The following is a 53,989-nucleotide window of genomic DNA, read 5'->3' as shown; positions in this document are numbered from 1 at the left end:
CACTCAAATTACCTGTAATGGATTTTGATCAGAGAGAAAAACATGAATGGATATATACCAAATTGTTAACATGCTTTACTTTGTTAACAATATTACCCTAGAAGCAGGAAACCCAAAGGGGCTGTGATTAAAGGAAATAAGTGAAGAAGAGCTTATCTTACAACCTGAGTTCCCATCTGAAAAACTTCATGGCAGTTGATGAGTTTACAAATAACCATAAGTCATCAGGAAGACGGCAGCAAGTACCAGAGCCTTCCAGAGAAGGAGCCTTATGGAATAAGAAAGATTAGTTTTATGGCTAGTTGGAAGGAGATTCCTGGTCTTGGTTGCTTTGATAATTTGCGGGGAGTAGGGATGAGGGGACAAGATAGCCTTTTGGGCCCCACTTCATTTCCCAGATCCTATCAGCTGTAACTGGATTGGTGTACAAGGGCCAAAAAAGATTTCCCAGTCCAGTTCTGGACCCAAGGGGAACAGGGACAGTAGTTTGAAGTTTATGCCAGAGAAGGTGGCCATTTCATTCATATAGTCCACTGCACCTGAGAGTGATGGGTCAGCCAGGAACACACATGAAGGCCAAAGAGGAAGCAAAACAGGAACCCTATTAGCTGATGTTAGCTTGATGCTCATGTCTGCATTTTAAAACAATAATTTTCAAAATTTACTTTCCACTTAGAATCATATAATTTTAGAACTTGAAAGAACTTTAAAGGTTAAATTTGTGAATGGCCTCACTATGACATTTTGAACACAGCAATTTTTCATCAGGTGGGACTATCCTTGGGATTGCAGGATATTTATTAGTAGCTTGCCTGCTACCTAGACAATAAATGCCAGTGAAAACTCCCTAGCATTAGGAAAATAAAAAAACTGCCCCTATACATCTCCAGATGCTCCTATGAGCAAGTATTGCTGCTACCGAGAACCACTTAAAAGATCAACTGACCTATTTTATTTTTAGACAAAATAAAAATGTGAAGGAGGTTAATTTATTTACTGAAATTGTTGCTGACTAGTTCGACAAATACTTCATATGTCAGGCACTGAGTTAGATGTTGATAACATATGGATTTATAAGACACAGAGGACAAAGTCTGCAAAGGAGTTAGACGCATAAACACTTTATTTTACTATTACACATGTGCTTACACACATGTGTGCATGCACACACATATACACGCAATGTCCAGCATGCTGACTTGGATGGCATATTAAACAGGCAAAATAGGATGTATACTTCATGGAGGCCTGCTGGTTTGAACTTACAGCAAGGGAGAATGCACATGATGCTTTAATTTGTATGCTAGGCTGCATTCATATGCACTTTTCATTCATTAATCTGTTGATAGTAAATGAGTGTCTATTATGTGCCAAATAATGTTCAAAGCATTAGTTACACCTACTCTCTGAACTTATTCAAGTGATCTCCTTTGTTGCTATTTTTTCAGTTCTACTTGTAAATTTCTGGTAAAAGTGGTATTTATTTAAAATTTAAGACTCCCTCAGTAAGTTTTGAGAGTAGTTATGTTTTTCCCTTTCCCTTAGATGATATATATTAAATGAATATTTTCTATTACAATTAAGATTCTGAAATCTCAAATAGAGATATTCCCCACCCAATTCCATAATACCATCAAGAGGAGGAGACCCATAATTTATTGGCCCATAAATAATACTGAAGCCACTTAATTTTGTTTTGTTTTGTTCTGTTTTTGAGACAGTGTCTCACTCTGTTGCCCAGGCTAGAGTGTGGTGGTGTCAGCCTAGCTCACAGCAGCCTCAAACTTCTGGGCTCAATCAATCCTTCTGCCTCAGCCTCCAGTAGCTGGGGCTACAGGCATGCACCACCAAGCCTGGCTAAATTTTTCTGTATAATTCAGTTGTCCAGCTAATTTCTTTCTTTTTTTTTTTTTTTTTTTAGTAGAGATGGGGTCTTGCTCTTGCTCAGGCTGGTCTTGAACTCCTGAGCGCAAACAATCCACCTGGCTCAGCCTCCCAGAGTGCTAGGATTACAGGCATGAGCCACCATGCCCCCCCAGTTTTTTTTTTTACTTCTTTTTATGAGGTGAATTACACATTTGTAGATTTGCGTATGTTGAACCATGTCTGCATCTCTGAGATGAAGCCCACTTGGTTGTGATGGATTATTTTTTTTCATGAGCAGCTGAATTCAGTTTGCTAAGATTTTATTAAGAATTTTTGCATCTATATTCATAAGGGATATTGGTCTGTAGTTTTCTTTTTTTGTTGAATTCTTTCCTGGTTTGGTATCAAGGTGATATTGACTTCATAAGATGGGTTGGGGAGGATTCCTTCCTTCTGGATGTTATGGAATAATTTCTGCAGGATAAGTAACAGTTCTTCTTTGTAGGTCAGGTAAAATTCAGGTGTGAAACCATCTGGTTCGGGACTTTTTTTGTTGGAAGATTTTTTTATTGCTGCTTCAATTTTGTTACTTATTACCAGTCTGTTCAGAAATTCTATTTCTTCCTGATTGAGCATAGGGAGGCTGTGTATTTATAAGAATTTGTCTAATTCCTCCACATTTTCAAGTTTATATGCATAGAAATTTTTATAGTATTCAGAGATGATATTTTGTTTTTCCATGGTATCAGTTGTAATTTTTCCTTTTTCATTCCTGATTGAGCTTATGTGAGTCCTTTATTTTATGCTTCTGGTTAATCTATTGAAAGCCCTGTCAATTTTGTTTATCTTTTCAAAGAACCAACTTTTTGTTTCATTAATCTGCTACATAGTTCTTTTGTTGTCAATTTCATTTATGTCTACTCTGATCTTGGTTGTTTCTTTCTTCTTCTGATTTATTTGCTCATCCTTTTCCAGTTCCTTGATACAATTCATTATATAGTTGATTTGTGATCTTTCTGTCTATTGGATGTAGGCACTTATGCCTCTGAATTTTCCTCTCAGGACTGCTTTAGCTGTATCCCACAGATTGTAATAACTTATGCCCCCTATATAATTTATTTTTTTTCTTATTTTTTTTATTTTTATTTTTTGTTTGTGTTTCAGCTAATTATGGGGGTACAAAAGATCAGGCTACATACATTGCCCATGCCTCCCCATTTCCCCGAGTCTGAGCTTCAGTTGTGTCCATTCCCTAGACAGTACACATCACACTCATCATGTAGGTGTGCACCCCTCCCCTCCCCCCACCCCATCCCCCCCAGTCAAAACTTCAAGCGTGTCCATTCCCCAGGCAGTGTGCATCGCAGTCAACAAGTAGGTATACACCCATCCCTTCCACCCGGCCCCTACCTCTGTCTGATACCCAATTGGTGTTATTCCCAAATGTGCACTCAGGGAAACCAGTTTGCTGGTGAGTACATGTGGTGCTTATTTTTCCATTCTTGGGATACTTCACTTAATAGAATGGGTTCTAGCTCTCTCCAGGAGAACCAAAGAGATGCCATATCGCCATTATTTCTAATAGCTGAGTAATATTCCATGATATACATATACCACATTTTGCTAATCCATTCATGAATCGATGGGCATTTGGGTTGTTTCCACATCTTTGCGATTGTGAATTGTGCTGCTATAAACATTCGGGTGCAGGTGTCTTTTTTATAGAATGACTTTTGTTCTTCTGGGTAGATGCCCAATAATGGGATTGCTGGATCGAATGGTAGGTCTACTTGAATCTGTTTAAGATATCTCCACATTGCTTTCCACAAGGGCTGCCCTAGTTTACAGTCCCACCAGCAGTGTATGAATGTACCTATCTCTCCACACCCACGCCAACATGTATAGTTTTGAGACTTTTTGATAAAGGCCATTCTCACTGGAGTTAAGTGATATCTCATTGTGGTTTTGATTTGCATTTCCCTGATGATTAGAGATGTTGAACACTTTTTCATATGTTTGTTAGCCATTTTTATATCTTCTTTTGAAAAATTTCTATTCATGTCCTTTGCCCACTTTTTGATAGGGTTGTTCAATTTTTTCTTACTGATTTTCCTGAGTTCTAAATAGATTCTTGTTATCAGTCCTTTATCTGATGTGTAGTATGTGAAAATTTTTTCCCATTCTGTAGATTGTCTGTTTATTCTCGTGACTGTTTCTTTGGCTGTGCAGAAGCTTTTTAATTTGATCAGGTCCCATTTATTTATTTTTGTTGCTGCTGTGATTGCCTTAGAAGTCTTCTTTATAAATTCTTTGCCTAGGCCAATGTCTGTAAGAGTCTTTCCTACGTTTTCTTCTAGAATTCTAATAGTTTCTGACCTAAGGTTTAAGTCTGTTAACCACCGTGATTTGATTTTTGTGAGGGGAGAGAGCTGTGTGTCCTGTTTTAGTCTTCTACATGTGGATATCCAGTTTCCCCAGCACCATTTATTAAATAAGGAATCTTTTCCCCAGAGTATGTTCTTGTCTGCTTTGTCAAAGATTAGATGGCTATATGATGACGGTTTTATATTTGGATTTTCTGTTCTGTTCCACTGGTCTGTGTCCCTGCACTTGTGCCAGTACCAGGCTGTTTTAAGAACCACAGCCTTGTAGTAGAGTTTGAAATCTGGCAAATTAATACCTCCCATTTTGTTTTTGTTGTTTAAGATTGCTTTTGCTAAATGGGGTCTTCTCTGGTTCCATACAAAGCATAAAATTATTTTTTCTATGTCTGTGAAAAAAGATGTTGGTAGTTTAATAGGGATTGCATTGAATCTGTAGATAACTTTGGGCAGTATAGACATTTTAACAATGTTGATTCTACCGATCCATGAGCATGGTATGGTTTTCCACCTATTTACATGTTCTGCGATTTCCTTCCTCAGGGTTTCATAGTTCTCCCTATAGAGGTCCTTTACCTCCTTTGTTAAATATATTCCTAGGTATTTTATTTTCTTTGTTGCTATTTTGAAGGGTATTAAATCCTTAATTTGGTTCTCCGTTTGACTGTTATTGGCATATATGAATGCCTCTGATTTGTGTGTATTGATTTTGTATCCTGAGACTTTGCTGAATTCACTGATCAATTCCAGGAGTCTCTTGGTTCAAACCTTGGGGTTTTCTAGATATAACATCATATCATCAGCAAAGAGTGAGAGTTTGATCTCTTCTGTCCCTATTTGGACTCCCTTAATTCTGCTCTCTTGCCTGATAGCTCTTGCAAGAACTTCCAATACTATGTTGAAAAATAATGGGGACAGTGGGCAGTCTTGTCTGGTTCCAGTTCGAAGTGGGAATGCTTTTAGTTTTTCCCCATTCAGTATGATGTTGGCTGTGGGTTTGTCATATATGGCTTGTATCATTTTTAGATAGGCCCTGTCTATGCCTATTTTGTTAAGTGTTCTTATCATAAAAGGATGTTGGATTTTGTCGAATGCTTTTTCTGCATCTATTGAGAGGATCATATGATCTTTATTTTTGCTTCTATTTATGTGATGAATTATATTTATAGATTTGTGTATGTTAAACCATCCCTGCATCTCTGGGATGAAGCCCACTTGGTCATGATGGATTATTTTTTTGATAAGCACTTGGATTCGATTTGCTAGAATTTTATTGAGAATTTTAGCATCTATATTCATAAGAGAAATTGGTCTATAGTTCTATGCTTTGGTTGCATCTTTTCCTGGTTTTGGTATCAGGATTATCATGGCTTGGTAAAAAGTGTTGGGGAGAATCCCATCCTTCTCTATATTGGAGAATAGTTTGTGTAGGATGGGCACCAGTTCTTCTTTGTAGGTATGGTAAAATTCAGGTGTGAACCCATCTGGTTCAGGGCTTTTCTTTTTGGGAAGGTTTTTTATTGATGTTTCAATTTCGGATCTAGATATCGGTCTATTCAGGAATTCTATTTCTTCCTGGTTGAGCGTGGGAAGGCTGTGTGTTTCTAAGATTTTGTCCATTTCCTCCAGGTTTTCTAATTTGTGTGCATAAAGATTTTTGTAGAATTCATAGATGATATCATGTATCTCTGTGGTATCAGTCGTGATTACTCCTTTCGTGTTCCTGATGGAGGTTATAAGAGATTTTTGTTTTCTGCTCTTGGTTAGTCTGGCCAGAGGTGTGTCAATTTTGTTTATTTTTTCAAAGAACCAACTTTTGGTTTTATTAATCTCCCTTATGTTTTGATTGTTGTCCTTTTCATTTAGTTCTGATTTAATCTTAATAATTTCTCTCCTTCTGCTGGGTTTGGGAACGGTCTGTTCTTCCTTCTCCAGCTCTTTGAGTCTATTCATTAGATTGTCTATTTGTAAGTTTTCTGTCTTTTTGGTATAGGCATTCATGGAAATAAATTTTCCTCTCAGGACTGCTTTAGCTGTGTCCCACAGATTTTGATACGTTGTATCTCCTTTGTCGTTTAATTCAAAGAATCTTTTGATTTCTGACTTGATTTCTTTGTTTATAAAATGATTGTTCAGGAGAAGGTTATTTAGCTTCCATGACTTTGAGTAGAAGTGAGGATTTCTGTTAGGGTTCATTGTTACTTTTATTCCCCTGTGATTTGAGAAGATGCATGGTATAATTCTATATTTTTAAATTTTTTAAGACATGCTTTATGTCCTAAGATATGGTCAATCTTGGAGAATGTCCCATGAGCTGATGAGAAGAATGTATCTTCAGTGGTTTTTGGGTAGAATGTCCTGTAGATGTCAGTCAGGCTCATTTGTTCTAGCATTCTATTTAAGTCCATTATGTCTTTGTTTATTTTCTGTTTAGAGGATCTGTCCTGTACTGTCAGTGGGGTGTTAAAGTCTCCAGCTATTACAGTATTGTTATCTATCATTTGGTTCAGATCAAGTAGGGTTTGCTTTATGAATCTGGGTGCACCTAGGTTGGGTGCATATATATTAAGTATAGTTATGTCTTCTTGTTGAATTGTACCCTTCACCAGTATATAGTGACCATCTTTGTCTTCCTTTACTTTTGTTGATTTAAAAACTACGTTACTGGAGATTAGAACAGCCACGCCAGCTTTCTTTTGGGTTCCATTTGCTTGGAATATTGATTTCCACCCTTTTATTTTCAGTGTAAATGCATCCTTACGGTTTATGAGTTTCCTGAAGACAGCAGATACTTGGCTTATATTTTTTTATCCATTAGGCCAGCCTATGTCTCTTGAGCAGGGAATTCAATCCATTCACATTTAATGAGAGAACTGATAAGTGAGACAGATTGCTGTTCCACATGTTGGGTTGAATTTCATTGATCTGTTTTCTCTCTTGAGCCATTATGATAACTGGGTATTTATATTTATCTCTTGATTAGTGTTACGTTCGAGGGTCCTTCTTGTGCTGGACCATGTGTAACTCTGTTTTGAGTACTTCTTGGAGAGCTGGTCTTGTCTTGGTGAATTCCCTGAGTTTTTATTTATCTGAGAATGTCTTAATTTCACCTTCATATATAAAACTGAGCTTAGCTGGGTACAGGATTCTAGGCTGGGCATTATTCTGTTTCAGAAGAGTGAGAATGGGGCCCCAATCTCTTCTTGCTTGTAAGGTTTCAGTTGAGAAATCTGGCATGATTCGGATGGACTTTCCTTTGTATGTTACTTGTTTCTTTCTCCTTACAGCTTGAAGAAGGGCCTCTTTAGTGGATATTTTGGTCAGTCTGATGACTACATGATGTGGTGTCTTCCTATTTGGTATGAATTTCCCGGGGGTTCTTTGAGCTTCTTGAACCTGTATATCTAGATATTTGGCAAGGCCTGGGCAATTTTCCTCAATTATATCTTCAAATAGTTTATTCAACCCTTGCTTATTGTCTCCTTCACCCTCAGGAATGCTGATAACTCTCACGTTAGGCTTCTTCACATAATCCCACATTTCTTGTAGACTCTGGTCTTTTCTCTTGTTTCTTTGCTCTAACTCTGTGACTGTCTTATTTAATTGGAAAGCGTTATCTTCGATCTCTGAGATTCTTTCTTCTGTTTGATCTACCCTGCTCTTGAGACTTTCCACTGTGTTTTTTAGCTCCTTGAATAAATTCTTCATTTCCAGGAGTTCAGTTTGATTTTTCTTCAGTATTTCAATTTCTTTGGTGAATTTTTCTTCCAAGTCCTGGATCTTTTTTGTGGTTTCTTTGTGTTGATTATCCATTTTTTCTTGCATAATGTTCAGCGTATTTATGATCCATGTTTGAAATTCTTCCTGTGACATGTTGCTATTTGGAATCTGGTTCATGTTAATTGGTGGAGAACTAGTAATCCTCTTTGAGGGCAAGTTTTCATCTTGATTATTTATACTCCCAGAGTTCTTTCTCTGAGCCCTTCCCATGTGGATGAATCCTTAAGATCCCTTCTTTCAGCTTTAGTCTGGATAGGGGCACGCCTTGAGCGCCAGGTAAGCTGCCTCCTCTGTCGCTAGGGGGAACCCTTCACGTGTTGCTCAGGATTTTGCTACCTCCGCTGGGGGGGCTGCTCCTCTTCCTCTCCCGAGGTGGTTTCTGTCTCTCTCTGCGAGAAAGACAGTGGATAGGGGGAGGGGAGCGGCGCCCTCGTTCACCCAGTATCCCAGCTGCTGCAGTTCCCGTGGGCGATGGTCCGCCCTGCCCCAATGTCCACAAGGTCCACGCTCCACTCTCTCACGACTGGGGAACCACTCAGTGTTCACACAAAGGTGGAGCTCGTAGTCGGGGTCCGTGGACTAGGGAAGGGAGCCGCCCAGGGAGCTGCCTGGTACCCAATCACTCCGCAGCATTTAGGGTGTGAAACCCCAGAATGGCGGCCACCCATCTGCAGATCACTGTCTCTGGGGTTGAACTCTCAGGGACCGGCAGAGGCCATAGGAGCCGGGGACTGGGAGAATCCAGCCGCCTGCCTAAACGAGACAGATCGGCGTCTGCTAGAGCCAGGACCGAGGCAGCCCCGTCGCCCGCGTATAGGAGACAGTTGCTAGGCACCTCGGCCGTGCACAGCGCTCCAGGGTCCAAAATGGCTCCCGTTAATGTCACCTCTCTGCAGAGCCCTACGTCTCCCGCGGCGATTCTGCACCGACTTCAGGCAGATCCCCAATTGAGTGGGTGTGGAGGTCAGAGGGGAAACAAGATGCTTTCCTGTAGGGCTAAACACACCCCACTCTCTGGTGAGGTGGGTACAGCCGTCCCATGCTCCCTTCTCTATTGACCATCCCGCACTCTCCAGATTTTCACGATTTATTTCTCGATCACCTCAGTCCTTTCTCGCTCTCTCTCTGTCCCACGCTGATTCTCCGTGGATTCACACCGCCGTTCTTGTGGGGGAGTGAACCTCTAGCGTTGTGGCAGTCCGAGACCCATACCTTCCACTCCGGGAGCACGAATCCAGGAGGTCACCACCATTCCGCCATCTTGGAGTTCTCTCTATATCATTTATTAATAGTTCAAAGAATCTTTTGATTTCCATATCAATTTACTCCTTGGTTCACTATCATTCTGCATTGGGTGTTTAGTTTCCATGACTTTGTGTAGAGATGAGTGTTTCTGTTAGAGTTTATTTCTAATTTTATTCCACTGTGGTCTGAGAATATGCCTGGTATAATTTCTATTTTTCTGAATTTGTTGAGACATGTTTTGTGGCCAAGTATGTACGCAGTCTTAAAGAATGTTTCATGAGATGATGAGAAGAAAGTACATTCAGTGGTTTTGGATTAGAATGTTCTGTAAATGTTTGTTAGCCCTGTTTGTTCTAGAGTTCTGTTTAAACACATTGTTTCTTTGTTTATTTTCTGTTCAGAGGATCTGTGCTGTTCTCAGTGGGATGTTAGAATCCCTGGCTATTATGGTGCTGCTGTTTATCATTTTGTTTAGATCAAGTAGGATTTGCTTTATGAATCTGGACACACCTGTGTTAGGTGTATAAAGATTTAGAATTGTTATGTCTTCTTGTGGAATTGTACCCTTTACTATTATACAGTGATCATCTTTGTCTTTCTTTACTTTTGTTGATTTGAAGTTTATGTTCTCTGATATAAGAACTGCTACACCAGCTTTCTTTTGGTTTCTATTTGCATGAAATATTGTTTTCCATCCCTTGACCTTGAGTCTGAATGAGTCCTTGTGGTTTAGATGTGTTTTCTTAGGACAATAGATACTTGGTTTGTATTTTTTTAATCCATTCAGCCAGCCTATGTTTCTTCAGTGGGGAGTTCAGGCAATTCACATTTATTTTTTTATTTTTTTCAGGCTTCCTTAAGGACTTTTATTATTGTAAAATAATATACATTACTTTAAAAATTAGTATAAAGAAGCTTTTAAATTGAAAAGCATCTTCCCTCCCCATGCCACACTTCAGACCTCCACCAATATACCTCAGTCCCACAGAAATGTTTGATACATATACATGCATATGTGTAATAATTATATGTTACACAGATAAATAATACCATACATACTGATTTACAACTTACAGTTTCAACTTAATATATTTTGGATATCTTTCCCAATAGGAACATATACAATATCTCATTCTTTTTAACAGCTGCATTGTATTCCATAATCTAAATTGCCATAATTGATTTAACTGGTCCCCTATTTATGGATATTGAAAGAACTGATAAGTGTGGTGGATTTTGGTTAATCCTGTTGAGTAGAACTTGGTTGCTTTGCTTTATTTCTTGAGCCATTGTGGTTATCTGGGCTTTGAACTTACCTTTTGGGTGATTTGACACTGATGGTTGTCTATTGTGCTGATCCATGTATAATGCAGTTCTGGGTGCCTCCTGTGGGGCAGGTCTAGTCTTGACAAATTCCCTCAGTGTGTGCTTGTCTGAGAAAGTCTTTATTTTCCCCTCATATATGAAACTTTACAGGATACAAAATTTTAGGCTGGCCATTATTCTGTTCAAGAAGACTGAGAATGGGACCTCAATCCCTTCTGGTTTGTAAGGTCTCAGTTGAGATGTTTGCAGTTAATCTGATGGGTTTTCCTTTGTAAATTAGCTTATGCTTTCACCTTACGGCTTGCAAGAACATCCCTTTTTTGTCTACTTTGGCCAGTCTGGTGACTATGTGTCATGGTGTTTGACTCTTTGTGATTAATTTCCCAGGAGTCCTTTAAACTTCTTGTACCTGGATACCTAGATTTCTAGCAAGGCCAGGGAAATTTTCCTCAATTATTCCCTCAAATTGGTTTTCCAGCCCTCTTCATCCTCAAGGATGCCTATGATTCTTATGTTAGGCCTCTGTAAAAAAATCCCATATTTCTTGTAGGCTTTGTTTGTTCCTCTTATTTTCTCTACTCTATCTCTTTGATTGACTTGTTTAATTCAAAGGTGTTGTCTTCCAGGTCTCAGATTCTCTCTATTGCCTGATCTGACCTATTCTAAAGGCTTCCCATTGTGTTTTGTATTTTCTTGAATTAATTTTTCATTTCCTGAAGTTCTGTTTGACTTTTCTTTAATAATTCAATTTCTTTAGTGAATTTTTCTTTCATTTCCTGCATTGTTTTTGTGGTTTTTTTGTATTGGGTTTTTATTTTCTCCATATTTCACTGAGCTTTCTTATAATCCATGTTCAAAATTCTTCATATGTCATTTTAGTATTCTGATTTTTGTTGTCCCTTGCTAGAGAGCTGGTGTTCCCTTATGAGGGTGTCCACTCGCTCTGATTCTTCATACCTCCTGAGTTCTTTTGCTTATTCCTTCTCATCAGGAGCAGCTGTTGCTTCTTACTTTTGGATTTGCTTTTATTTAGATAATATCATGCCCAGTTTAATCTCTGAGCCAGTAGGTGGTACTTGTGGGTGAGAATCAACCACATCCTGTATGATGAGTCAGTAAATGCAGTAAAAGGGCATGAAAATTGTCCTCCCTGTCAGTAGGTGGTGCTTGCTGGAAGGAACAAGCTGAAATATTGTTTTTGGGTCCTGTAACCAACTCTAGTTCCTCAGGAGAAGCACTCTAATGCCCCAGGTTGTGGGTGGGGCCCTCAGACTTCCAGGTGTGTCCTTATTCTCCACAACAGCAGGGGTGGGTGGGGGAGTGAGGCTGGGCATGGCTGGGTTGGGTGAGCCTGCCCTCAAGCTCCACAAATGCTGGCAAAGGATCTGCTTCATCAGGGGTCAATGGTCTACTCCCTGCCTGTGGGCAAAACTGCTCAGGAGGGGCTGAATTGGCCCCACTTAACTAGGAAATCTGCATGTGGATGCAGGACTGTCTGAGACTCACAGTCTGGCAGTCTTGAGCAGGCCTTACTCTTTTCCTCCCTCTCCTATTCCATGGTTTCTTCCGGGCCTCTGCCAGCAGATAGGACCTCAAGCTAGCCGAGCTCCCCTACAACTGTGATATGGGCCAGGAATTTCCCTGCTCAGAATCCCAGCCTGTGCTGGAAGCATGGTCTTACTGTGGGAGGAGGGGTGCCCCATGAGCATGCTGCAGCTGGAACTCATGCTGCACTCTCCCTGCTGATCTGCCCCTGAGTGTACCCACACCTCCTGAGATTAATTTACAAGTATCCCCTCTATGCCCCTGGGCAATGTGGTCAAGACCTGGGGGTATGGGATATGGCCTATGGGCCCATACTCAGGGCTCCGGAGATCAAGCCCTGACCTTGCCAGGGAGAGGTATGCTGGTCCCAAGTCACCCATGGGGTATCCAAGCTGGTTTGATGTCCTTTCACTGTAGGGTGTGTCCCACTCTGATGGGGCTGCCAGGCAAGCAGTACCTGCTGGGAGGGCCAGCAGGCAGGGAGTTCATAATCTGAGAAACTCACAGTCTACTGCAAGACCTCAAAATGAAATGTCTGAGCCCCACTCTCTGCGGAAGCCTTTGTGTAGCAGCTCAATTGTCTCTCTTGGCAGCCACCGATAGGGGAATGGAAGGGGAGAAAAAGAGTCTAGGTGGAGGAAAGCCAGTACTCTGGTTATCTCGGACCCTCTCTCTGGGAGCCAGTCCCCCCAGAATGACTGGGCTCTGGAGTCATGCAGGTCACCTGGGACCCACTGAACCCCTGTGGCTCCTGCGGTCTTGGTTAGGGTTGGGAAGTGTCTTTGTGAGGTTGAGCAAGATGAAACCTGAGGAACTGAGGTGCCCTGGTGAGGACAAATACACTATAGGTAGAGAAGCAATATGGTGCCTGCTGTCCAGACTTGGGTCTGTGGGGCAGAAGGCACTCTGGGGTAGGGGGGTGGTGGGGGGACTGGGAGCCTGGTGCCCTGCCTGCAAGAAGTACCCAGCTTGCTGGTGGCATAAGTCTCTGGGGTCAAGTGGGCAGAAGATCTCTCTAGCAGCTTGAGAGTCCACTGACTGTGTACGAGATGTGAGGGAGAGACAAACTAACTGCTCTACCTACCCTTCTCACTGGTCTCCGAGCCTCCTAGGGTTTGATCTCCACCAATACCTTTCTTCTTCCAGTCTGGGTGGTTCTAGCACCCTTCCTTCAGACCCACATGTGATCTATGTTTGTCTGTCTGTTTTTTCTCTTTCATCTAAAATTCTTCTTCTTACTGAGATGTTCTGGCTGGTGGTGTCTCTGGTCTGCCATCTTGGATCTTCAACTCCCTCCTTTAATAATTTGAAAAAAAAAAAAGAAAAAAATAAATTGTGTATATGACATGTAGTTAATACATAGGCAGATTTATTTATTAATTTAATAAATATTTATTGAGTGCCTTCTACATGCAAGACACATTGAAGGCACTGAGTGGAGAATGAATAGACAGGATTTATGTTGGTATTCTCACTGGGAGTGAGAAAGGGGGAGATAGACAGTAAACAAGTAAACAAATGATTTCCAAAAAAAAGTTCCAAGAAGAAAATGAAAAAGATGGTTTGAAAGAGGGTTATTATGCTGATGTAAAGTGGGTGGCCAGGAAGAGTACCTCCTTTCTGAGATTGTCCTATGTAAACTGAGATCTGAATATAAGGACATACCAACTACGCAGAGATATCTTGGGACAAAGCATTTTAGAGTACAAATGTAACTTTTCTTAATTGGGAATGAATTTAGTATGAAATTAGACCAGTCTTGTGGGAATATAGAAAAGAATAGAAACGTGTAACTTAGAGTTTAGGTAGAGAGAGATCTTGCAGGTCATGGCAGGACTGTGCATTTTATTCTGATTATAACAATTGTTTTAGGCATTGACATGATCCTATTTGTGTTTGAGAAAGATTCTCTTTCATGCTGTTGCATAGAAAATGAAATGTTAGGATGCAAGAATGGAATTTGGGAGACTACTTAGGAGGCTCATGGGATAATGGGTAAGAGTTAGCAGTGGCTTGGATGAGGGTAGAGACTGTGGAAATAGAGGGAAGTGAAAACACTCATTGATGCTGTAGGTAGGGGGTGGTGAGGTGTCATGGGCTGACTGTGTCACCTTCAAATTTACATATTGAAGTCCTAACTCTCAGTACCTCAGAATGTGACTGTATTTGGAAATAGCATCCTTAAAAAGGCACTTAAGTGAAAATGAGGTCTTAGGGTGGTCCCTAATCCAATATGACTGGGTTCTTTTTTTTTATGAGAAGAGATGATTAGGACATAGGCACACAAAGAGGAAGACCATGTGAGGACACAGGGAGGAGAGACAATCCACAAGCCAATGAGAGAGGCTTCAGAAAAAATCAATTTTGCCAACTCTTTGGACTTCTAGACTCCAGAATTGTGAGAAAAAGAATTTTTCTTGTTTAAGTCACCCAGTCTATGGCACTTTGTTATGACAGCTTTGACTACCTAATAAGTGAAACAAATCAAATAATTGGGGATTATGCTTTGGTTTTTGGCTTGAGAAACTGGGTATTGAGAAGTCTTATTATCAGGAGGAGTAATGTTGGGGAAGGAATAAGTTTGGGGTCACCATGGGGGTGCTTGTGGTGGGGGAAATTAAGAGGTAAATTTAGTAGTTTTATATTTGAGATGTCTATGCACATGCAAGAAATGATATCAAATAAGTGGTGGTGTATATGAAGTTGGAAATTTTAAAAATCATTACATGAATGATTCAAATAAGCAAATTTGAACCCTCTCAGTCATTCTCAATCACTTCTGGATGTCAACATAAAGGACTGGTATGTGGGGATAGTATCATCGATGAATGTCAGTAAGTTGGATTCTATATTATTTTTTATTGAAGGGAACCACATGCTGTATGATTTCTGTGTCTCTAAAAGTCAACAGAACTTGAACACACATAAAGCATTAAATGTCATCCTGGAAAGCCACTCCAAATTAGGAGGCAGTTGTGACATTTTGAAAAAATTTACTGGATTAGACATTATGACATGCAGCTTTGAGTTCAAATTTTGCCCATTTTAGGTGAGTGTTCTTGCATCCTAATCTCAGAGACTCAGATTTTTCATCCATGTTATGGTGATTTTCATTAGGGGTGTTTCACTTCATTGAGGGTATTTTTGGAGTTTTCAGGAGCAATTTTTTTGTTGCAGGTTTGTGGAGTGTTATTAGAGGCCCTACCCAGTCCTGCATAGTAAATTGTTCCCTATTTCAAATAACTTTTGAAACCCAATGGATGTGTATTTGCAGTTTCAAAACTTGAAAAGATTCTGCATGTTACAGTTGGAGCTACAGTGATACATATATATATATATATATATATTCATACATACATGTACATATACATTTAAAAATTATATAGATAGGTCATATTATTTATTAGTTTTATTTCAGGACTGTAGATAAAATGTTACAGAATACTTTCTAATAAAAGAAGGCATTGCATTGAATTGCATTGAGAACCACTGATTTATAATGTTTTTTGCTTTTATTGTTATTTTTAATTGACATAATCACACATATTTATGAAGTACAGTGTGATATTTTGATATATGTATATCATGGGTAATGATCAAATCAGAGGAATTAGCATATCCATCACCCCTAAAACATTGGCCATTTCTTTGTATTGGAAACATTCTATATCTACTCTTTTAGCTATTGAGAATATGTGGTAAATTATTAATTATAGTCACCCTCTACTGCTATAGAACACAAGAACTTATTCCTCCTATCTAGCTGTACTTTTGTATTTATTAACCTTAGATATTCTCCCTCCTCCCTCCTCTCCCCACCCTCTAGTAACCACTATTCTACTCTCTACTTTTTTAGCTCCCACATATGACTGAGAACATGTAATAGTTATATTTCTGTGCCTGGCTTACTACACTCAACATAATGTACTCCAAGACCATCCATGTGGCCACAAATGATAGAATTTTGGTCTTTTATGTGGCTGAATAGTATTCTATTGTGTATATATGGACATTTTCTTTATCCATTCATCTGTTGCTGGACTCCTAGGTTGATTTCATATTTTGGCTATTGTGAATAGTATTGCAATAAACATGGAAGTGCAGATATCTCTTCATCATACTGACTTCCTCTCCTTTGGCAATATATCTAATAGTGGGATTTCTGGATCTTATGATCGTTCTATTTCTAGTTTTTTGAGAAAACTTCATACTATTTTCCATAATGGCTGTACTAATTTACATTCCCACCAACAGTGTGTAAGAGTTTCCCTTTCTTCACATCCTCACCAGCATGTGTTTTTTTTTTTTCTTTTGAATGATAGCCATTCTAACTGAGGTGAGATGATATCTCATTGTGGCTTTGATTTGCATTTCTCTGATGATTAGTGATGTTGAGGATTTTTTCATATACCATTTAGTCATTTGTATGTCTTTTTTTGATAGATGAGTATTCAACTCGCTTGCCATTTTTAATTGGATTATTTGGGGGTTTTGCTAATGAGTTTTTTTCCTTGTAAATTCTGGATGTTAATCTCTTTTTGGATGAATAGTTTGTTTATTTATTTCTTAGCCTAGGCTATCTCTGTAGGAATATGCTCGCATTTGGAAGATAACTTGGGGTTAGCATCTGAGCCACCTTAGAGTTCTTCAGAGTGAATACTCTCCCTTCCCATTATTTCTACTGAAGTAGGAAAAAGAAGGAAGACAGAAAAATAAGGGGAAAACATAAGTCGGGTATAATAAGAGGAAGAAAAAAAGAAAGAAGATAAAGAGGAAGAAGTGGAGGAAGAAAAAAGGAAGGAAAGGAAGAAGGAAAAGAGGAAGGAGAAGACTGGTAAGTGTATACAGGGAATTTTGGCTTCAGCTTCAGTATTTGGCTATAAACTACTATTTGGCTTCAGAAAATTGAAACCTCTGGAAGGCCAAATAGCTGGCCAAATGCCAGCTTCAAGCTCATTCTTCCCATCTTGGAAACTGGTTTGGTCAATAATTCTGTGACTGTGCATGTTAGCTTCATATATAATCAGCATAGCTATGTTAGGTATCCAAGAAAATTTTCATTTGGTTTTATTTTTAATCTCTGACTATACACTTCTAAGCAGTGATACAAGTTGTTACATGAAACTGGGAGTGAAAAAACCTTTTATGTTTCATATGTTTAAACTGTATAAGTCAGTCTAGGTATAGGTATATATATTTTTAGCAGAGTAAAATATGCAAAAATGAATTCTTAAAATCATTAATGTTATATACAAAAGTAATTATTGAGACATTGAAAATAGTACAGTAAGTCAAAAACATTGATGTTAATAAGACTATTAAGAGAGTATGTTGACAAGATTAGTTTGGGAAAAATACTATATCCTTCACGAGCCAATTAATGTTTAGACGCATGACTAACTTAAGTAGTCACATGTCTTGTCTGTTTTCTGTTGCTTATAAGAGAATACCTGAAAATAGGTAATTTATAAAGAAAGAGAATTTATTTCATACAGTTATGAAGGCTGAGAAGTCAAAGGCGAAGGGGCCATATCTGGTGAGAGCCCTCTCGCTGGTGGGGACACTCAGCAGAGTCCTGCAGGCCAACGAGTGGTCAGAGGGCTGAGTGTGCTAGCTCAGGTCTCTCTTCCTCTTCTTAGAAATCCACAAGTCCTACTCCTGTGTTAACCCATTAATCCATTAACTCATTAATCCATGAGTTATCTGCCCTCATAGCCCAATCACACTTAAAGGCCCCACCCCTCCATACTATCACACTGGGGATAGAGTTTCACATGAATTTTGGAAGGGACAAATATTCAACCCATAGCATCATACAAAAAAGAGTAACAGAAATTGGATTATAGCAATTTACTCTTCAATTTTATTTACTAGTATTATAGCATTACTTGAAATAAACCTTTTGGGATATATTTATTATAATTTTTAGTTACTAGATTCCATTTATTTCACAGGTTTCCAAGAAAAGTTTTATTTCACTTGGCAATATTTGGAAATATTTCACAGCTGCTAAGAGGACCTTGAAAGAAGAATGTTACTTTGCTACCATACGTAATTAGGAAAAGAAAAAATTTAAATTGTGTACAAGATCCATGATAAATTTCAGCTTCCAAGATAAAAATATGATTAGAATAACAATAGAAAAGAAGAAAACATTAGATAAAAATGTGATCTCCTTCTCTCAAAATATATATTTGCTCCACAGACCTAAGTTGGAAGTGAAGGTGTAGTAAGACATGTAGCATAACAACTGGTGGAGCCCTCTGATGACTGATGATGCTGACAGATTGTTTTATCTGCTCTCTAATGTCAAAATTTAAAAAATTGTAATTATCAAAATTTTAATGATAAAAGGTAATAATGTTCATTTTTTATATATGATTTTTTTCTTTTCTTTTTTATTGTTTGTTTCTTTGTTTGTTTTTCAGCTCATTAAGGGGGTACAAAAGATCAGGCTATATACATTGCCCATGCCTCCCCATCCCCCTGAGTCTGAGCTTCAATTGTGTCCATTCCCTAGACAGTGCACATCACACTCATCATGTAGGTGTGCACCCATCCCCTCCACCCAGCCCCGACCTCTGTCCGATACCCAATTGGTGTTATTCCCAAATGTGCACTCAGAGAAACCAGTTTGCTAGTGAGTACATGTGGTGCTTATTTTTCCATTTTTGGGATACCTCACTTAATAGAATGGGTTCCAGCTCTCTCCAGAAGAACCAAAGAGATGCGATATTGCCATTATTTCTGATAGCTGAGTAATATTCCATGATATACATATACCACATTTTGCTAATCCATTCATGAATCGATGGGCATTTGGGTTGTTTCCACATCTTTGCGATTGTGAATTGTGCTGCTATAAACATTCGGGTGCAGGTGTCTTTTTTATAGAATGACTTTTGTTCTTCTGGGTAGATGCCCAATAATGGGATTGCTGGATCAAATGCTAGGTCTACTTGAATCTGTTTAAGGTATCTCCACATTGCTTTCCACAAGGGCTGCACTAGTTTGCAGTCCCACCAGCAGTGTATGAATGTACCTATCTCTCCACACCCACGCCAACATGTATAGTTTTGAGACTTTTTGATAAAGGCCATTCTCACTGGAGTTAAGTGATATCTCATTGTGGTTTTGATTTGCATTTCCCTGATGATTAGAGATGTTGAACACTTTTTCATATGTTTGTTAGCCATTTTTATATCTTCTTTTGAAAAATTTCTATTCATGTCCTTTGCCCACTTTTTGATAGGGTTGTTCGATTTTTTCTTACTGATTTTCCTGAGTTCTAAATAGATTCTTGTTATCAGTCCTTTATCTGATGTGTAGTATGCGAAAATTTTTTCCCATTCTGTAGGTTGTCTGTTTATTCTCATGACTGTTTCTTTGGCTGTGCAGAAGCTTTTTAATTTGATCAGGTCCCATTTATTTATTTTTGTTGCTGCTGTGATTGCCTTAGAAGTCTTCTTTATAAATTCTTTGCCTAGGCCAATGTCTGTAAGAGTCTTTCCTACGTTTTCTTCTTGAATTCTAATAGTTTCTGATCTAAGGTTTAAGTCTGTTAACCACCGTGATTTGATTTTTGTGAGGGGAGAGAGCTGTGTGTCCTGTTTTAGTCTTCTACATGTGGATATCCAGTTTCCCCAGCACCATTTATTAAATAAGGAATCTTTTCCCCAGAGTATGTTCTTGTCTGCTTTGTCAAAGATTAGATGGCAATATGATGATGGTTTTATATTTGGATTTTCTGTTCTGTTCCACTGGTCTGTGTCCCTGCACTTGTGCCAGTACCAGGCTGTTTTAAGAACCACAGCCTTGTAGTAAAGTTTGAAATCTGGCAAATTAATACCTCCCATTTTGTTTTTGTTGTTTAAGATTGCTTTTGCTAAACGGGGTCTTCTCTGGTTCCATACAAAGCGTAAAATTATTTTTTCTATGTCTGTGAAAAAAGATGTTGGTAATTTAATAGGGATTGCATTGAATCTGTAGATAACTTTGGGCAGTATAGACATTTTAACAATGTTGATTCTACCGATCCATGAGCATGGTATGGTTTTCCACCTATTTACATGTTCTGTGATTTCCTTCCTCAGTGTTTCATAGTTCTTCCTATAGAGGTCCTTTACCTCCTTTGTTAAATATATTCCTAGGTATTTTATTTTCTTTGTTGCTATTTTGAAGGATATTGAGTCCTTAATTTGGTTCTCCGTTTGACTGTTATTGGCGTATATGAATGCCTGTGATTTGTGTGTATTGATTTTGTGTCCTGAGACTTTGCTGAATTCATTAATCAATTCCAGGAGTCTCTTGGTTGAAACCTTGGGGTTTTCTAGTCCTTGCAAGAGCTATCAGGCAAGAAAGCAGAATCAAGGGAGTCCAAATAGGGACAGAAGAGATCAAACTCTCACTCTTTGCTGATGATATAATAATGTTCATTTTTAAAATAAAATCTTAGATTGATTCTGGTACCCAGAAGTTCAACCTGTAAGTGTAGTGTTAGACTTTGGTCACAGTCTTGGCTAGATATTCAATTTTTAAAAAGACTTCCCTTCAGCTAAAAGGTATATTTGGTATAATACTTGTTATTGTTGTTGTTATTTCCTTTGCAGTTAAATGTTGGAAAATTTGTTTCCTGATTGAGAGTATAAATTAAATGAGTTACTGTGTGTTACTTTCAATATAGACCAGGTCTGGGTGCTATGTTTCTTGGCCAGTGAAGAGGAGGTCTTGCCTGGAGCATGCTGCACAAAACAAAAATGAAATATAGTAGCCAAACTCTCCCCTTTGCCCTGCATTTGGTTTATAGAGATAACATGGGAATAGCATATTATAATTATTTTGCTTAATGTGCTCTTTGTTTAAACTTAGTACATATTTCAAACATTTTCTAAAGGAGAAAAGTAATCATGTCAAAATGTTTCAGAAGATGATTCAAGTTACACATAAAGAACATAGCTCTGATTATGAAGTGTTAGTGGAACTTAAAGAGATACAATTAATGTACTTTTTTAGATCATGACAGGATTCTTAAGAGGGCTTATTTAAAAGGAGTAGAAGGTGTAAAAATCTTAATTTTTAAACAGCGAAGTTTCCATCTGGTATTGTCAGTAATTTTCAGAAATCCTAGAGGGAGCGATGATTACAACAACACAAGGAAAACGGCAATTAACAGTAGAGGAATAGCAAGGAGCTTGAGCCAACGGTAAAACAAGCAAGGCTTCTGAAGACTCCCAACAACTCGTGTCTTCATGGGCTTCAGAGCCCGGTCCCACTGGGTCAGGATGGCATTTCTGGCTCCGGGCCACTTGCCTGGGCCCACCAGCCTAAACTGGTAGGGGCTGCAAGGGCCAAAGAAAACTTCCACAGCCAACTTGGGGTCTGTGAGAAACAGCCACGGGATGTTCAGCTTTGCTCCAATGAAAGAGGCAAGTTCATCCATGTAAGCAATATAATCCGTCCATATGGTCTCCCTTTTACCAAACCTAGAGGTGGGACAGAAAACACCACTGGAAATCCAAAGTCTATGTAGAAACAAGAATGGGGAAAAAAGCCTCACATCTTTTACCAGTGGGACCCAATGCCAATGTCTTCTGAAAGTAAGGAGAATAGTGCTCCCTTATCCAGTATTTTGTAGTTTTTTTCAAAGAATTTTCATATTGGTCTCATTTGAAAATTCCTCAACACTGCAAGGCAGCTGAGAAAGATATTTTAATCCCCATTTCCAAATGGATAAACAGTCTCTTGCCCAAGTGAAGTTACTAGTTCACAGCCACTAAGCTAATTAGTGACAGAACTGGGCATGGAGAGCCTGGTTCTCAGACTCATTCTCATTTTGTTGAGTCATCTTCATTACAGGCATCTGTTTGATGTGTCCCCGACATCATGGAGGATTTATGGGCTAGAGAATAGAAGTCCACACCCACGTGCTCCCAAACTCCTTTGATTTCTAACTTTTTCTGGGCCTCTTTTCTGTGATGATATATTTGCGGGAGCCCTTGAGGTCTAAAACTGTATAATGTAGATTCTCAGTCCTACTATTCACTGTGTCTTGCATTTAAGAGGATTTAATACAGTGTCAGGTACAAAGTGGGTCTTTAATTATTATTTGTTGAATGGAAAATGTAGCTCACAGCTGTCATCCTAATGGCTTCATTCAGGATCATGTAAGACTAAAACAGTTCCAAGCATTCCCAAATTCTGACTTTTCCATGGAAATCCTAGACCCCCATTATAATAGGTGCTCTTACCATTTGAGCTTTCTCCCCATTTTCTCATCAATATCATCCATCATATCTTTCTCAGAAGGCAAAGTACAAGTTCCTGAACAAGAGGGAAAGACATAATAATAGTTAAGTGAGTCTAGCATAAAACCAGCCTGCAATGTTCCCTTTTTCATTATGAATTATGAATCACATTAACACTTCCATTTTTTGTGACTGTCCAGCAAAATAAAATCATGAGCAAATGAACAGGTAATCATTTTGAGAGACATAGAATTCATTCTTAGTCTTCTCAGAACTGACACTTGTCACAATAATTAAAAACCATTGCCTGAATATCATTGTATCTTTGCTCTCAAACTGGTTACCTGATGTTTAAAATCAGTTTCATGGATTATATTCTAATCTTTCAGTCATATTTTAAGAATGTTATCCAATAAATTATATCAAAACACAGGTAAATCAATGTCACTTTATCAAGATTTAAGGGAAAAGTAACCTCATAGGATATAATCCTGCTCTGGCCAAAAAAGGGTATCTCCAGCAATTAAGACATAGAATTTACTGAAGCCCCTAGTCTTTCTCTGGAGAGCCAACAGATCTTGAATGTAACTGAGGGTATGGACTGTTCACATGTCACCAAGGACACAAGAGAGCCCCAGAGACAAGATCTGAGTTGAAGCTGCCCCAGGATTTCAGGCTTAAATAGGTTTACAGAGTTCTCTGAAACTCAGACCAAAATTTGCTTTTGTGCCCAGAGATACTTTAAATTTAGGATGATTTCTTTGGCAATCTTGGAATCACCTTGAATGAGATTAGAACTTCCATCCCAGATGTGATTGTTTGTGACCTACAAAGCCTTGCCTGATTTCCCATTCCTGCAATCTTTATAGGGAGGGTCACTTGAACAGCTTTTGTAGATACAGCCTGGTTCTGGACCTTGAAATCTGTCTTGGTCTTGGCATGAGAAGAGATTGAGAAAAAGGAAACTGAGTTCAATAGCCCACCAGCTACTGCCACTGTGTTGCTTGTAACTAGCTCCTCTGTCCCAGTCTCTGGTTCTCCCCAGTTAGGTTTTTTGCCTTGTCTTCCACTTCCCCTAAGACTAAGCCTCTGCTTTGTACATCAATTCCCTAACAATTGCTTTGTTTCCTTTCTTCAGAGCCCAAGTTACAATTCTTGTCCTCACAGAGAGTAAGTGTCCTACCTGTCCTTTAATGCCAGACTTTCTGGGCATGAACCCCAAGTGGAAGCCTGGATGGAATTTCATGGCATCACCTTCGTGGATACCGTGGATACTTGGTCTTATGATCAGCATCTGCCTATAATTGTATTCACACCTTAGTGTGAATCTGATCCTAGCACCTCCTGCTAGAGGATGCTGCTGCCTCCCTTGCCAGAAGTCAACCAAGTTTGTTGTTTCCTTTTCTCTTTAAAATATAGGAACTCACTATTCTTATATCTTAGACACTAATGATCTAGCATACCCAAAGACTTTCTGTCTCTAGTGATCCATTACTTGTCCTTATCTAACAAATAGCAGAAAAGAAAACAGTAGCAGAAAAACCAATGCCTTTCCAGCACTCACATTTTCCATGACTGTGGATATGTAAAAGCTGGGTATTGGCTTGGAAACATCTTTTCTTATTACTCTTTCAAGCAATGAAATGTGACTAAGTCTTGAAGAGATAATTTTATAAAGTTATCATGTACTTAAGACAAATAGTTCTGGTGTTCTCAAGTCTAATAATGATCTTGGGTAATTATCAAGTCTAAGGAATTATAAGTCACAAAATCCTCCTCTAGTAATATCTTGTACTATTGCATATGATAATACAATATATTTTCAACTGCTTATAAATTATAACAAGAAAGATTACAGAATTATGGATTCTCAAAATTGTATGATACCCTTGTAATTAGCATAATTATTTTCACAAAGACTCAAAGTTATTCTCACTGGCATTCCTCTTCCCCATCAATGAGCTTTTTCTTCTACTTACCCTTTATTACTTGTGCTGCCCAGCGGGCTTGGAGGTCAGCTGTGGGGATGGCAGCCCCAAGGGACTGGACAAGGCCAATTACTGCCATGGTTGACTTCTCTAGCAGAGGAGGGAAGATGCCTTTAAACAAGGTGACCTCATTGTTTCTGCCTTTGATGATGGAGTCATCAAGGAAGGGGTAGGCATAATCATAGCCTGTTGCAAAAATGACATAGTCAATGGCTTCAAACACGGTCTCATCCTCAAAAATGGCCGAGGTCTCTGTGAACTCCTTCACGTTAGGCTTAATGGACACGGTGCCACACAGGATGCGAGCTGGGAGGTCATCATTAAACACAGGCTCTTTCCTCAGGGTTCTGTGTGGAAAATAGAGACCATCACTAGAACTCTAATATTTCCCTTTTGTTTATTGGTCCACATGCAAATGGATAAGGAAAGAGAAAACTACCCAAGATATTTTTCTGAGCCATGGAGTAGTGCCAGTAAGGTTGAAGAACAAAACTGATGTGAAGCATCCCTGTAAAGTAAGAGAAGTTGCCATTTGCTGGCCCTGTCTCTATTCTCTGTGCTGTCTCTCTCCTCTTCCATGGAGCTCTTTCCAAATCCAGAATAAACACCCATGCTCAGTCCCCTGTTAAAGCCTATTTCAGGAAAAATCCTAAAGTCCGAGTACCTGGGTATTTGAATTTTTTCGTCGCTATTTATTAACTGTGAATCTTGATAAGATTAAGGTTTCTTAAATTTTTGGTGCCTCATGTTTCTCATCTGAAATGTCAGTAACATTTGTACCTACCTCACAAGGTGACTGGGATTCCTAAAGAATAATACGAAGAATTTTGCATAGTCTGTCGCACATGCATACTGCTCAAAGTGTTAGTGTCTGTTCTTAATACAGTATACTCCAAGCTGGTCATTGCAGTGTAAAAAATGATCAAATTGGAGGAAGACGGTGAAAGGTGGGAAAGCTGCATCTGTGCATCTGGCCTCTACAGTGGGATGAAGTATGAGCCCTGTGCAGACAAAGGCCCAAGGCAGGTGTGGGACGGAGCACCTGGGAATTTAAATAAGTCCAGGAGAAGGACAGAGCAGCTTGAAGCACTGGCCCCTGCAACTCTGAAAAGAGAAAGCTGTTGAGTGTATTTTATTCCATAATATCTGCAGGGGATGCAGATAAATCTGAACTCAGGAGTGAACTTTGTAAAATTGAAGGGAAGGGCATTGTTTTTGTGAGGATGTGGAAGCTGTGAGAGAATGCCACAGGCGGATTCCATAGGGGAGGAAACCCAGCCACCCAATGAGCTTGGTTGGAATCTTGGGTAGAAAAAGCCTGGTATCAACAGTGCGTATTACCTGCTCTTTATCTTATACCCACTGCCATCAGGTTTTCAACCCCACCGCCACATTGAAACTGTTCTCTCTTTGTTTTTCTTTTTTTTCTTTTTTAAGACAAGGTCTGGCTCTGTCACCCTGGCCATAGTGCAGTGACATCATCGTAGCTTACTGCAACCTAAACTCCTGCAGTCAAGAGATCCTCTTGCTTGAGCTTCCCTACTAGCTGGGACTTCAGGTGTGTACCAGCATGCCTGGATAATTATTCTATTTTCTGTAGAAACAGGATCTTGCTCTTGCTGAGGCTGGTCTGGAACTCCTGACCTCAAGGAATCCTCTTGCCTCAGCCTCCAAGAGTGCCAGGATTACAAGTTGGTCTTTGAAACTGTTCTTGTCAAGACCATCAGAACCAGGCTGCCAGATCAACGGTGGACTCTCATTTCTCATTTTACTCACATTATTAGTAGCATTTAACACAGTTGATGGGCTCCTCCTTCTTAAAGACCATTTTGTTTACAGGTCATTACTCTGCCTTGGGTCTTTTCCTACGTACCTGGCTATCCTTTCTCTAACGCCTGCTGATTTCCTCTCCTCTTTCTGAACAATGGCATACCCCAGGACTCAGCCCTCAGACCTTTTGTCTCCTCCACCTACACTCATTCGTCCCGAGATGTCACCTAGTTTTTTTTTCTTTAGGAACTACATATATTCTGACGACTCTAACATTTTAACTTATGCTGTGAACCTCCCCCGTCTTGTGTTTCCCACTGCTGCTCAACATTCGTCTACCTGAATGTCTAACAGGCATTTGAACTTTAATATGTCTAAAACTAAACTTCTTCTCCTGCAGTCTTCCACATCTCAGTGAATGTCAACTCCATCCTTGCTGAACTTAAATTCTTGAAGACATCCTTGACCCCTTTCTTGTTCTCACATTGTTTATCAGTCTAGCAAAGTTCTGTTTGGGTCTACCTTCAAGCTCTCTCCAGAATGTGCCCACTCTGACCACTCACTCTAACAATCCTAGTTCAGGCCATCATCCCCTCCCACCTGGGTTTTGGACATAGCTTCTTAACTGGTCCTTTTACTCCCTTGGCCTACTCCTCTACATCGCATGATGAGCACAGCAGCAGAGTGACCTCTTCAGTGTTAACTTAGTCTTGTCACTACTTCGCTCACATGCCTGCTATGGCCTCTCATTGCTGTCAGAGTAAAAGCCAGAGTCCTTACAATAGTCTATAAGGCCCAGCACCATCTGGCTATTTTTATTTCTTTGGTTTCCATCTCCTGGTACTCTCCGCTCATCCTCTTTTCTCCAGGAAGAGAAGTTCATTGCTGTTTGTGGAACATGCCAGCCATACCCCCAAAAGGCAGTGACCTGGCTGTGTCCTCTGTCTGGAATCCCATTCCTGAGAGATCCACATGGCTCTCCTCCTTCCTGAGACCTACTCTGAGGACTCTACTGGGAATTGTCCTGATGGCACTTGCCATCACCCTTGCCTGCTTTGTCTTCTTCACAGCACAGATCACCATGTGACCTTCTGCCAATTGTTTCTTATCTGTTTCCCACTACTTAGAACATGGGCTCCATGAGGACAGGGATTTTTGCCTGTTTTGTTCAGTGCTGTATCCACAGGGCTTAACACAGGAATTGGCGCATGATAAATGCTTTTAAATATTTGTGGAATTAATGCATTCAAGTTGATGTTAGGAGTTTATAACTTGGGTTTTTTCCTCCATGTCAAAGCCATTTCTTATATTACTGGCTTGGAGGATGTTATAGGAGATGGTGAGAAGGAGAGTGAAGGTGGAAGCACCATGGCGTGCCTGTGCCCAGTGGGAGGGCTGCGTTCAGGGGTGGGTGATGAGAGTGTAGGACAGAAAGTTCTCTTGCCTTGTTTAACTTAACTTTGCCATTAAGTGAGAGGCAATAGGGCCAGTGGCTAAGAGGGAGGGACTCTGGAATCAGCAGATCCGGGTTTGTTTTGGATGCTGCTTCTGTTACCTGGCTGTGGGACTGTGGTAATGTTATTAACTACCCTGAACCTCAGTTTTCTCATCTCTAAAAATGGGATACTAGAAGAGCCCTCCTCACAGTTATTGTGAAATAACATATATTAGAGCCTTTGAAAACCTTGCTAGGGCTCTGACATGTATTAAGTGCTTCAAACATGTTAACTATGATTATCATTATTCTAGGGACTAATTCCTGAGGTATTACACAATATTCCAGCTGGGTAAATCCAGTAAGGAGGATTGCAAAATAGGAAATCACTCTTAATTTTTAATCCTTTCATATATGAAACGTAATGACTCCACTAATGTTTTGATTTGTTCTGGGGTTACAGCACACATTCAAGGTTGTTGACACAGAAGCAAAAGCCAGCAGTCAGATGACATTCAACTCTGCATTACCCATTTAAAGGCATCAGGCCGTAGTTCTCGTGCTTGAATCTTGAGTTCATCTGCTTCATGTACCACCAGTCCGAGATGGCTGTCGGCAAGTTGTTCTTGAGGAAGGTTTCAAATCGAGTGACAACCATCATGTCCCAAGGAAAACCATCGTCCCAGACCCGGCTCATCACCCAGGAGCCACTTCTGGAGCTGATCATGACCTTACAAAACACCAGTTCAACCATGAACATAGTGACCGTTTGTAGCGGATATTGTGATATACTACTGAGATCCCCTTTTAGGAATGGATTTATTACCCCAGCTGCTGAGAGTGGTGCCAGAAGCCACCCCCCAGCTGTCGGTTTTCTTTGCGAGTTGCTGTGGCTGAAGAGAGGGTCTTCACCCACGGTCTTATGCTGTCTGAGTTTCCTGCCCTAGTGACTTGCTGACGCAGACGTACAAAGGCCCACCCCTCATCTCAATTTAGGACAATGCCAAAGGATCACCCAGTTTCAGAGTAAGGTAAAGGGAAGCGTCCTTCCCTTCATGCACAGGTATCCATGCTGAAAGCACTCCCAAATAAACTTCCTGAACAGGGTCAGCTACCTTTTTTTTTTTTTTTTTTTTTTTTTGAGACAGAGTCTCACTCTGTTGCCCAGGCTAGAGTGAGTGCCGTGGCATCAGCCTAGCTCACAGCAACCTCAAACTCCTGGGCTCAAGCGATCCTCCTGCCTCAGCCTCCCGAGTAGCTGGGACTACAGGCATGCACCACCATGCCCGGCTAATTTTTTTGTATATATATTTTAGTTGTCCATATAATTTCTTTCTATTTTTAGTAGAGACGGGGTCTCACTCTTGCTCAGGCTGGTCTCGAACTCCTGACCTCGAGCGATCCACCCGCCTCGGCCTCCCAGAGTGCTAGGATTACAGGCGTGAGCCACCGCGCCCGGCCAGGGTCAGCTACCTTGTCATACTGTTGTAGGAAAATTTTTATATTTTCATCAAATCTTTTCTGGTATAGGTGACAAATAGCTGAATTCTAGTCACATTTATCCTAGTGCTTATCTGAGTATTGCTGTGTACATACAAGCAATTATTATCTCAAATAGGCATTGCAAACAAAAATTGCCTGCCAGGAAGAAGGCAAGAAATTTGGAATCAGAATACCATAGGCTCAAATCCTGGTATTCCTATTTACTAATGATATGACTTGGGTAAAAATTTAACTTCTCTAATCTCTTTTTCTCATTCCCAAAATGGAGACAATTGGAAACCACCTCATCAAATTTGTGAAAATTAAATCAATGTGATAACCTTTGCAACATGGCTAAGGTTACCAGCATATAGCATGTGTGCAGTAAATGTCAGTTTCCCTTCCTTCCCCGTTCTGGTTTGTCAATCTCTAACAGTGCAGGTTTTCAGACTTTCTCTTTTTTTTTTTTTTTTTTTTTTAAGATTTTTTTCCCCAAATTTCATAATTTAATGGCTATCATCAAAATAACATGCAGTAAGGTGTACTCTCAGGAGCAGAATGAGAAACTTGCTATTAACCAACATTGACAAGGATACGGATATATTCCATTAAAGATAATTTTTACACACCTTGCACTTCAAGGCATTTCTATAATAGAAGCTAGACAAACAAGAAGAGACTGAAACGTCAGTTAACCTGAGAGTCTCCAAAATTGGTCTTTCTACTCTCTAAATTATCACATATACAAATAATCACATACACAAACACAAGTTTCTTAAAACTATGATTTCTTCATGACTTTCCTGGATTGATAAGCTGAAAAGATCTACATTTATTTACGGAGAAATCCAAGTTTTTCAGTCTGTCATTCAAGTCCTTAAAATATATGACATATCCTGACTCCAATCTTTCCTTCCCATCTTAATTCCTGTAGCTTCTCTCTTCCCTGGAATCAGAAGGCTTAGCTTTTAGTCCTCTAACACTCTGGTGGCTCAAATATTAATTTACTCTATGACTTTCAAGAAGACAATTGACATTCCTGGTCCTCAGGTATCTTCTCTGTAAAATGGTCATAATAAAACTCTACAACCTTCTTCCCATAATCAGAGGAGCTCATGTATATGAAGGTATTTGAGTACCATACTGCATCATATGAATTGTTAATGCTAAGAACCTCCATGGCTCATTCCTGTCCTCATACCTTTGCTCATACCATTTTCCCTTCCAAGAACAGTCTCTGTCTCCTCTTCAATCATCTGATCTCTATTTATCCTTCAAGGACTGGTTCAGTTCTACTTCCTTTGTGAGGTCTCCAGGTCTGGAATCATAGCATTTAGTGCCTGCATCACTTGTTTATGCATCATCCCAGTGGCAGTTCTTGTTCCAGAGCAGGAATCATGTCTGTTCCATTCACCACTCTGTCTCTCCTGCACCCAAGCCGGTGCCTGGTACACAGTAGGCTCTCAATAGATAGCCATGGAATGATTGTATGCATGAATGAATAAATGCATTTATATTGCTAAAATTGTGTTCTGATCCTTACCTCTCTAACAAGCCTAAAAAGTAGGTTCAATTTTAATCTGTTTTACCATTAAGAAACCTGAAGTTCAAGGGAATGAAGGACTTGCCGAAGAGTCTCAGAGTCATAACCTTAACCTCGTGGCCTTAAACCTGACTCTGCACTGGTTTTAGAGGTACTGATCAACACATTAGGCACCAAATGTCTTGAGATTGTTGTGTGACAACATCACTCTTTGTCAATGTTCTGCCTTTGTCTATTAGGTAATGTAAAAGCTTACTTGTTGCCTAGGGAAGCTCAGCTACAGAAAATAGCACTGAGTTTTCCCATCAGATAGCCTCCGGCCACCCCATTTCATATCACACCTTTCGAATGGTAATAACTGTTTCTGTCTCTTTAATGCTAGTGCCCCGAGTAACAGGGACGTGGTACCTGTTGAGCTGTGTGGCTGAGTTCCGTGGCAATATCACAGCCCGAATTCCCCAGGCCGATCACCAGGACTCGCTTTCCCTTGAATACACCTGGTTCCTTATAGTCCCTGCTGTGGAGGTATTTGCCTTTAAAATGTTTTAGTCCTGAGTGAGAAATGGGAAACATACGAATCAGTTTGATTTCCATTAAAAAAACCAAACTACTTTCTCAGAAGTGACCTTGTGAGTGGATATACTCACAATAATATGGAATTTTAACACTCCAAGTACATTAGATATAAAAGAAGTATATTTTAATTTAACCTCTTTGCATTTTGAGGATAAAGTGACATTTTCAAGATATTCATTCTTGCCAGATGGCAGTTTGAACTTCAGCCTTACCTGGAAACGACTCTTTTGGTATGTTGGGGTACACATGATGTCCAGAACAAACCATCACAGCATCAAAGATAGCTGATTCTTTTTTGCCATCTTTTTCAGTGATAACCTCCCACTGTCCGGTAATTGAGAAATCGGAACACTTATTTACACTGGACACAAATGTCTAAAAGAAATATAGAAAGAAAACTTCTTTTCTATGCCAGAAAATAGAATTGGGGAAAACAGTTTCAAAAATAGTGCCTTGGCCGGGCGCGGTGGCTCGCGCCTGTAATCCTAGCACTCTGGGAGGCCGAGGTGGGCGGATCGTTTGAGCTCAGGAGTTCGAGACCAGCCTGAGCAAGAGCGAGACCCCATCTCTACTAAAAATAGAAAGAAATTATATGGACAGCTAAAAATATATATAGAAAAAATTAGCCGGGCATGGTGGTGCATGCCTGTAGTCCCAGCTACTCGGGAGGCTGAGACAGGAGGATCCCTTGAGCTCAGGAGTTTGAGGTTGCTGTGAGCTAGGCTGACGCCACGGCACTCACTCTAGCCTGGGCAACAGAGTGAAACTCTGTCTCAAAAAAAAAAAAAATAGTGCCTTAGGAAAAATACTGAATTCATCATGAAGGTACATTTTACAAAGTTCAAATCCATCAGAATAAATCAAAACACTAAATTTTATATTTTTGTGTATATACATACACACACACACAGACACACATACACACACTAATCCCGGTGTGGTTTTTTGTGCATGACTAGTATTTTCTGCAGTACAAGAGTGATAACCTAGGAGATATGACATTGAACCAATTATAGTGTGCAAGAGGTGTGTACCATGTATAGTAAGTAATTTGATGGCCAGTAATTTTTGTAACAACTGCCTCCTAACACGTCTCTAGCTATTTCTTTTTTTAATATTATTGTTGTGTTAAAATAAAAGATATCCTCTATATTTAGGGTGCACATTTTTTTTTAAAACTTTAGTGTGTATAAGAACCACCTAGATGGCTTGTTAAAGTACAGATTCCTGGATCACATTCCCAGATGTTTTACCTCAGTAGGTCAGGGCTAGAGCATGAAAACATAAGTTTCTAACACACTTCCAGGTGATGCTGATACTACTTGGATTGCACACTGAGTAGCTCTTGGCTAGATTGTCAATAAATATTTATTCACAGCTAAATGGCTGCCAGCTATTGTGCTTCCTCTTTTAAAAAATCTTTCAATTCTTCTCGCCATATTAGAAAGAGAACCTCTATTTGGTATTAATTTTCTTAAAAATTGTGTTATGTAGTATTTCCTACATATTGGAGAATACACGCATATGTAACATTTTTGTTAGTTATGAAGTATAATAATAAAATGAGCATTTATAAACCCACAGGATCTTGCACATCATTTGAATAACTCTGATATTATTTAGTTAATTATGCTATTGTAAATGATGCCCTTTTTTGGATTATAGTTTCTGTTTGTTGCTTGTTTACAGAAATGTAATTGATTTTTATATATTGATCCCATATACCACCACTTTGCCTAATTTTTTCTTATTGTTATTAATTCTAATAATTTGCAGATTCTTTTGGATTTAGTAGATAGGCAATCATATCATCTGTAATAATGATACCTTTCTTTTTTTCAAATTGTCATTTCTTTTATTTATTTTTCTATACTTATGGTACTGTTTCTTAAATTTCTTAAGATTATTGAAAATAAATAATAATAATAATAAGGAATCTTTATCTTGGTCTGGACTCAAGGGGAATGCTAACTTTTCACTATTTGGCACAACATTGTCCAGTAGCAATATAATATGAGCAACATATATAATTTTAAAATTTCTATTAGTCAATTTAAAAAGTGAAATAATATATAATTTAATCCAATTGTGATATATTAATTTCTCAATATTTAATTAAAATAAAATTTTTAAATGCAGTCTGTATTTTATACTTACAGCACATCTCAGCTTTGTGGCTAATGATGCCGTATTGAGCAGTGCAGATTTAAAATAATGCTTGTGTATGTTTTGATGAGTCAAGAAAGTTCCTTTCTAATTAATATTAGTTTGGTGAGGGTTTTCTCTTTTTCTTTCTTTCAAGCACAAATGAGGGTTAAATTTCAGTTAATAATTCTGAATTTGTTAAATAAACATAATTTTCTCTCTGTAACACATTTTTGTGGTAAATTATATATTTATATTTCATAATATTAAATACTCTCATATACTAAGGCCAAACTGAACTCAATAATGACAGCTAATCTTTTTTAAATACTCTTTTGGGTTTGTTTTAGAAGGATTTTTGCATGAATTTCCATGAAAGAGATTGGCCTGTAATTTTTCTATTTCATATTATCCTGTATCCTTTTGACATCAAGGTTATAATGTCATAGAATGAGTTTGGGAATCATATTTTCTTTTCTAGTCTCTGAAAGAGTTTATAAAATATTGAAACAATTTGTTCATTGCAGATTTGAAAGTTACTCCCCTGTGGAACTATTTATTTTCTTTATGGGGAGATTTAAAATTTTTAGGTCAAAAGAACTATAGATCATCAAAGGGCTATTCAGGCTTTCTACTTCTTCTTGAGTGAATTTTGGTAAATTTTTTTTTAAAAAGATTTAAAAAATTTAACCAATTTAAAATATTATCTGACAAACCCTTTTATAGTATTTCATTGGCATCTGGCATTTGTCAATGTTTTCATTTCCAATCTTATTATATTTATTTGTGCCTTTGATAATTTTTTCTTAAAATGCCAGCTAGTCAAATGATATTAATTTTATTAGCCTTTCAAAGAATAAATTTTCAGTTTTGTTAATATGCTTTATTTTCTATTTTATTAATTTCTTTTTATTATCCCCTTCATCCTATGTCCTTTGAGTTTATTCTTGTTTTCTTCTACTAATTTCTTAAACTTCCTTACCAGATTAGTTTTTAAATCTTTTTCACTTTCTAATATAGGGATTTATGTTTAAAAATTTTCTTGAAAGTATAGCTCTGTATGCTTCCCACATGTGTTGATATATACAGTCTAAATGATTATCAGTTATAAATATTTTTAAATTCTCATTGAAATTTCTTCTTTGACCTATATATTATTTAGAAAAAAAAGAATTTTTAATTTCCAAATTCATGGATATTTTACATTTTTGTTATTGATTTATAAATTAGTGGCATTTTGGTTTAACAAATACATGTGGTCAAATTTTATAAATTTCCCATATATTCTTGAGAAGAAGATATTAATATATTCTCTAAATTTAGAGTTAGAGAGGTCACACTGTTAAAAATGTTTAAAATAAGAAAGGGATAGTGAAAGGAAACAAATGAAAATCCAATAACAGACATGGACTTCCTTATCATTATGCCAAAATTTAATTTGTTGGCAGCATCTTACCTTAAATTGTATGTATTTCAGGAGATTCTTTTCTTTGGCAAATGCAATAATATATTCCTGGATCTTGCTTCTGTGCATAAAGTTGGGAAAGTCATCAGGATATGGAAAGTCTGAGAAACACATCATCTCCTTGGAAGAGTTGGTAAAGACCGATTGGTAAATACTAGCCCTGCCCTCCTCTGCATGGTCCTGTGAATGTATAGTTACAAATGGAAGAGAACTGGTAAAAAAAAAGTACACTGATCATGTTCAGGGCAAGTTCCAAGTAATTACAGTCATTTTTTGGTGTCCATGGGGATTAGTTCCAGAACTCCTGTGGACATCAACATCTGGGATGCTCAAGTTTCTTATATAGACTGACTTGTAGTATTTGCATAACCTATGCACATCCTCCCATAAACTTTAAGTCATCTCTAGGTTACTGATAATATCTAATGCAATACAAATTCTAAATAAGTAGTTGTTATATTGTATTGTTTTTAAAATTTGTGTTATTTTAATTGTTGTATTATTATTTTTTATTGTGGTTTTTCCAAATATTTGCCATCTGCGATTGGTTGAATTCACAGATATGGCACAGTATATATGGGGGATGACTATATACTCATTTGAGTTGGCCTTTAGCCACAAGTAAATTTAGTAAGATGACATATAAATTAACTGTATTTAAGCAATTAATGCTAATCACAGAGGCTTATCAAGGCAACTTAGAATATAGAAGAATATATATATTTTTAGCATCTTTTCTAAGAAAAAAAAATTTTGGATTTCTTTATATCCTTTTAGGAATGTGTGACTAGAATCCTTTTATTCTCTTGAGCCATTAAATATGGTGACAGATATTTTTCAAAATTCATCCTTGCATGATTTCAATGTGTCACCTATGAGCATGAGCATCTAATGGTCAATTTAGAAAAGAAAACAATGACAGGTGGTTACAAGTGTTGATGATATTTGTAAATGTGAGCATTTTAAAACAATCTTTTAAAAATTATATCACCATTATTTCTTATAGCTGAATAATATTCCATGGTATACATATACCACATTTTACTAATCCACTCATGAATTGATGGGCATTTGGGTTGTTTCCACATCTTTGCAATTGTGAATTGTGCTGCCAGAAACATTCGGGTGCAGGTGTCTTTTTTATAGAATGACTTTTGTTCTTTTGGGTAGATGCCCAATAATGGGATTGCTGGATCGAATGCTAGGTCTACTTGAATCTGTTTAAGGTATCTCCATAATGCTTTCCACAGGGGTTACACTAGTTTGCAGTCCCACCAGCAGTGTATGAGTGTTCCTGTCTCCCCGCATCCACGCCAACATGTATTGTTTTGGGACTTTTTGATAAAGGCCATTCTCACTGGAGTTAAGCTTAGAATTTCTACAATGTATAAAATAACATATTAACTATTTTGAAACTAACACCTGGAATTTATAGGCATCACATGCCTTTTGAGCATTTACGCAGGTAACACTGCTTTAGTTTTCAGCTATGTAAAACTATCTGAATTGGCTATACTAAGTCTGAGAAGCTATAAAACTATGCTCATAAAACCTCAGGGGAGATATTAAGTGATAATGAAGAAAGAAAAAGAACATTGAAGAAAGAATGATAGCAGTGAGATTAGGACATTGTGTTGTGGTTCTCAACTTTAGCCACACACTAGAATAAACTGGGGAAAACAGAGACTTAGGTCCGCCTCTCAGAGAATTTGATTTAATTGGCTGGGAGTTTTAAAAGCTCTTCAGGGAATTCTAAAGTGCAGCCAAGTTGGCAGTCACAGCCTAGAGTTAAACAAATAGAAGCCAATGACCAACTGTTACTGTGAAAGAGCACACCACAGGACACATTTGTTACAGCTGTGAGCTCTCCAAAGCAAGCTGTTGAAGTGAGTAAAAGGCATTAAATTAAAAAAAAAAATACTGTTAGGAGCATGATTAGGAAGAGGTGGAACCTTAGTTTTGCTCTCTTGAGCCCCAAGGCACATTATGAGAAGGCCGCAGGTCTAGGTGAAATGTCTGTCTTTCTCAGGAACTCCCAAACAATAAGTGAATAAATTGTCTAGATTTTGGCCTGAAATTTCATGATGAAAGATCAAATTGCAGATCTCTACATATAGTTGCTGTTCGTAATGGAAGCATTGAACACTAGAAATTTCTAATTAGGTTTGATATAACTCAAAGTCATCAGGGCCCCCAGAGTATGAATTTTTAGTATATTATTATAATATTACAATCATGCCAAAAGCCAATGTGGCTGCAGACTGATTACAGACAAATAATTATTAACAAATAATGAATTAAGTTGTTGCCATGCTCATTTCAGAAAACAATGTGATCTTGATGTTCTGTTGCTCGAGTGCTCGGTTGGCCCTGCTGGTGAGGATGTGGGGTGGGAAGGTAGAGGAGTTTGTAGCTTTTGGTGAATTGAGCAGTTTGATAGCGACAATAGCCAGCATTAGGAGAGAGGAAATATTAAAGAAAAAATTGATATACAGTCTAAAAAAAAAAATCAGAGGAAGTTAAAAAAGTGTTGTATGGTTAGAAAAAAGGAGCTTCTAGTCATGAAACCTCATGTTGAAATTCAAAAAATTTACTGATTTATTGTTTGGGGAGATGTTAAGAAAGAAAAACATTTCACCTGGATCTGTAGCCTAGTCATAAATTATTTCATTTTCTTTGTGATCAAAGAAAGTAAGAGAAATATGTTATTCTGATCAAAGTTAGAAGTCAGAAGTAGAAGGACATAGGAAAGTGCTATAGGAAACAGCTTCAAAAGATTAAAATATCTGCACCCTTAGAGATTCTCTCACTTGACTAATGATTGGATCCCTATGAAGGAAAAAAATAAAGTAAAGAGAATGTAAAATGATGACTTTAGAAACTAAAAGTAATGCAAATACAAAATTAACACAATTTTATAACATAATCTCATAATGTGAATACTAGTATATTGCTGCAGATTCTTGGGGGTTTGAGAAACACTGCTTTTCATGACATCATTTGCAATCTATAAGTCCCCTCACAGTGGTAAACTCTCAATAACCAATGATATTAGTTTATTGTGGCTGCTGTAAGAAATCACAAACTCTGATCGCTTAAAAGAATAGGGATTTATGCTCTCACAGTTCTGGAGGCCGGAAGATGGAAATCAGTATCACTGGGCTGCAAACAAGGAGTTGGCAGGGCCATGTTCATTTCCAGAGGCTCTAGGAGAGATTCCATTCCTTGCCTCTTCCAGCGTATGGTGCATGCCAGCGTTCCTTGGCTTTTTCAGTGTCAAGAGGCCACCTATATTCCCTGGATTGTGGCTCCTTCCTCCATCTTCAAGGTCAGAGCACAGCATCTAAAAATGTCTTTCTTCTGAGGTCATCACATCACCTTCTCTCGTCTGTCTTTCTGTGTTAAATCTCTCTACTTCCTCTTTATAAGGACACATGTTATGGCATTTGGGGCTCACCAAATAACTCAAGAAAATCTCTCTATCTCAAGATTTTTAACCTAATTATTTTTGCAAATGTCCTTTTTCCTGATAAGGTAACATTTACAGGTTCCAGGAATTGGGATGTGATATCTTTTGCCATTATTCCATTGTTCAGCCTACTACAGTCCATCCTCTGGCCCCCAAAGATTCATATCCATCTCACATGTAAAATACATCCACCCCATCCCAACATCTTCAAAGTCTCAACCCACTGCAGCATGAAATCACATTCCAACTCTCGTCGGTATATTATCAGCTCGTAAGTCCCAAATCTCATCATCTAAATCATCTAAACAAGGTATAGATCAAATTCTGGGCATGAACCATCATAGGGCAAAGTTCTTTTTCATCTGTGGATCTGAGAAACTAGAAAACAAGTTATCTTTTTCCAAAATACAATGGGGGAAGAGCATGAGTGACATTCCTATTCCAAGAGGGAGAAAAAGGAAGAAAGAAAGGAATCACTAATCCCAAGCAATTCTGAAGTCCAGCAGAGCAAACTCCATTAAGTTTCAAGGCCTGTGAATAATCCTTTGTGGCTCAAGCCTCTGCCCTCTGGGCCTGAGTTTCTACCCTCTGGGCTATCATTTCATTTTCTTGAAGAGTAGCACATGTTTGCAGTTGAGTAATAGTTTATCAACCTATGATGCCAGGTCCAAAGTTTTCCTTGAGCAATGAGAAATGCAGCAATGTCTTTGGCTGTGTTTGCCAAAGTTTTGCAAAGTAAATTTGAATATGAGGCTTTGATTAAGATCACTTAATCAAAGTGGCAAGGCCAAGAGGCCACTTGGTGGAGTGGCACCTAGCAATTTGCAAAGGGATAAAGAAAGAATGTAGGCTGGAGACAAAAGCGGTCTGGAACTGGGGTCTTGTCTCCACCATTTACCAGCTGTGTGATTTTTTTCTTTTCTTTTTAAGCTTCAGATTAATTTGTAAAAGAAAAAATTCATACCTAGCTTCTAGGATTATTAGAAAGCTAGAATCAAATGGGAAATCATGTGACAGTTAGGAAGTGCTCAATAAAATAGACGTAAGAGTCATCACTGCAAATCTGAAGCCCTGTCAGCCATTCCAGTAACATATATTAGCCTCTACACCATTATACAAGATGCCAGGTGGTTTCCAGAGTCCTTTACAGTGTACAAAATATCTATGTTAATAAGAATAATATCTCATGTCTTTATAGTATTTAAAGAGCTTTACAGATACTGTTTCATTAAATATAACCCTTTTATTGAGGTGTATAATATAATACTGATTTTTTATTTGAGGACGACATCGTGGCTTAAAAGTGTCCTTTTCTAGAAGATCTTCCTTAATTTACATATATAGTATTGGGCTTATCAGAAGGAAAATAAGACAGATGGGCCAGGCTTGGCCAGGCAATGTTCCTAAGTTTAGAGATACTGATGGAGTGGAGGGCACAGGGAAGCCCCCACACCCGCTGTTGTCAGGCAACACGAGAAGTGATTGACTGAGTGCATATATCCGTGTTTGGGGATAGAGTCTTTATTGTAAGTGCACAGAAACAAAAGGGAAGCGAAGAACTACGAAGCACTATATTCTGTCCTTGGTTCCTTTTACAGCTGTCTCAATTATGTGGTTTCACACAACCAAAGTTAGCACCTGAAACTTTAAGCTCTGTGGTCTGAATTACTAAGAAGACCTTTGGTAACCTCAATAAAAGAACGAGAAAAGCCACTGAATTTTTAAATGACTAACTCATTTAATTATAATTACATAAACCTAATCACTATTTGCCAAAGATTGTATGCCCTAGTAGCTTTTATTAATGATTTGTCATGGGTGAATTCTGTACACAGAGGGCTGCGAAGCCCATTGTCTAATTCACTTCTGACTTTCAAGGAGGATATTTTCCCGCCTGCTCCTGATGTTGTGCCCTGTGGATTCCAAACCTCACAGGGACTGTAACTGCCATGGTAGCAGGTTTGGAAGCCTGTGCTCGAGCAGCATGTTTCTGTAACTTCCCAACTCACTTCCCCGTCTATTGCAACGATGCCCTACTCACTGAGAATTTCCACAGGCCCCCGATGTCATCGCTCCTCTCAAAGCAGGTAGGCTCCAGCCCCTCCTCCAGACAGCTCCTGATGGATGCCAAGCCACTGACACCAGCTCCGATGATGGCCACTCTCTTCCCCATGGTCACCTGTGCAAAAGCCCAGAGAAAAATTCAGGCAACAGGAGTGCTGAAAACATATCTCTCTACCTATTTCTATTTATGTATTTGTTTGTTTATTTTGGTTTCACTCTTGGCTTAATAAGAAACTTCACTTTTGCACCCAAGGAAAAAAATGTTTGGAATTTCTTTTAGTACTCCAACTACGTTTTGCGTTTCTCTCAAATTTCTGAAGAGAATCTTTTTCTTCAGAAAAAGAAGCACTTTGTTTTCAGTTAGCTCTCCAAAATTAAGAGTCTAATGAGCAGCATACATATTTCTCTTTCTTGCCTTTGGCCTTTTGTCATTTTTTCTCTGCCAAAGAGAGTAAGCAGGAGAAAGAAAAAGAGATTCACAACTAAAACACATATACACACATTCAGTGACCCAAACATATGCATATGTATGGACATGTGAGTGAAGAAACAAACATGTATGTGTATATATGTGCACACACAGACATATATCTCTATCTTCTTTCCACTCTGACACAGGATTTGATGAGGAACACGATCTGGGGATGTCTATATTTCAGCATGCCATGTAGTCACCCTCTTTCTTTCCCTAATAATATTCTCCTCAGTTAAATAGAAAATTCAAGTCTCTACCTAAAAACGTCTTCCCATTAGCTTCCACTCCTAATCTCCATTGCCTCCTAAGAAAAGTACATTTCCTAACCTTTTCCTGTTCCTGACACTATCTTTATGCTCTACTGCTACTTCTACCAGTATTTTTTTCTTTTTAGACAAAAATCACAGACTTATGCAAAGAAATAGATTTCAATGATAGCATCATGATCCATGATTCTCAAAAACAAATGAAGAAAATGCCTGCATTTTATGTCATTCTCATTCTGTATTTGGTACAAAACTATAGCATGTTCCTTCTTCATTTACCAATCCCACTCTCCTCCCTCTCAGCCCTTTGTAATATCAACTTTTCTCTGTTTTACCTTATCTTTGTCTTCCTTTCCTCTGTATGCCTAAGTCTTGTTCAAGTTGTCCAGGAAATTTGAAAGAGGAAATGCTTTCTGAGCCCACACTCTTGGGGATTATTGGAAAGTGGGAAGAGCTGCTCTTAAAGAGGTAGTCATTTCTTGGTCTTCTACCAGGTGAGCTCACACCAATCCCTGTGATTGGGGTGGGGTGGGAGGAGTCTGGCCAGTCTCTGTGCCTGTCCAGTTTCTGCTTTTCTGTTGGTTTTGGTAAACACAATCTACTGGTCACACTCCTGGACCCGTGGCCCTGGGAATCAGGTAGTTTCTCCCAAGTGATTTTGCGTTTTTCTACTCCATTTCATTATGTGTTATTTCAAAGTTTACCTTATTTTCCTCATTCCTACTTCTTTTGTGGATACCTCTTGGTAGTTCTCCAAACACTAGCAAACTAGCTATTTAACTGAGATAACCCAGCAGCAACAATGGCTTTTCTATACTCTCTCTTCCCATGTCCTCTCTTTTGACATTTGAGGTCAAAGGCCTGTGTTTCTCAAGTTTGCATTTCTTTGTTGCTGGGGACAGTGTATGATCATGGAAAAGATCAAATTCCATAAATTGATCCATTAGTTCCAGGTAGCAGATACAGTTAATACCACTAGTTCGAAGAGGGGGTGGATGATGAGAAATTACATAATAGGTCCAATGCATGTTATTTGCTTGATGGATACCCGAAAAACCCTGACTTGATCACTATGCAATTGATGCATGTAACAAAAATAGCACATGGACCCAAGTAATTTGTATAAGTAAAACAAAAAAATTAGTACCAGATAAAGTTATGCTGGCAGTAAGACTAAATAAACTGCACATAACTCTCAGTCACGAAATTTAGTGAAACTTATAAAAATTGTTCACCAATCAACCATATTCCTATGTCACTTAAAATTATGACATCTCACTCATATTAACCAGTTATTACCTTCATTAAGCAGTTGATATTTAGCATAAACTGGGATATATGTAATTCTTGAGGAATTGACCTTTTATGTCTTTTAGAGATAGGAATCTTCATTTCTAAACTGTTGTGAAGTAGAGAGTCAGAGGGACTTTGAATCGCTTCTAGCTGTGTGGCCTTGGGCAAGTCACTTAACCTCCTCAATTCTTAGTTTCTTCATTAATAAACTGAGAATACTACACTACTATTATCTGGCTGGGTTGTTGCAATGATTTGAGGATTACAGGGTATAAACACACACACACATACATACATACATACATTTACATATGTTTTTATAAAACTTGGCATATAGTTAGAAATTAGCAAATGCTAACTGTGTGTTGTAGGTAAAAATGTAAAAAAAAACACAAGTTCATTAAATTTTCCAGGGCTGCAATTGAGAAAACATGATTTTAACTTCTCTCATTTTATATAGAGCTGCTTTTTATTTTTGTGACTATCTTAGGAAACAGTATCATTCTTGTAGCCTTATTCATCTAAGGGCAGGCAGGACCCACCTCATTCTACCATGGCCTCTGATGTTTTCTCCTTAGGAGATGGAAAGGCCACTCTCCTTTTTGCTGTCCTTTGCAGGAATATACTCTATCAGCAGTAGACATTTATTATCCCACCTCTCTCCAGCCTAGCTTTTGCTTGCCACAGTTTTCTGCAAAGCCCGCTTTCATCTTCAGAATCTCAAATGCCCAGTCCTCAGCTGGGGAAGTAGCCACTCCCTGCTCCACTGTCCCATCTGAATCTCAAAGCTGCCACAAAGAAAGCTTAGTCCATGCATGGCTGCCAAATCATTGTTGCTGCAGGAGGATATGAGTAGAGGACCTCATATTCTGTCATCTTGCTCCAGATTTTCTTTGTATTTCAAAGAAACTTTTTGTTTTTTTGTCTTCTTATTGACTTTCTAGAGGCAGGGCATATATCTCTTGTGACGCTATGTTGTCATGTCTGATAATGTATAATGGTTGAAGTGCTCATATAAAATGATGATGGATTTTGCATATTCAGATTTTATCACCAAAGCTCCTGTTCCAAAGATGTGGTCCCTCTATGGTTCGTGTTCTGAAATAATATCTCAGGAAGGGTCCAGTGCACCACACTTAGTGCAGACAGTGCTCAATGAGGCTTAGACATGCCATTGTACTTTCTGCTACAAATTTAAGAAGCATCCCATATGTGTTTAATTTCAAAGCGAGATGAATGTTGTGTTTATTTTCAAAGATATATCTTTTGTATGTTTTCAGCTGTCTATGTCATGTATCTGTGGGCCTTAAATCACTGATGTAAAACTTCTTGCTTTAATGGGCTTTTCATTTTTTTCAATAATAATGATGGTGATGATTATGACAATAAAAATAGAGTACTTACAGTTTTTCTTAAGAAAAAAGATATCTGTTATTTGATCTAGCAATTCCACTCTTAGGGATATGTTCTATAGAAATACAAACATAAGTAAGTTTCAACAGGTTGTGTCAAGAAGTTTATTTCAGTGATGTTCAAAGTGTCAAAAACGAGAAAAAAATGATTGCTTTTTGTTAGAGAAATGGATAAATTATTTCATCTCCTCCATGGAATATTCTGTAGGTACTGAAAAGCATGAATTAGAGCCATAGAAGATGGCTTGGAGAAATACCACATTAAAGTATTGAAAAGGAAAAAGCAATGTGCAGAAAAGGACTCATAATATTGTAATTTCAAAAATAAACAATGATTTTTAAAAATTCTATATAAATGTTAACACAAACACAGATATCACTCATATTATCTGTGATAGATTTTGATCAGAGGGAAAAACATGAATGGGTATATACCAAGTTGTTAATATGCTTTACCTTGAGGGCTAATCATATGTGAGTAGATGAAAGGGTGAAGACTAAATAAATTAATTAAGTACAAAAAAAACTATACTAAAAATATTCTGGTAGGGAAAAAAGTAAAATCTAAATGTTTTAGAACTTAGATAATAAAAGACTACATTTCATCTTGGAACAAACATCAGGTGCAAATTAGGAATCTCAGACAAGGTTGGACTGTAATTCAGTATGATTTTTGAGCCTTGGATGCACTGTTGAGAAATGCTGACTTAACATTAGATCTAATGATAGGCACAGAGCGGTTATCTCACTTGTTCTTTTACAAAGGGGCAAAGTCTCTGTTCCTTACATTGCCAATGTTACCCTGGGAGCAGGGAAACCAAAGGGGCTGTGATTAAAGGAAATAAGTGTAGAAAAGTTTATCTTACAACCTGAGTTCCCATCTGAAAAACTTCATGGCAGTTGATGAGTTTACAAATAACCATAAGTCATCAGGAAGATGGCAGCAAGTACCAGAGCCTTCCAGAGAAGGAGCCTTATGGAATAAGAAAGATTAGTTTTATGGCTAGTTGGAAGGAGATTCCTGGTCTTGGTTGCTTTGATAATTTGCGGGGAGTAGGGATGAGGGGACAAGATAGCCTTTTGGGCCCCACTTCATTTCCCAGATCCTATCAGCTGTAACTGGATTGGTGTACAAGGGCCAAAAAAGATTTCCCAGTCCAGTTCTGGACCCAAGGGGAACAGGGACAGTAGTTTGAAGTTTATGCCAGAGAAGGTGGCCATTTCATTCATATAGTCCACTGCACCTGAGAGTGATGGGTCAGCCAGGAACACACATGAAGGCCAACGAGGAAGCAAAACAGGAACCCTATTAGCTGATGTTAGCTTGATGTTCATGTCTGCATTTTAAAACAATAATTTTCAAAATTTACTTTCCACTTAAAATCATATAACTTTAGAACTTGAACTTTAAAGGTTAAATTTGTGAATGGCCTCACTATGACATTTTGAACACAGCAATTTTTCATCAGGTGGGACTATCCTTGGGATTGCAGGATATTTATTAGTAGCTTGCCTGCTACCTAGACAATAAATGCCAGTGAAAACTCCCTAGCATTAGGAAAATAAAAAAACTGCCCCTATACATCTCCAGATGCTCCTATGAGCAAGTATTGCTGCTACCGAGAACCACTTAAAAGATCAACTGACCTATTTTATTTTTAGACAAAATAAAAATGTGAAGGAGGTTAATTTATTTACTGAAATTGTTGCTGACTAGTTCAACAAATATTTCATCATCTCTTACAGTATGTCAGGCACCGAGTTAGATGTGAGAATATCAAGATTTATCACAGAGGGCAGAATCTGCAAAGGAGACAAACACATAAGCAGTTTATTTTTCCATTACATACATGCATGTGCACACACACTCTCACATAATGTCCAGCGTGCTGACTTGGACAACATATTAAATAGGCAAAATATCAAATATGTAAGGTTCATGGAGGGCAGCTGGTTGGAATTTATAACAAGGGAGAATGCACATGATACCTTTCATTTGTATGTTAAGCCACATTCATATGCACTTTTCATTCATTAATCTAGTGAATGAGTGTCTATTATGTGCCAAATAATGTTCAAAGTGTTAGTGACACCTACCCTCTAACTTATTCACGTGATCTCCTTTGTTGCTACTTTTCTAGTTTTACCTCTAAATGTCTGACAAAAGTAGTATTTATTTAAAATTTAGGGCCCCCTCAGTAAGTTTTGAAAAGAGTTATTTTTCCCTTTCCGTTAGACAATATACATATTAAATGAATATATATATTTTTTATTTCAGCTCATTATGGGGCTGAAAACTCAAAAGTTCAGGTTATATATGTTGCCCATGCCCCCCCCATCCCCCCGAGTCTGAGCTTCAAGTGTGTCCATTCCCTAGACAGTGCGCATCGCACTCATCAAGTAGGTATACACCCATCCCTTCCCCCCATCCCTCACCTCTGTCCGACACCCAGTTGGTGTTATTCCCAAATGTGCACTTAGGTGATAATCAGGGAAACCAGTTTGCTGGTGAGTACATGTGGTGCTTATTTTTCCATTCTTGTGATACTTCACTTAATAGAATGGGTTCCAACTCTCTCCAGGAGAACCAAAGAGATGCCATATCACTGTTGTTTCTTATAGCTGAGTAATATTCCATTGGTATACATATACTACATTTTGCTAATCCATTCATGAATTGATGGGCATTTGGGTTGTTTCCACATCTTTGCAATTGTGAATTGTGCTGCTATAAACATTTGGGTGCAGGTGTCTTTTTTATAGAATGACTTTTGTTCTTTTGGGTAGATGCCCAATAATGGGATTGCTGGATCAAATGGTAGGTCTATTTGAATCTGTTTAAGGTATCTCCATATTGTTTTCCACAGGGGTTGCACTAGTTTACAGTCCCACCAGCAGTGTATGAGTGTTCCTGTTTCTCTGCATCCATGCCAACATGTATTGTTTTGGGACTTTTTGATAAAGGCCATTCTCACTGGAGTTAAGTGATATCTCATTGTGGTTTTGAGTTGCATTTCCCTGATGATTAGAGATGTTGAACATTTTTTCATATGTTTGTTAGCCATTTTTATATCTTCTTTTGAAAAATTTCTATTCATGTCCTTTGCCCACTTTTTGATAGGGTTGTTTGATTTTTTCTGACTGATTTTCCTGAGTTCTAAATAGATTCTTGTTATCAGTTCTTTATCTGATGCGTAGTATGTGAAAATTTTTTCCCATTCTGTAGGTTGTCTATTTACTCTGATGACTGTTTCTTTGGCTGTGCAGAAGCTTTTTAATTTGATCAGGTCCCATTTATTTATTTTTGTTGTTGCTGTGATTGCCTTAGAAGTCTTCTTCATAAATTCTTTGCCTAGGCCAATGTCTATAAGAGTCTTTCCTACGTGCTCGTGGAACGGAAGAATCAACGTTGTTAAAATGTCTATACTGCCCAAAGTTATCTACAGATTCAATGCAATCCCTATTAAATTACCAACATCATTTTTCACAGATATAGAAAAAATAATTTTATGCTTTGTATGGAACCCGAGAAGACCCCATTTAGCAAAAGCAATTTTAAGCAACAAAAACAAAATGGGAGGTATTAATTTGCCAGACTTCAAACTATACTACAAGGCTGTGATTATTAAAACTGCTTGGTATTGGCACAAGTGCAGGGACACACACCAGTGGAACAGAACAGAAAATCCAAATATAAAACCATCCTCATATAGCCATCTAATCTTTGACAAAGCAGACAAAAACATACTCTGGGGAAAAGATTCCTTATTTAATAAATGGTGCTGGGAAAACTGGATAGCCACATGTAGAAGACTAAAACAGGACCCACAGCTTTCACCTCTCACAAAAATCAAATCATGGTGGATAACAGACTTAAACCTTAGGTGGGAAACTATTGAATGAATATTTTCTATTACAATCAATATTCTGAAATCTCAAACATAGATATTCTCTACCCAACCCCAGAATACCATCAAGAGGAGGAGACCCATCATTTATTGGCCCATAAGTAATACAAAAGCCACTTAGATATTAGCATTAAAAAAATTAAAGCAGTTTGCAATTTCTTTAAAAAATTTAAAGTATATGATAATGTTACATATTATAATAAAAATATTATAGTGATGATTATTGTGGACTTTTAGATTAATCAAGTTGATTTGAAGATTTGCATATATTTGTTTATATGAGACCCAGTATGTTTGTAAACTAGTTTTGTTGGCTTAACTTCTGAAGGTGCTGGAAGAGATTAAAATGTTCTTTGATCTTTTTTATCAGAGAACCAAAAAAACCCTGTTTAAGCACATAATTCACCATTTTCTGGTGTGATAAAGGTTACAGTTGTTATATAATCTTGATTTCACAGTAAAGTGAATTTTTTTTTCAGGGAAACTGCTAAAGACCATAATCTCTTCTGCTGTACTATGCTTCTGATTCTAAAATTGGCCCCATTCCTAAAACTTAAAACCATTCAGTAAATAATTTGGTGAGAACCTGTTTATGCATAGAGCATTGTGCTGGATGATTTCACAATAAAGTGAGCTTTTTTCTTTTAGTTCTAGGAATTACTTAAACTCAAAGTAGTTCCTGTTTACTTTGGTATCTGAACTTTCTCTCTATCCATCATCTACAATGCCTTGGTTATCACTATCACTGCATAAATTTTCTTTCTAAGAATAGAAGATAGATTCTTGCAGAGTATAGGTATCATGCCTTATAGTGTTTCTAGTATTTTACTCAACACCCAGCACAATGCCCTGTGCATAAACAGATTCTCACAAGATTATTTACTGAATGGTGTTAAGTTTTAGAAATGGGGCCAGTTTTAGAATCAGAAGCGTAGTACAGCAGAAGAGATTATGGTCTTCAGCAGTTTCCCTGAAGTTAAGCCCACTTAAGTTTATAAAAGTCCGACAAATACTGTTGTACTACTTCTCATTGATCTTTACCCTGTTGATAATATTAACTATCATGACATCTTTCCTAGGGATTATGATCAGGCCTGGAAAAAAAATTGTAACAGAACTGTTTTCTTTTCAGTTGAAAACCTTATATCCTTGGCAAATAAATCAATCTTGACAGTAAAATACAAGCGTTAGTTAAAGAATGAGATAAATCAATAAGGATAAGATAAAATTTATGTGCAGTCTTCATAATGAAATTTTAAATTACCAGAAAATAATCTTATTTGTCTTCTTAAGTAGGCATCAGACCAATGAATTATCCATAAGATTCATACACGAGCAGAACATCTAGTTAAAAATCTACCTAGTGCTAAGGTTGACAACTTCCTCAGTCCTAAGAGCAAGGAATAAGACTAAAGTATGTTTGTGGTAAAATTATGGGGCTCACAATTTGAGCAGGGAATAGGGGAGGAGAGAAAATGAAAGAGAGAAAAGTCAAAGGAGAATGATCTGAATCAGACCGACCTAATTTGAAACTCAGCTCCAGTGTTCATTAGGTGCATGATCTTGAGAAAGTTATTTCATTTCTTAATCTTGTTTTTTTCCCTAACTCAGTAAAACAGGGATACTGCAAAAGATGGTCACAGGGATAAATTAGCTGATGTATATGAAACAGCAATATATACTACTTGGCAGAGGGTAGTTTAGCACACAGGCTCATTTAGCAGCAAAGCATGATCTCCTTGGAGTAGAGCACAGCTGGTAAGGAAAATACTGGCGCAAAAATATACTCTTCTGTTTCTGAAAAGCTTTTCTTAGGTTAAAACAGTATGTTTTGCAGCTTTCAGTAGAGGTAAGCAAAGCAGCTCTAGAAATCTAAAAGTGGCCTTTGTTCAGTCACTTAAGCTGAAGCTAAACCAAATCTGTATTGTCCTGAAACACTTGTTAGAGCAATGGTTCTTAAACATCAGTGAACCACAAGGTAACACGAATGGGTTACAAATCAAAACAAAACAGATTAACATTACCAGGCCTCATCCTGAGCCTACTGGATCAAAAATGAAGGGTGAAGTCCATGAATGCATCGCTTCCCCCGAAACATCCCACTCCATCTACCACCCCTCAAAGAAAAGAAAGCAATGAGAATTGCTTCCCTCAGCATGAGAATTGCTGAGTTTAAGCATCAGAAGAACACAGTATGCAACCTAGACCAGGCCACACTGGATTTGGTACCCTTGATAACATGGACTAGGTCTACCTTGGCCACTCCTTAGCAGGAATAACTGGACATCCTTATCAGAACTTTGCTTCACATGTTTTTAGAGCAATGATACTTATATTTATATTTATGCTTAACTTAGCTAAAGTGAAGGCCATCTGGTTTTTATTCCAGAGTGTGGGTTTGAGATACTCTTAAATACTTGTGACTTATACAAAGTTTAGAATTAAAAAATTGCTTCTTTTACTTGCTGGATGTTTGATCTTGGGTAAACTACTTCATCTTTCTGGGCTTTAATTTTCTCTTTCATAAAATGGGAATATTAATAGTGGCAACCTGATAGAATTGTGTTATAGTAGTAAATTTCTATATTAAATGAATATTTTCTATTACAATTGAGACTCTGAAATTGCAAAAGACAAAACTCAGGGAAACAGCATTCTTTATATAATGCTGATTAACAAAGTTTATTTCCATCTAGAAATGCTATAAATTACTTTTATATATTTGTAGAGAGCCTGGCATAAAATAGGTTCTCAGAAATGTCAGTTTTCTTCTGACTCCCTCTCTCTAACTCACAGCAACTTTTTATATTCTGCCTTGCTTGTTATTTTGTATTGAGTTATTACTGTCTCTTGCATCATTATTTAATTTTCTAGGTTTGTCTTATCTTTCCAATTACCCTTTGAACCCTTTGAGGGAAGGGAATATATCTTACATTCACAGTACTATTCCTAGTGCCAAGCACAGGAATTTGAAATAGAAAGTGCTTAATAAAAATGTCAACTGTTTAGGATAAAAATACTAAAAAGAATGGTAAAGAGGAGAGGCAGGAGTTTGTGGTGAGTAGAGTTAAGTGTATCAGATGCAGAGTCACACTAATGCTAGGTATGTTTAATCTCTCCCCACAACTGAGTTTTGGCTTCTGCAAAGTCCCATCTTCATTACCCAAACTTTGTTTATATAATCATTTAACTTGAATACATATGTGAAAACCACTTATATAAAGAAAATATTTCCAAATGATATATATTTGAAGCTAAACTTAAGTTTGACAGATTGGACTCGGGATGTGTAGACGGGTAGATGCCTCAAGCCTTAATATCCCCCTAGCAACTGAGTGGCACAGAAGTGTTGCTAGAGGGAGCTAAATCAAATATTTTATTTTAATGAAAGGGGAGAGCATGACTCAGATAAAATTTGTTTATGAAATTGGATTATAAATAGTAGGTAGACTCACTGTTAAGAATATTAATTTCTTTTCATTTTAATTAGACTAGAAAGCTGAAAAGTAAAAAAAAAAAAATCAACCCATCTTTGAAGGAAAAAGATATCATTTATTCAATTGCATGAATGAAACTTCTCTCATCTCCATTTGAAGAAAAAAATCCGCTTCCATTAAAATGCCTTTATGTCAATGCAAATCAGAGTGGTGGAGATACTACACACATTTAGAATAGAACTCCAAGGGTGGCACCACGCCAACAGAAGCTTCTCAAAGACAGGGAATATGGTGAAAGGGCAGACGGCAGGGGCAGGGGGAGAGCAGGAGGAACAACAGGTGGAAGACCCAAATTTGCTGGATTTCAAAGACAGGGACTGGTTTTCTAGTTCTACAGAAGAATTCAAACAGATCAAATTCAGAATGTCTTGGATACAGTGAAAAGCCCAAACTGAGGACATAAGGGTATAGAAATGACTGAGGACACAGAGGTATAGAAACGGGGTCCTGAGTAGTGAAATAATTATTTGTCAGCTGTATAGCAAGCAAAAACTCAGTGTAACTGGACATAAGAGAGGAGTTACACAAGGGGAGGCTTTACTCTCATCCTCTGGATCTAGAATTTAAGGTATACAGAGTATGAACTAAAAATTGAGTGATATCTGATGAACTTTGGAGGTTGCTGAAGACTGTTTAGAAGCCTGATAAAATTGAGCTTACATGTGCTAAATGTGTTGTTTTCAAACCACCATAGTGAAGTATAATTATGACCCATCTGAATTATGTTTAAAATGGCTTAGGCTGACTTTGGAAGGAGGACACCAGGAAGCAAACTGGGGGTGGGGGGCTAAGCAGCATTTGGAGGCACAAGCCAAGAGATCAGGCAGCACTGTTGAGCAACCCAGGCCCAACGTTGGTCAGAAAGCTGTGCCCTCGAGTTCTCCACTTCATCATACTTTTCTCTTCACCCTCAAAAACTCAGGTGGCCTCATGCATTTGCAACTCTGCAATTGGTGTGTTGCTTCCAGAGATTGAAGGCCAATAATGGCCAGTGTTGGCTTTTCCAGGTGTGGAGGAGAAACATACTTGTAGAAGGAGACCTGATTGTTACCGTGGATTTTGAGGATTGATTTCTCAAGGAAAGATAATGTGAAGGAATGACCAGTGGCGAAGATGACAGCACCAGTAATTTCCTTTCCGGTGCCACCTTCAAAGAGCACTCACTGCTCCTTCTGCAAATGCCTTCATGTTTGATTTCACGGTAAAACAGCCAGAGAAGATAACACTGGGGAGATCCTCACTTGCTATGGGGAACTTGCTGAGCAACCTGTTTGTTAAAATGAAAGAGATGGCGACTGGAATTTCAGGACGTGTTGGCTCTTCATTCAGGTTTAAGTTGTGCCTCACTCACTTAGCCAGTAGGTTCAAGTCTTTCCCAACACAGTTTAGAAAATATGCTCTTGTTTTAGTTTGTTCCTGCTGCTGTAACAAAATACTACAGACTGGGTAACTTATAAATAATAGAAATTTATTTCTCACAGTCTGTAGGAGGCTAAGAAGTTTAAGACCAAGGCATGAACATATTTAATGTCTGGTAAAAGCTTATCTCTGCTTCCAAAGTGGAGCCTTGTTGCTGCCTCCTCTGGAAGGAATGAATTCTGTGTCCTCACATGGCAGAAGAGATGGAAAAAGAAAAAAAGGCGAATTCCCCCAAGTCCCTTTATAAGGGCACTAATGACCTCCTTAGGGTTCCACCTATTAATATCATACCCGTGGGGGTTACATTTTGGAGGAACACATGCATTCAGACTATAGCAGCTCTACTTCATAAAAAGATGAAGTCATGGCCCTCAAAGAGGGCAGGCATTTGGGCAATATTTCTGATAGTAGTATGCACAGGTTATGTAGATACAGTTGACTACTACCTTGTGTCATATTACAGACATTGGTGGAAGTCAGTGACATTGTGGTGATGATGGGGCAGCCACCAAAAGTAAAACTTCGAGGGAGCAGAAGGGTCTATGCCTTTAACATAGCCCAGGAAGTGAGAATATGAGAAAAAAGTCCCAGTAGCATTTGGGGTAAGGAACTGAGCCTACTGGGCCCAGCCCTTTCCACTGTCTCTTCCAGCTTGCTTGGAAGAAGCCTACCCTCTCTGCTCCTCCATGCAGAAGAACCCTGGACCAAATACCAAATCTATGATGCTATTGTTGCAATAAATAAAACTGAAATAATCTCACTGTAAAACAAAACATCTCTAGTCAAGTATATTGTAATTTATTATAAGTTTATTATTATTAAATTCTTCCCTTTACTTATTTTAAATTTAATACATGTTGATAAATCAAAGTGCTTCTGTGTAGCAATACCTCATGACTTTACTATGCATGGAATTAGGATAATCTTCTGGAATGGAAAAATCATGACAGGCCATCATCTTTTTAGAGAACTTTTAGAGAAGTGATTTATAACTGTAGTCTTTCTTCTTGCTATCACTCCTCTGTGGGAAGCAAATGAAATGTTAGACTGTTTGTGTTAATTTCTGGAGAAGAAGATCTGGGGAAAATGAAAGCATCAAATAAGTATACATAAAGCTTAGAGGATACTATTTCTACTCAATGCCCTTCTTTGGTTCTCAGATCCTTGGTCCCAACCCATTTCTGGCTGCATTATATATGCTGAAAGCAGAGTGTAGATAGTTAATATAAACTTCTGTTCCCTGTTAATACTTCTCTAGAATATCAAAGTAAAACTCTCCAACTCATAATTGTTGACTGTCTAGTTTACAAGATTAAACAATAGAACTTATCTAGATTTTCCACTGGGAGTTTCGAGTCTAGACCTCTGCTACTCTTTACCATTTAACAGTCTAAC

General features: G+C 38.2%; 1 protein-coding gene across 1 annotated transcript; it reads right to left on the bottom strand.

Annotated features, from left to right (window-relative positions):
* Window positions 1-20,921: 20,921 nt before the first annotated feature.
* Window positions 20,922-41,518, bottom strand: LOC138390718 (flavin-containing monooxygenase 3-like). The gene is made up of 9 exons (XM_069480211.1): window positions 41,401-41,518; window positions 40,302-40,439; window positions 34,783-34,971; window positions 31,394-31,556; window positions 31,014-31,156; window positions 28,111-28,310; window positions 24,367-24,722; window positions 22,391-22,463; window positions 20,922-21,625 (listed from the first exon to the last, which is right to left on the bottom strand). The coding sequence occupies exons 2-9, from the start codon at window positions 40,431-40,433 to the stop codon at window positions 21,283-21,285; spliced, it is 1,599 nt and encodes a 532-aa protein (XP_069336312.1). The 5' UTR covers window positions 40,434-40,439; window positions 41,401-41,518; the 3' UTR covers window positions 20,922-21,282.
* Between the last annotated feature and the right edge of the window lie 12,471 nt (window positions 41,519-53,989).

The sequence above is a fragment of the Eulemur rufifrons genome, chromosome 8 (genome assembly GCF_041146395.1).
Source record: "Eulemur rufifrons isolate Redbay chromosome 8, OSU_ERuf_1, whole genome shotgun sequence".
In the NCBI taxonomy this organism is placed as follows: Eukaryota; Metazoa; Chordata; class Mammalia; order Primates; family Lemuridae; genus Eulemur; species Eulemur rufifrons.
The sequence above is the reverse complement of the archived record's forward strand: the minus strand, read 5'-3'. Positions and strand labels throughout refer to the sequence as shown.

Bases quoted from the DNA above. Each gene is read 5' to 3' on its own strand.
- LOC138390718 (XM_069480211.1), bottom strand. From the start codon at position 40,433: ATGGGGAAGAGAGTGGCCATCATCGGAGCTGGTGTCAGTGGCTTGGCA. The intron at 31,157-31,393 runs GTAAGGCTGAAG...TTTCTCACTCAG, and splicing joins ACCAAAAGAGTCGTTTCCAG to GACTAAAACATTTTAAAGGC. The intron at 22,464-24,366 runs GTAAGTAGAAGA...CCTCTTGTTCAG, and splicing joins GGCAGCACAAGTAATAAAGG to GAACTTGTACTTTGCCTTCT.